The following is a 60,948-nucleotide window of genomic DNA, read 5'->3' as shown; positions in this document are numbered from 1 at the left end:
GTTCTTGCTCCCAATTCATCTTGACCCCAACCCTTTTACGGTTCGGAAGATGCGAGAGATCTTGGCGAGGCTCTTTACTTTTGAGGAGTGATCCGGAGGAAAAGGAATAAGAAAGAGGAGGAACAAACACCTACTACCGGAAAACAAGATCATTGGCAATGATGGTTGGTGTTATCATTATAAGCCTAAGCGTTGGGAGTCAATAACAGATAAGGGAATCTTATTTTGATTCTCACGAGTGCTTTACGAGCACCATGTAGCCTCCATGGCTACATAGCATTTTCTTACTAAGTTAGCGGTTTCTCTTTGGATTCAATTCTCCCATTCTCTTGTATGTCGATTTAGCTAACCAATGAATGCCTTAAGCCACTCAGAAACTCGTTTTTCGGATTATTCTAGTTGTTTGTTAAGATATCATCTACTCGGTTCACCATATCTTCTAATTATTTAACAAAAGATTATAACACTCAAGCAGTCACCCCTTACTCTATTCCTTCCTAAGGTCAGGAATAGCGGCCTTCAAGTCGTTAGAGGATCCTTAAAAAGCAATAGTTTGAACTGGGATTCCACACCATCTGATCATAGACCACCCTCAGCACTGCTTATTAACAATAAAACAAACAAGGACAGCCTGGGCGGCTTGAGCCTAGCCTAAGTGCACCAAGCATTGCCATTGAGGCAATTGTTGGGGAGTATCCCGGGGAACTACTCTAATAAAGAAAGTCATTTATCTCTTTGGCCGGGGATACCCAATTAGGGGAGAGCGAGCTTCCTGAACCCCCAACTTCCATTAATTCAACTTAAATGGATGATTCAACCGCTACTTCAACAACATCAATTGATGAAGTCGATCTGAATTTCAATCTCACACATTGAAGGAGGGAGGCACCGGCCCGATATCGCCCATTTATCGATGTTTATATCACGAGCTTGAAGCCCATTCAAGGGATTGAAGCGGGTACTAAATCGGTCTACGAGACTCGATCCTGAACTCTAGAAGCCGAGAGCGAGTAGATGCTTTGTTTTGGTGAGTATCGATTATCCCGCTTTTTATTCACGATTTTTTCTTTATTACTTATTACTTAATTCTTTTTTTGCTTATTGATTATTGCGTCGAGCAAAAGCCTTTAAACAAACCAGGCAAGGAGGGACTTCCGGGGAAGGTAAGGGCACATAGAAGAAGATTTTCTTACTGAATTGATTCCCACTTTTGAGCAATTTCCTTTGAGGGATATTACTTCGAAGGTAAGTCCAAACAAAGGATACAAAGCTAACCTGCTACAACTCTAGCTATACTTCCTGTAAGAAGTCTCTCGAGAATCAGCTTTCTTTTGCTCCTATGGGTTTTCTTCTTGTTTAAGAATGAAAAAACCTCACCCTAGTAAGGAAGAAGAAGATGGGCAAGCGATTCTCCTCCAATTGCATTGATCAATTGGATGAGAGTGAGATAAGCAAGGAAGCCGGGAGGCAGAATGGAGTCTAGCATGACCTCTCCCCACCCTTGTGCCCCTCAATCCCATATCTACTACTTAGTCAAGCCCTTTTTTTTCCCCTACCTCTATATCTTATAAGAAGATCTCTGATCTACGTCTTATCGTCTGCATCTCTTCTCTAGGTTTATAGCAATCTCTATTTGCTTATATCTATGCCTCTCTGAAGCTCAGTTACTATAGTCCACAAGCTGAAAGTCATGTATTCTAGTGTGTCACCATCTTCAAAAATTATAGTCTCTCTCTCTCTAAAAATCGAAACTCAAAATCAACAATAACTATCATTCATAACCCAAAATTTCAAAACCCACAAATTGATTCACGAATTGATTTCGAGTTTGATTCACAAATTTGCCTCTTCAAAAATCGAAACCCAAAATCATGGTGCATGCTAACGTTTACCGCAACTGTAAATATCTTTCACTCTTTTATTTTCATGAGATTTATTATTATTGTTTGTTTTGTTTTTATGATAATCATGCTTTGATCTGATCTAATCTTAGTAGTTTATGGGTTGTTTAGATTTGGGTTTAAGAGTTGCATATAAATTAGATTGTATGTTGTTTTATTGGTTTGAAGGAAAAATGGAATATAAAATACTGCATTACCATGGAGAACCCCTTTGGTACCCTTTCTCTCACTATTTAACCTCAAGTGGCACAATAGGTTTTCTGTAGGAGATAATGTCTAGTTTTGTTCATCAGTTTCATGCTCTTCTCCTCTCACTTTGTTTTATTCATTCAACATCCATAAAACATGGAACCTTAATAATCAAAATGTTTCATTTTGTTGATTCCTTTCATTGAAAATTAAATATCATGTAGTCTTGCTCATTCTTAACTTGTTCTTGGTTTACAGGTTTATATAGTCTACCTAGGGGCGGTAAGTCAATATTATGATCCTGTCCTCACTTCCAAATCCCAATTTCAACTTCTCTCAAGGATATTTCCTAGGCATGTGTCTATAATTGACTAAATATCTTGTGTTTATGCTACTTAAATTGATATTGACATGCTAATGTTTGATTACAGTAAAGAAGATGCAGAGGCACATCCCTGCTTTATAGCTATAGACAAAGCTTCTCTGGCTTTTTTGTAGTGCTGAACTCAACTCAAGCTGCCACCTTAGAAAGTGAGAAACTGAAAACTCAAAGCTTTAACTTCTCAAGCACACCAAGCACTATGTGAAACTGAAATATTGTATATCTAATGTCTAACAGTTAAAACTGAAATTTGGTAGGCATGGAGGGTGTGATATAAGTGTTTAGGAGCAGGACATTGCGATTGCATACACCTCGTATTTGGGGATTTTTTAGGTCTTAGATTGGAACAAGGCAAAGTGACTTCAGTAGCCATGAAGACAAACAAAGTGTCTCCAATGCAGCTAGCTGAATTGCTGCAGGCCTTATATATATACGATCAAACCTAGTCAAATACGTTGACTAACAACTTGAGACAGACTTGTTGACAGAGTGTGACTAAAATCAAAATTTTGAACTTGGTGTGACTAAACTCAAAATCGCGCTAATATAGTGTGACTTACTACAAAAAGACCCTTAAAAATATATTAATATCCTTGCAAACTTTTTATTACTTATATAGTTACATCATATCTCTTCCCTAACTAAGTAAAAACTGGTTATAAACTTGTTTGCCCTCTAGAGGGTTCAGAGTCACAGGTGCGGGGTCATTTTGTAGAGAAGACAAGCACATATTGACAATGACTGTAAATAAGATTAAACATATTTGACTATAAAACCATGTCGGGACAGATCAAGCTGATTTTTAGGGAGGGGATCAAATTCCAAGATAACTCTAATGAAAAAATAGAGTGACCATGAAAGATAGAATCAATATTAATGGGAAAATTTCACAAGTGCATTATTACGAAGTCGCATATCATCTCCGGTAACAATATTTCCGGTTCAGAAGGGGGGATGGATGGTGAGAAAGAAAGAATCACGATAGATGTTCAAATTTCAATCAACGATATGTAGAAGAAAGGAGATAATTTATCAGTTGATATATTTGTAATAGAACTTAACTGAAATCCAGAGCTCAACAAGTGTACCATCAGATAAATAAGATAGTGCCCAACATGCATCTGTCAAGAGCAGGGAGTGTCAGTAATAAGTTACACCACAGTAAAATATCTACTAACTGGATCTCAAAATATAAGCCCATATCCATATTTTCGATTGGGTCTCTTAGGCCCATATTAACTGGGCCTCAAAACCATAGATTTAGCCTAGATATATATAGTAAGGAATAAACCCTTCCTCTGAAAAAATAAAACAGAGGATGTTGCCTCAAGTGGTGAAGAAAGGGATTACAGACAAGCCAAAGAAACTAGCCAACTTAATTGACCTTGCTAATCTACCTTCAACACTTATAGATTTCGTGGGTCAGTCTCAGATTTCTCGTTTGGGCTGTTTCATGCATGTTTGGTCTTATATCAAAGCCAACAACCTCCTGGTTTGTTCTTCCTTTAAAGATTTTACTTACTAGCGTGCTCTCTTTGTTTTATGATATATATCCTTGTTTCTAGACAGCGTTTAATAGATATACCTCATTGCTTGTTAATATTCATTCTTTCGTAAGAGTACCTCGTTACTTGTTACCAAATGAGCCATTGCTCTTTGAAGAATCATGATTAAGCAGAGCAACATACATGTGTCACCCCACATTTCTACCACATATTTATCCTCTTTCTTTCCGTAATTTATTGCCTCATGTCATATAGCATTCACTTTTCTTTATATCTTATTCTTTATCTCAAAAACGGATTCCGTATTTGATCCCGATGCCCATATTGAGAATAAAGTCTCCACTAGGCAAGGCTATGAATGCAATTTTTACGATCGATTCAACAGGCTGAGTCTGACACAAAAAGTGCAGTGAAGATGGTCCTGCTCGGCTAATGCTATTTGTAGTTTGTCGCATGTCCATGTCTGCAGGTAATCACAGAACTGCAACTCTAGATATATATCAATAACAATTTATGTTTTTATTCACCCTTTTTCCGAAACGGGTCATGTACAATTTTTTTTTTTGGTTATTTCCATGAATATTTGAATGAATAAATTGGCGAAGAAATGAAGTAACAGAAAATTCAAGTAAAAGACCAGTTTTGAAACAGGGTAAATAAAAACATAAACTGCTATTGATATGTATGGAGAGTTATAACTGTGTATTCACCTTCATAGCCTTGTAGTTGTACTTACCTTCATAGCCTTGTATGGAGAGTTACAACCGTGTATTTACCTACAGTGGCCAACTTGTAGTTGAATTTGCATCCTGCTCCATTCTTTAAGCCATTCCCAGTGTAATGGTGTGGACATGTACAAGTTTAAGATCTTCCTTCGACGTGACAAGTAGCATTAGCTGTGCACAGACCATCTGCAGTTGCTGTGGCAGCCTATCGAGCGATTGTAAGGATTGCTTTCATAGCCTTTCCATCAAATGTAGGTATGCTCATTGGAGGTATTCTCAATACGGGTGTTGGGATCGCTTACGAGGGATCAAATTGTTGAGATAAAGAAGAGAAAATGAATATAGAGATGAAAGCATAAGACAGGGTGGTGATAGTGATTAAGTTTTTGACTTGCTTCCTTTGATCATATAGTAATTCAGATCAAACTTATTCTTATCCCCATGGTTTTAGGAGTTCTCGCTTAACAAACTAGTAGACCGCCTACACGCGTTGTGGATGTGCTTATGGTAACATCTTAGCATCTTTGGAGAAAGAAAATATAGAATTTTAAGAAATAATAAATTTTAAACATATACGTCTACCAGATTAATTTGGTGGTGTATAGTTTAGTATCTTTTAAAAACTTTTATTTGCACATTAGATAAAAACAACTAAAATATAGGAGAAAGTTACCAAAACAAATCGTAAAAATAGGCACTATATGTAGAAATGTATAAAGTTACACGTGTATAGTGTTTTTTTTTTGTAGAACCGTTTTCTTTGGTAGCAAGATAATTATAATGGGTCTTACTCACAAATTAGCATTTAATGCTATTTGACATGAGGCAGTAAATTCCGGAAAGAAAGAGGAGAAGTACATAGAAAAGTGGATGACACTAGTATGTCACTGTTGGTCGTTCATCATCGGTAAGTTGCTATGATTTGAAAAAAGAACTCATATTATCTTTATTCTTTCAACACTTCAGAGGATGTGTTGCGGGGGGGGGGGCGGGGTGTTAGTCGAGAGGGAGTTTTGTGTAATATTTCACAAGAAATGAAAGTGGGTGGGTTGGAATTATGAACTAAACATTACCTTTAGTAGTGTGAGTCAGAGACTTTGTGATACTTACCTAAGTCGTGGACGAGTTTAGTTTTGGAGCAACAAATGGCTAATTGTACTACTTTGAATAGTTTGGGGAGCGGAGGTAATGACTTGAACTTGAGAGTTGAGACTAGCTTCTCAGTCCAATTTTATTTTACTAGTATGCGTGTAGAGAGTAGCGTGCATTCTTCTGCCTCATACAACACAAGGCAGTACTTCATGCTTCTAGGCTTTGGCAGTACAATTTTAGAGGTTAAATAAATGAACAAAAGGAGGAATAAGAGGCTATAATAAAGATTTGAGAGGAGGAATAAGAGGCTATACTTGTATCAATTTAGCTTAATGCAGTCTCACTTTATAAAGATCACATCCATAACTTATTTATAGTATTGTTGATGTCTAACTAAGTCTATCAGGGTTTTCTCACTCTTCATGGATACACCATACTACTGTCTCTTACGCCTCCTTTGTTTCCACCACTGCTGGATTATGGTATTTGCATCTCTTTTCCTCAATTTCTTCACATAAAGAAGTGTTGGATCATTTCTTTGTTTCAGCTGTATGATGGCTATGATTTTTTAATAGCATGTATAGAATTTCACTATCTTGCGGAAGGATTAGATTTCGTAGATTGATCTATTGACATGTGGAGTGTAAGTGTGTAACCTGGTCTTAGGGTTGCGTGTAAGGTCTTTCTAGTTTTCCGGGCATAAAAAAACTCGTCCTTCTCTGGTCATGATTACTTACCATTGGTTTTATTCAGAGCTAGAATGTAAGGAGGAGCTAATATTTCATACAGAATTTGGGTGATGGTGAAGTGATCTGTATTTTCTACTTGAAAGTTTTTAGATATCTTTGGGAGTTGGTTGATATTCTTGATTATGTACTAGACGCCGTGCAGGATTTTGTGAACATGTTTGGATCCTCAATCTGTCTAAAAGGCTGGGCAAAGGTTTACCAAGTATATGTTCTTCAGCTCTTTAGACTTCTAGTGGATCCATACACCTATTTTTCTAGTTTTAATTATTATTATTTATTTATTTTTCCCTTTCATATTAGTAGATTATCTCATCAATTGGCTGAGGGTCTGTTAGAAAATTTGTTGGTTTGCATCCCCTGGCCAAAGCCTTTTCGATATTTTCTAACTCAGAACTTTCTTTCTGTTCTATCAGCAAAGGACACATCTTTTTGATGTTTCTAACTTGGAAATTTCTTTCTGTTCTATCAATGAAGTAACCATATTTTCTAATTTAAGTAGTAGTATGTAACCATTTGTCTTTTGGCATTCAAATTATGACATCTTTGAAATACTCTCTTGATCGTGAAACCTGTATCACGCTTTGTTAAAAAGAAAGATCATATAAGCTGAAAATACGCCATATTGGGAACTTATTAAAGAATTTTCAATTATATACTATTACGAGACAAGCCTTTCATAACAGTTATAGTATCTCCACGCTTGTGTCTTTATTCAGACCTTTCGTAAAGTGATTCTAGGCTTACAAAGTTCACACCTATATGTTGCCACATGACAAGAATTAGCAGTCATAAGTAGAGATATTGCTTTGAACTTTTCCTTTTGTTTCTTATATTTCTTTTGCAGGATCCGAACAACAAGAATGTCGTTAATTGTGACGAAAAGCTGCGGAGAATTTTGTTAGGCAAGCCTCAAGTTGAGTTGGTTGAACTCCCAACGCTGATCAAGCTTCATTTTCCTAAAGAGCCGAAGTAGTTAGTTTGATGTTTTGATGCTGATCTGCTTCATAAAAAAAATGTCTGGTAAGTGGGAACTGTAGCTGCTGCTTTATGTTTTAAACGGATTTGCTTCCTTATCTCTTGGAACTTGAAGGAACCAGTGAGAATGATGTCAAGGAATCATCTTAATTTACTTGGAGATTGATAATATACTTTCTCTTTTTATAGATGATGATGTAGAAACCAGCTAATCCACCTTTTAAAAAAATTGTTATGTAAACATGGCGGATTCCAGTTTTTAGCACATTTCGTTTTATGCTTTACTGTTCTCTATCTCTCCTGTGTAAATTTGAATTTGAATTTTATTTATCGGTGTGTGTACGAGACCCCTTTCGGTATGCTCACCATTTTTCATAGCCCATGGTCCCAGGGTGGAGGGATTTAAGGGCCAACAAGTATAGTACTCAAGACCCAACATATAAAAGAAGCGTAGATTATTAGGAGTGTCAATCTGCCCCTCATATCTGAATAGAGACATTGTTTTAATTAGGAGGCGCTGTATTGGCACCCCATAAATGGGATTAGCACTCATTTGACAAAAAGTAAAACAATAATGGTTATTTCTTATAAGTCTTTTTACACTCTACATGTCCATAATTCTACGGCAGATAGTTGCCGTGCGATCTCATATTTCATGGTAGGCAGTTGCTGCGATCCCATATCCTACGACAGGCAGTTGACGCGGCATATTTTTTTTTGTGTTATTTGTTTTTTTTCATTTCAAATTTTGCGTAATGAACACACATGACATATGGATACTTCATTTTCTTCTTTAAATTTCTTTATACACTCCAAGAACAACACCAAAATCATGACAAAAAAAAATGTATAATTAAATCATAATTTTGCTATCTCGCGGCAAATATTTTTATATGCTATAAGAAAATTTTGTGATCAAATTAATGAAGAAGAGTTTTGATAATTAACACAAGCAAATATTCCATTTTAGTAAACAAAATCATTTTGTGGCAACTAATTTTTTTTACGGTGGCTATTAAAAAAAAATAAAAAAATAACCCACGACAACCACCTTCTGTGGCAATTCAATGCCGTAGATTGTGCGATCCCGCATCAGCTGTTTGCCGTTAGTGTTTTTTGTATATTTAATGGAGGGGTACTAGTACCTTTGAATTGGTCAAAATGGTGCTAGTCCTATTTATGGGGTGTTAATACCACGGCCCTTAATTAGAACTAAAAATTACTTTGAAGGTTAACATCGAAGATTGCATTATTGAGAGTCCTTTTCACACGCTATTTACTTTGAATTGAGTTTTTTGTATGTAATCTAGTTTGCATTGGGCACGTAGCATCATAATGCCTGAAAAGTGGACTAAAACACTTCAATATGACCTGTCTACTTGGCATCAAGGCCCAAAATATCGCCAATATATCGGATATATTGTTGATATATATTGTTTTTTTGGTACACCAACATAGATATATTCGATATATCTCAACCAAATATTGAATCTTTTTTCCCGATATATATCGCAATTTCCGATATAACGATATATATCGACTAATATATACGATATAAATTATTGACTTTGACCGATATTATTGACTTTGACAAAATATTATTGATTTTGACCGATATATTGATGATATATTCGATGATATTTTTTTATATAATCAACGATATTTTTGATATATTGACATACAAACAAAATTTTGACCGGTGAACAAAAAAAAATGGGTCCTGTATTGGGCGCCACCAAAATTGGATTGGGCAGCCTCCAGCGCAAGCCCAAATTGCGAAGCCCAACAAAAAGCCCACTACACCCCCCACTTCCATTGCGAAACCAGAAAAACCTCTCCTAGCCGGTCATCTCTCTCGCGCACTCGGCCAAAAACCCTTCGAACCCTAACAAAAAAAACCCAAAAACAATCAAGCAATCCAATCCAATTCTCGCCCAACCCAAACTCGCCCAATCCAATTAGAATCGGCTTAACTACAATTGTAATTGAGAATCACCCAATCCAATTGAGAATCGCCAAAAAGCCCACTACACCCCCACTTCTATTGCGAAACCAGAAAAACCTCCCCTAGCCGGTCATCTCTCTCGCGCACTCGGCCAAAAACCCTTCGAACCCTAACAAAAAAAACCCAAAAACAATCAAGCAATCCAATCCAATTCTCACCCAATTCAATTAGAATCGGCTTAACTACAATTGTAATTGAGAATCGCCCAATCTAATTGTAAGTTTTCTTTCTTCTTTTACTGTCTTTAACAACCAACTTCATATATTATTTTCTTGATATCTAAATTTTCTTGTTTTTTGAATCCATGGCCAGTGAAGCTACTACAGCTACTACTGTTGTTGTTCCTGATCAAACTACTACTATTGAGGTGAATGATCCCACCCCCATCTTCTTTGTTTTTGATATAATTATGTTTGTTTTTGTGTTTTGTGTGTTTCTTTTTTAGATTAGTATGCTTGGAACTATCGAAAAATCTTGAGTTCTTAGTCTGTTAAGTTCTTGGTATATATCTTGAGTTGTTAATGTTCATGTTCTTAGTTGAAAATGCACTTGTGAGTATGTATTGCGAGTTGTGGGTGTGTATGCAAGTTCTTGAAGTTCGTAGTATGTATTGTGAGTCGCAATACATATCGTTTGAGTGTATTGCGAGTTGCGAGTATGCATGCAAGTTGTGGGTGTGTTTGAGATTCGGTGAGAGTTTTTAATGGTATTGTGAGGCCTGATTTGGTGTCTTGGAGCTCATTAATTGGTGGGTTTGGGGAGAATGGACTAGAGGAAGAAGGGCTGAGACTCTTTGTTGCTATAGATTCAGCTTTAAGAGCTAAATGATCATTGAAGTACCAATAGAAGAAACAAAACATTTATGCTATGAACTTCATAATATTTGGGATAAATAATTCATAATAAATTTAGCCCAGTTCATTTGGTGGGTGAAACTCCTCTCTCTGTTCCAAATTAAAAATGAGTGAAAACAATACGCTTAAGTTCAGTTTGTTGTCTCTTATGTTTCAAAGGCAAACATTTCTAGCCTCTGGACACCATGTGTCTGAGACATGTAAAATTTTGTTTCTATCAAGTTCATGCGGGCCGGAGTATGTATATTAATATGCTTTGTTAGACGCCATGTCACGAGTCCATATCTTTGTTACTTATGTTGCCATCCCTATGTAGAACTTTCATTGGAAATAAAATGGAGTACCCTTTGACCTGTGCAGAAGATCATACTGGATTAGTCTGTGAAGTTATGGACCCTAAATTCCGCCTTACAGCCTGTTAATTGGTGTATAAGTATAACCAACTTCCGACTAGGAAACCATGTTCATGGAGGAATATACTCAGACACAGACCTATGGATAGAGAACTAGTTACTCTTTTGGATGTCAAGAATTGTTATCATAGATGATTAGAATTTGTTTATCTAATTCGCTTGTTCCCCAATGCAGATTTTATTTTGACTTCAGTCCAACAAATTAGAAGTAGTAACCAGTAGAAATAGTAGTAAGCGTCGAGTAATAAAAAATACTTCTTCTCGTAATCTTTACTCCCCAATTATTCCTGAAAATACTTCTTCTCATAATCTTTATTGTCCAATTATTCCAGGGTATGTTTCTTTTTCGTCCGAAACATGATCTTGAAATTAATTCACTATGACAAACCCATAAAGTATTTTTGAATGCTGATGGGTTATTATTCAAATAATAAGATAATGTTTATGGATTGTTTCAATTGGATCGTCGAAGGGTTCAATTGGATTGTTTCAATTTCGCGATTGTTTATGGATTGGATTGCTTCAATTCGCGAAATTGATTTTGGGTTTTTTTGGTTAGGGTTTCGCGATAATTTTGGCCACGTCGAAGGGTTTTGCGCGAGAGAGATGACCGGTTAGAATAGGTTTTCCTGCGATTTGGTGTGTGTGTGGGGTACTGGGATTTTGTTTGGGCTTTGTTGTTTGGGTTTGGGCTGGAGGCTGCCCAATCTAATTGTAGTGTGCCCCTGAGCTGATGATGTTTGAGAAATAGTTATTTGTTTTGACGAGCTGAAACTTTTCAGCCACGTTTGTAGATCAAAGAAGAAGCAAGGGCTCATCTCTATGCGTGCAATGTGACTTCTTGATGTAGGATTACTAGCCCCTCTTTCTTGCGCCCAATTTCTACCACCGTAAGTGTGTTAGCAATCCTGGCGCAAGAAAGAGGGGATAGTAATCCTAATCCTAGATCATTCCTATTTCCTTGGGTTTCGGTACTAAGTAAAGATGTCAGTGTCACTTGAGTACCCCAGGTCTTGGGCGTTACCTACCTTACGTGGGACTAACCTTCCTTGCGGCCTGCACCCCTTTGAGCTAGGCACTTTTAGCACTCCCTCAGGGACACCATCTGGTAATAAAACTAGGTTTGCCGTTACTAGTTTGTATAGCATGGAGTTTAGAACTACCTGTTTTTTGTCGTACAAGTTATTGCCCTAGCAATCCTAGCATTCTACCGCAACGGCTTAAAAATCAAAAAGAGAAGGAAGTGTGGGGGCAAAGAATAACTACTCTTATGTCTAAATTCTTACCGATAGGCCTAAGGGGAATCAAAACAAGGGATTGGCTTTTGCATGCCAAATTGTGCTACTTTGATATTAGCACAGGTCGATTTTGCATTTGCTGGAATTTTCTTGGCGAATTTAATTGGAATGTCTCCACTGATCTTGTTATAAGAAAAATTCAAGTAGTTAAGACTCTCTCCACCGAAATTCTTCGGTAAAGATCCATTGATCAAATTCGAAGACAAATCTACAACTTCTAATGAACTAAAACCACTAGGAACTTCGTCAATGAAGTAATTATTTCTAAGAAAAAGAGTTGTAAGATATATTTTGTTGCCATGTAGAGCCAACAAAATATAGTCTACATCTTTAGGGCCCCGTTTGAAAATTAAAAAATGAGTTGCTTTACATTTTGTTGCTAAACTTTCATAGTGCTCATCTTTCATACCTAGTATTTTTCTTTAAGGCCCGATGTTATAAGAGAAGATACTTTTACCATTTTATGATTAGTGTTTCTGTACATTCTGTTACTCACCTTTCATACTATTTATGTTCTTGAGTCTTGATTAATGAGTAATGACCTTGATCACATGCAGCTTTTACGAGTACTTGCTTAAGGTCTGGATACAGGGGGACAAAACTGAAGCGGTAAAGCATTATAGGTGAGAAGCTCTATCTTTGGTCATCATATCTTTGTGTTTTCCTCTTTGTTGCTAATGATTTCTGCTTTACTAATCAAATGGAGCAAATGCATCTATTACTCTTTTCCTTATGAAACTAATATGCATGATATCAGCATATACCTTTGCCAGTGTAAAATGTTAGACCCAAAAGCACATATGACAATATTAGGCTCTGATTCTACCCAAATTGATGTTAGCGATGTCATATAACTAGACCCAAAAGCCGAGTGTGTTATCCCAGGTGCCATTGTGGTGTTTTTTTGACTGTTTGCCCTTCCTTCAAACTTATTGAATGTATGTTATCAAGGTTGTTTTTTTGGGTGGTTTCCCCTATGCTTGACGAGGGATAGAGTCAAGTTCATTTTTTTGTAGAGAGAGTCCAGTTATTTAGTTGTAATACTTGATGTATATAAATGACAGTTCATACAGAAACAGTTTTGTATATATATACATTTTCATTGTCGTGTAAAAGTTAGGTTATATGTACATGTGGTTGTTGGAAGGATGTCATTATTGATTTCCAGATTATGACAGGTTTAAGTATAAGAAACGTTGACCAAACAAAGGAAACTCTGCCCAAAATTCGATAGAATTTGGATAGCGTAACACCTCATTCTATTTCTTCATATATACTTGGAGTTATCATAGCAAGCTTATAAGTATATTAGTTTTACGACTGGGATGATCTCCCTTTTCTAGTATTTTTCTTTGTACATTGTTTCTTTAAATATGGTTTATTTAAATATGGTTTACTAATACTTGTTTTATTTTTCTTTGTAGCGATGGGTCCTCGATCAAAGAATGTGAAGAATATAGCGAAAACTATATTCAAGGGTGTGAAGAAATTGTTTGGTGGCGGTGCCTTTAGTGGTGATGCAGTTGGAAGAAAGAGACAAAGGGCAGAGGGCTTAACGGCATCAACACGTAGAGGGGACCATTTGGAAAAAGAGGTCCCTGAGGTTCCTGAGGTTGATTCATCGAGTGAAGATAGTGTAGATAGTGATAACAATGTAGGTTAAGATGTAAATATGGACAAATGGAAGAGTATAGTAGAAGAGGAGAGTGAGGAGAGTGAGGATGATGATGAGGAGGATAATGAGGAGGGTGAGGAGGGGGATGAGGAGGAGGATGAGCAGGATGATGATGTGGAAGAATATGTGGTAGAAGACGTACCACCAGTGGAAGAAGCACCTCCAGTATTAGATTTCGTAAGAAAATCCAATGATGATTTGGAGTTTCAAAGAGGTGTGTATAGGGGAGGCCCGTATGAGTCAGAGTTGTTGTATAACTATGCGGTGCATGTCGCTTGCGATGTTTGGGAGAAGGGTAATATTTTGTTTTTCTTGGGTATTTTGATTTTCTTTTACAAAATCTTTTGTTTATGTTCATATATATCTAATGCGCGCTCGGTTGTTTCAGGAGGATCACGGGCGTTGAAGTGTGTTTCGCACTTAGCGAAGTTATCTCAATGGGATTTCAAGAATGAATGTGAAAGGTCTCCGAGATTTGCCAAACAGTTGAGAAGGACTGGGTTGTTTGATCTTGTGGAAGGTTATCACGAGCATATGGATCCACCAGCTCCATTTGTGGAGAGATGACATCCGGAGACCAACACCTTCCATATGCCAGTTGGGGAGATGACTGTGACTTTGGATGATGTTGTCCACATCTGTGGAGTCACAGTTAGAGGAAGAGCGGTGCAAGGGGACAATGAGCTGAACTTACAACAATCGGTAAATCTCCTACATATTGCTCTGGGGCTCCCTATTGATTTGATTAGGGCGGAGATGGAATCTAGCAGGTTCACTTCAAAAGTAAGGCTAGAATTCATCCGGAAGCATTTTGATAGCCCCATATGTGACGTTGCTGGGAAGGTGGTGGAGAAGGCCTCAAGTTTTCAGGAAGTCCAACGGGCTGTCAAAGCTTTTATTCTGTTTTTCTTTAGATGTGCCGTTTTTACTGACAAGTCTGGGACTGGAGTGCCTATATGTTATCTGAGGTCGTTGTTGAAATTCAGTGAGATAGTAGAGGTGCCTATATGCCTATATGGTGCAGTAATTTTGACGTTTTTGTATAGAGGTCTTGGGGCTGCCACATGTGCGAAGGTGAAAAGGATTACAGGCTATATGACTCTTCTACAGGGAAAATTTGAGTATTTTAGAGTTTATTTTTTTTAATATTAATTTTATTACTCTATCAATAATATGTTAACTATTTGTGTATATCTAGGCGTAGATCTATGAGTATTTTTCGTTACTCAGAGCAGTCCCAAACTTCAACTATGCTTCGTCTCACCCGCGTCCTCATAGACACACCCCAGTCGCTCCACACTATTACGATACAACGCATGCATTGCAGTATTATCGAGCGATAATTGATGATTTGAATTATTTCAATGTAAGTATTTAAGTTTGTTTTTAGTAATTGATCATTGGAGTTGTTAATAACACATTTGATTTTGTTTCAGGTTGATTGACATCTCTACAAAAATGTCAGAGATACAAACCCGATCGATGACATTGCATTTTTTGAGGGATTGCTATGTTTTTTCAATATTATCGAGCTTTACACTGTCGCAAGGGTACTGCGTCAGTTGGGTCATGTGCAACATGTACCTGTAGATCCTCCAATACCAAATTGGAGAACAAGAACTGTGGCAGGACGCGGGTATGAGGTAAACTGGACCAATATTGGGCCACTTTACTGGGAGTCATGGCAGAATCACGTGATCCAACCCTGCAATCGAGGACCTATCTCGTCTTATCCATAGGAATGTCATCAAAACTACATGACTTGGTATGCGAGGAATTCTCATGTAGTTTTGGTGAACCCTGAGCGTCTTCCTATTCATCTCTCCCTAGAGACACTGCCTAACTGTTCACCGATTATAAGTATTGTGATTTTTAATTGAGTTTCTATAACTGTGATTTTTTATATTCGATTGGTAACTTATCTTGATTTTCTTTTTTTCGACAAAACGACGTCATCGATGAGGTCTGCAATTGGCTGGGAATGATATGCCAGAGGAAGCAAGGTCCTCCTTCGAACGGGCGTACAACTTGACTAGGTGCAAGTACATTGGTGGGCGTGATAGTTCATGATTTGTTTCAGTTTAGGGTTTGTAACTTTGTAATTTGTTTGATGGATGGATTATTTGAAACTTTGTTAATTTTGTTTCAGTTTTAGTTTGATGGATGTAATTTGTTTCAGTTTAGGGTTTGTAACTTTGTTAACTTCGAATGGATGGATTATTTGATTTGAAATGAATGGATGAATATAATGTTTGAATGAATGTTTGATGTTTGATGTTTGAATGGATGTTTGAATGGATGAATGAATGTTTGAATGGATGTTTGATGTTTGAATGGATGAATATGATGTTTGATGTTTGATGTTTGAATGATGATTAAGTGGAATTTGATGAATATGAAAGTGTTGTAAAAACGAAATGAACTTTCAAATTTTTTTTGTCCAAACGACCCAGCCACATCATTTGGTATAAAGGCCAAACGACCTCGTCAGATTGTTTGGCCTTTATACCAAACGACTTCGGCAGATCGTTTGACTTTAATCCCAAATGACCTAGCCACATCGTTTGGTATAAAGGCCAAACGACTTTGGCATATCGTTTGCCTTTAAGCCCAAACGATGTGGCTAGGTCGTTTGGGATTAAAGTCAAATGACTTGACCATGTCGTTTCGGTCATTATTGACAACATACGAACATTATTTCAAATCACTCGATTGTCGTCCGAATCAACTAGTCGATCACTCGATTGCCATCCGAATCAACTTAGTCGATCTCTCGATTTCCAAATCACTCGATTGCCGTCCGAATCAACTTAGTTGATCACTTGATTTCCAAATCAAATCAAATAAAAGTCATAACATTATTTCCAAATAACATAAAAATCAAATCAAATTACACTTGTTTCAAATTACATCAAAATATCAAATTACATCAAAATATCATATCGACAACATACAAACAACTTAGTCGATAACATGTACTGTTAGATCTTTAACGGGCTCATTTTCCCATATTAAATTGGGAATGTTCAATGCCATAAATTGTAATTGCCTTGCTGTCAAGGCCAAATTTCAACTTTCAGCAATATCATATCGAGCTCTAAGCCATTGGCGCATGACTGGAGGAACCGGACAATCTTCAACAAGTTCAACATTGACAAAATGATTTCTACCAACATGTGCGCTACCCAACACTTGGGCCACTCTTTCAGGATTTGCTTGGGTTCTCAGCGGCATGATAAGGAAGCACTGACGAGTTCCTAAATGCAGGAGGACAACATTAAATCTTGAAGCAAATAGGAATCCAACAAAGGGCATGCTCATCCACTTATTTAAGGGTGCGTAACCTTCTTCATGTAGGATTTCCTTCATCGCATAAACAACCTCACTTTGACTGTATAAAGTACAATAAAGGGGGAGGTTGTTAATAAGCTCTTGGTACAAGTCTTTTCTTATCTACGACCAATCTTCTTGACTTCTTTCTAATACAATGCAGAAAGCTTTATAACCGCAGTTGTCATCGCCAACAAGGTCATGGACTCTAACAATGTATTTATGTATTTCTTCAAGAATATCCAACTCGTAATCCTTAGGACCCCTCGTCTTTCCAAAGTCTAACCCATCTCTCACATTTTGTGGTGTGGCTGTTTTTGGAGAAGGCTTATTTCGTGGTGTGGTTGTTTTTGGTGTTTTTGGAGAAGACTTATTTCTTGGTGTGGTTGTTTTTGGTGTTTTTTGGAGAAGGCTTATTTGTTAGTGTGGTGTGGGTGTTTTGGGTTTGTATTTTTGGAGAAGGCTTCTTTCTTGGTGTGGTGTGGGTGTTTTGGGTTTGTATTTTTGGAGAAGGCTTCTTTCTTGGTGTGGTGTGGGTGTTTTGGGTTGGTGTAGTATTTGGTTGTGACAAGACCCACTCCTCATGATCACGTTGAGAATGTTCAAAATGAGATGGATCTCGCTTTGAAGAGTTCTCATCCTTAGTTGTAAGCTTTCTGCTGCAGCTACCTTTCGGTCGACCTTTGGTTTTTGCTTCCTCACGAGGCGGTACTAGCCATGTACTTTTTGGTCTGACAATCTCCATAAGATTCCTAATCATAACCCTTTGCTCTTCTTCAGAAACCATTGCAAACCTATTCGTGAACAAGTCCACCGAAGGTGTAACATCGGGACCAACACCCACTAACATATTGGGAGAAGCAGACAATGTTTTCCAAAAGGGGTCGATAGCAGTCAAAGGGATGGACCGCTCTTGCTCTTCAAACTCAATTAATTCATGAGCACATGCCAGTCCATGGCTCATGTGCAAATAACACCAACACCTGATCTCTCCATCTTTAACACGCTTTACGCGGGTATCTATTTCTTCAAATATCAAGTCCAAACACTTGCGTGAGATAAGGCCTCTGAGTTCACGAAACAAAGGAATCCGGTGGTGGTGCTGAGTTACAATCATACTTCTCTCGAAGGTAGCTATAATCTCGAACATCTAGATCTCTAGAATCGGGTGGATTAAGCTAAACATACTTAAAAAATCGTGACAGTTTGTATTTCCTAGTACACGCTTCACCTGAGCATGAGACCCTTCAACTCTATTGGTCGTTGTACTCCCAAAGTGAATGTGTTGGTCAGTCCAACAACATACGAATCAATCCCTGTGAGAAAACTAAGTCTCTCGTAAATAACTAACAAAATTGGAGTACTCAACCCTGTAATATTTTTTCAAAGCATCCCATCTACGCTGGAAAATAACCTCTGTCTTCGATTTGACTACAGTGTTCCATGAGAACTGGGCCTTCTCAACAAATTCTGTAGTTGGAAAAATATCATAACATTTTGAAAAGACGCACGTAGCGATATGCCATCTACATAGATGTTTGTGTGCGTTAGGGAAAACTTTGTCAGCGACACTCATCAGGGCCAAGTCCCTGTCAGACACGATCACGGATGGGCTCATGTCACCAAGCAAGCCACTAAAATGATGCAGGGCCCACTCATAGTCGACTGTTGTTTCAGACTGAAGCAGCACCTGACACACGGTGAAAGACTTCCACGTTGAACTCACCCCAACAAACTGTACGAAAGGCCATCGATACCTATTAGTTTTGTAGGCAGCGTCTAACATGAAACCTGTTGGAAAAGTTCGAGCCAACTTAACACCTTCTGGATGGGCCCATAACAATCCCGTTATCTCCTCGGTATTCTCATCCTATCACAACTCTTTAAAATAATGTTACTTTTGCTAATAACTCACGCAATCTCTGCAATTGTGTGAGACCGTTCATATCCAATTTTCTCACCTTCTGCCTTGCAGTGTAGACTTGAGATATACTAGATATGTTATCATGATACCTATTCTTGATGCAATCCAAAATTTGTTTAGACTTTATTCCACACTTACTCATCTCTGACAAGTACTCGAACTCTGGAATGGTCAGACGAGTAGCAAATGCATGTCCTTCAAGGGTCTTCGCCAATACATGGTTGTGAATACCATTTCTAACTTCTATTTTCCAACTATCGATAGTGCCGCATTGGAAAACACCTTTTAACTTAAATGTCCATCCCGATTTCTTAGTTCCCGACCTTCTCTTATTAGCCCTCCCTTTGCCTTCCTTCTTGTGTGACCGATACACACCCGAGCACTCGCAAGCCAAATTCAATCTTGCTACTCGGTTTCCCTTGGCACACTCCGACTTTTCAATGACCACAACAACATTAACTTGTCTTCCTCTAGCGGTTGCCCAACCGATTGCCTCGCTACGTGTATGAAAGACCTAAACACATAAAAAACAACAACTATTATTATTAATACACTAATAAAATTACATTTAGAAAATTAAAAAAAAAATGAAATCAATGCCTACTCAATTATACCTCTTCCGTAGTAAATTTTTTTGTTGTATCACTTAAAATCGGTTGACAATCCACATCATTCGAGTTTGCAGAGGATCGGTTCCCGGATAGCAGCAAAGAATTCTACATATAGAAGAATAAAATAAGAGTCTCAAACAATTTGCATTTAGTTTCAAAGTCACAAAAAAAAAATGAACTTTTAACTAAATTTAGTCCAAACGACCCAGCCATGTAGTTTCATAGAGGGTCCAAACGACCCGGCCATGTAGTTCTCTAGTGTCCCCAAACGACCCGGCCATGTAGTTCTGTAGTGTTCCCAAACGACATGGCCATGTAGTTCTGTAGTGTCCCCAAACGACCTAGCCATGTTGTTCTATAGTGTTCCCAAACGACCCAACCATGTCGTTTGGGCTCGGGTTTTGCATTCATTCAAGTATTTTGCATCAATTCATTCATTCAATCAATCAAATGTTTTGTATTTATTTTAATCAAGTGTTGTTACCTCATTATTTAGGTTTGCACTTTGTCGTCAACGATTTCTTGGCATCTCATTTGCTCGACTAGTCGTATCTTCAAATTCTTCACCTTGACCTTCAACATTTTGTTCCACTTCTTCACTTTCAACATATCTTCTATTTTCTCCTTCTCTAATTTGTTGTTGCACCTCAAATATTACCTCAAATGCTTTTTCTTCATCTTCATGTTCCATTTAGAGAAATTTGTGTATTCTAATATGTAGAGAAACTTGAGTATGTAGAGAAACTTGAGTATTCTATGTAAGGAGTAAGAATTTTGATGAAAAAATGAGCACGGAGGAGTAATGAGTATTCTATATATATTTGAAATTTTGGTATATTTTGAATAATTGAGTGAAATATATTTGTAAACCCTAAACTCTAAACCCTCCCAAACTAGTTTATTATTCACAATTGAATAAAAAAAAATGGAAAATAACAAGTTTAGATATAAAACAAATTATTATTTTAGATTTGGATAATTGAGTGAAATATGTTTGAAATTAAATTTCTTTTATGTCGGTACGAAATTTGTAAACCCTAAACCCCCAAACTAGTTTATGATTCAAAATTTGAAAAAGAAAATAAAAAATAATAAGTTTAGAAATAAAAGAAATTATTATTTTGAATAATTAAGTAAACTATGTTGGTACGAAATTTGTAAATCCTGAACCCTAAACCCTAAACCCTAAACCTAGTTTATGATTCACAATTTTAAAAATAAAATAAAAAATAACAAGTTTAGATATAAAACAAATTATTATTTCAAATAATTAAGTGAAATATGTTGGTACGAAATTTCTAAACCCTGAATCCTGAACCCTGAACCCTGAACTCTGAACTCTGAACTCCAAACCCCAAACTAGTTTATGATTCATAATTGAAAAAAAAATATAATAATAACAAGTTCAGATATAAAACAAATTATTATTTTAGATTTTAGCATTTTTGATTACATGTTTTAATTTGGTTATAAAGATAGGTAACTATGTCATAATAGATAAAGAGTGCAGAGTGCATGCTGTGTTGGTGTAATTGTGTTGTTTCTAACCCAATTTTTTAAATTGGATTTCAATTTTTCTAATTCAATTGGAATGTGTTGATAGTTGATAATTACTAATTCAATTTTGCACATAATTATTTAAATAAATTATTTTACACTTATGATCGATTAATTATTTGAATTATAAGAAAAGTGTTAGTGTTTATATATAAGAAAAGTGTAATTGGTGTTTATGTCTAAACGACTTCACCATATCACCCCATATAAGTCCTAAACGACCCACTTGCATGTGATACCAAATGATTAGCCAAATCTAAAATGCACACACAAACGATATGGCCACGTCGTTTGAGTGTACACTCAAACGATATGGCCAAGTCGTTTGAGTATACACTCAAACGATATGGTTACGTCGTTTGAGTGTTAGTTTGTGTAACACTCAAATGATATAACCACGTTGTTTTGGTATACACTCAAACAATATGGCCAAGTCGTTTGAGTGTACACTCAAACGACGTGACCATATCGTTTGTGTGTATACTCAAACGACGTATACTCAAAACGATATAGTCACGTCGTTTGAGTGTAAACAGAAACGGCCCGGAGGGTTCATTTTGGCGATACTGGTTGAATTGGTTGCTGGGTCTGGATTTTGATGACAAACTTGTAATATGGCAAATTTGTTTTTTTTTTTGAGGGATTGCGCAATCTAATTTGATGAGTGCCCGATGGAATCACCAAAAAAATATATCTACGTTATATTCACCGAATTTGATATTTTGGACATTGATTGGCATTGCAACTTTGTACGGGATGGCGCTTTTATGTATGGACGCAGCAACATGCTGGTAGTAACTTGGTGTAAAACTTTCATTATTTGATGGAAAATGATTGTTGGAAGGATTGATACGTTACACATGGCATAATCATATTTAGTTATTTACCCCTATCCTAATCCTCGAACCCAAAACAAAATTGTCTTTTAGCATTAACTTTTGGAAATCACAACTGATTCCAGAGGAATCAACAAGTTGACGTCCAAGTAGGACACAAAAAGTATGCCATGTGTAGAAAAGTACACATGCAATCCAAGCAAGATATCCCATGTTCAGATATCAGAGGCAAAGTGCTTTTTATTGTTTGTCAATCAAATTGCCATGAAAGCAGCGAACTGTGGCCACTTCCTCATTTCAACAGTTCACATTAATGAAAAGCAAAAGAAAGCAGCAGCAGCAGATGCATTCGGTCCAGAAAGGTTCTCTCATTTTCTTCTTCCTACTCTCTCTACTACTTCCACTGACAGTAATATACTTTTAATGAGTTTTGAGCTATGCATTCACGAGATATCCTTGAACCTTCCTTCTTCATTTTCACACTTACATCACTTTGAATTCAATTCAGTCACTTGCATGCTAACACTTAAACTACACACCACAAGTAAGTTTGATAAATAGAGAGAGAGAAAAAAAGACTGCAGATAAGAAACTCTGTGACTTGCTGCTGTTACATACGTTTTCATGGGTTTTTGTACTAATCTTGAAAGGCCATTTAAGTTTCTTGAAAAGAAACAAACCCCATGTTTTCATTTGAGAAACCAACCATTATTTTGCTCTCTTTATCAATATGTTTGACAGTATCTCTTCTGTGTGTTTTAATGAATGGTTATTTGATTTCTTCATTGTTTTGAAAATCCATGAAAACCCATTACCATTTTCTCTTATCTTTGCAAACCCATGTCTCCAAATCAGTTGCTTCTCTTCCTAGAATCTATTCTAAGTCTCAGAAGAAAAGCCCTCATTTGTACTTCCACACAGTTTTCTTAGCCGAGAATTGTTCTCAATGAGTCTCAGTGTCCATTTCTGTAGACCATTTTCACTTCAGGGGCTTCTCTAGTTGGAGCTCACTAGAAGTACACGATGGTTCCTTCTATCTTTCGAGCCTTTGGGCTCCGAAAGGAGAAGAACAAGGCTTCCTCTTTATTGGCAAAATCTCTGAATTCAGAAGTGGAAAATATGGAGAAGAAAAGATTTGATAGTTTGGAGTCGTGGTCCATGATACTGGATTCGGAGAATGTTGATGCATGGGAAGTGTCACCGGAGGATCATGAGGACTGGACTGCTGATCTTTCACAACTGTTTATTGGTAATAAATTTGCTTCGGGTGCTCACAGTCGGATTTACCGTGGAATTTACAAGCAGAGGGCAGTTGCGGTGAAGATGGTGAGAATTCCTGCTCATAATGAGGAGACTAAGGAACTGCTTGAGCAGCAGTTCAAATCAGAAGTTGCGCTGCTTTCACGTCTTTTTCATCCTAACATAGTTCAGGTAACTTTTAGATTTTTTCTTATAACTGAGCCATAGATATATGAATTGGCTACTTGTTATTGTGTATCAATTATAGAATTCATTCCTTTTTATGATTCACTACTTGCATGTTTTTGTATATTGGTTAAGTATGTGTTTTATGTGCTAGAATACCATGTTACGTGGTCACGAGAGGATTAGAGGAGAAGGGGAGATGGAGCAGAGGTAGAAGAAGAACAGAGGAAGAACACTAAAAGAGGAAGATGAAGTATAAGAAGGAGGGAAGGCTTAGGAAGAGGGAGGAGAATAGAGGAGGAACAGGAGGCTATACTTTCCGCAGAATAGGTATATAGCATGAGGGAGGAAGAAGAGGTAAATAAGACCGAAGGTGACAGACTGATGGAACAAGATCCGCTCCTGGATTTTGGTCAACAATGCGAAGTGTTGACTATTTGGGTTGGAAGAAATGAGTCCAAACGCACATAACTAGATTCTGGTGTCTGATTGTTAAGAAGTTGTAGGTAAGCTCACAACATACTAGTACAGTGAGAGAGAGAGAGAGAGAGAGAGAGTTTCTTAGTCTCCCTAGGGCAAACGCTCACTCCGCTTGAGGACTAGTGTACCACTTGTGGACTATATAGTGTGGCGGTGGAGAAATGGAGTAGTTGTAAAATGTAAACCATTGAAGTTTGAAAAAAAAAAAGAAAAGAAAAAAGGTTTGTGTTTAAAAGAGAAACAAATGAAGAGGAAGAAGAATTATTTCTTGGGTGGACTAACCAGGAAAATCTAGGTTAGTTGTACATCATTGCATCACTACATTTGAAGTGTGAGTTAATCCTTTTTCTGAAATTAGTTGTTTTATGCTTTTGAGATTAGAAATTTTTGGGAGAATGTGTTGTTCTCAATCCCTAGTTTTAGATGTTGATTTAATTAGTTTCCATTGGCGTTCTTCGTGGAAGTTTCTCCTGCCCTTAATTACATCAACTCTTTGTTCATGACATTCTCTCTTGATGAGTAAATCAAGAGAGAATTAATGCTTTTTCTTCCGTGAAAATTAATACTTTCGTTTATTGACTGCAATGCATATTAAGTTCTAACATTCTTAGTCCAAATGTATACCTGATAATTCAATTATTTTTTCGATCTTAGAGTTAATTATATTGGATTATATCATAGAGGTATGTTATAGAGGTTATGACACTGTTTAATTGCAGTTTATTGCAGCTTGTAAAAAGCCTCCTGTGTACTGTATCATTACTGAATACATGTCACAAGGAACTCTTAGGATGTACCTCAACAAGAAACTACCTTACTCACTCTCAACCGAAACAATTCTAAGGTTGGCCCTTGACATCTCCCGGGGAATGCAGTATCTCCATTCACAAGGCGTGATCCACAGAGATCTCAAATCCAATAATTTACTCTTGAATGATGAGATGAGGGTTAAGGTGGCAGATTTTGGTACCTCGTGTCTGGAGACTCAGTGCCGAGCATCTAAAGGTAACATGGGAACTTATCGTTGGATGGCACCAGAGATGATAAAAGAGAAACCATATACAAGGAAGGTAGATGTGTATAGTTTTGGCATTGTGCTGTGGGAGCTGACAACAGCTCTGCTTCCGTTCCAAGGAATGACCCCTGTACAAGCTGCCTTTGCTGTAGCAGAGAAGGTAGATACATATTTTTCTCCCACTTGATATTCCCATTTGTCTCTTTGGTACTCTATGGTCCTATAATTATACATCCCATTAATCCTATCTTTTTGTTCTTTGGTTGGTATTACTTTTCTTTGTGTTTATTGCTTTTGACTTTGTGGAAGTAAATTTGTTTATGGAATTGAGTGTTTTCATCAATATTACTAGTGTGGTATCCTTTTAATCTTAACTTACAAAGTAAAAAAAACTAATAGGAAATCTACTTTGTCACGTAGTGGTCCATCTTGCCAAATATTATCCTTTGTTTTCCAAGGACAACAAATATAGTGTAGTCCCCACAAACTAAACACACCCAAAGTATGGCTCAATGTGTGGAGATCAGTCAATAGTGTGTTTGCTTGAACTCAGAGAACTTTAGGTCTCATCGTAGTATGATCGATGGATGTTGGTTCCTTGGGGGAAGAGAAGATTGAGCAGACGACCCATTTCTGCCAAATGGCTTGGCTGACTATATTTTTGGAGGCCGGATACAAGGTTGGGCTCCCAAGTTGTGGGGGTTATTACTCCAAAATTGTAAGGGGTTTGATATTTGGAAATTTAAGGGGTTTAATTAGGACCAAAGATCATTATTGTGGTCTCACATGTGTATCATTTGGAAATGGTGCACTCTGTATTATTTGGTTGTAGAAGGCAGACTTGTGAAATTAGTTTCGGGATACCAAGGTGGGTTTTTGGGTGCTTTCATTCCTTGTTAAGGCTCCGAGTGGTGCAAGATAAGTAACGCTTCTAGGTCTCTCTATTCATAGGGTGATTTTTCACTACAAGCTTGTGGTTTGTGAAACTCCTTTCTTTTATTGGAGTGTATGTCTGCCAACATGAATTATATTGGGAAGTAACTCAGCTAAAACTGAGTGGAGAAAGAAAGCACATTTAATCTAGTTTAGACACTTTGATAGATTCTGGAAATGGTCAATGGTAACATGGATTCTGGATGTATCTTGGTATCCCCTGGATAGCTGGATCAATCCACTTGAAGTTGTTTTTTGCAGGTGAATGAGAATAAACATAGACTTGTTCTGTGTATACCCAGTTTCCTAGAAACAAGGAAAGAGCATTTCCTTTTTCTTCTCTCCTTTTCACCTTGTTAGGATCCCCTATATATCTCTTACTTCCAAACTCAAAAGTCTATGAATGAACACATGTTCTTTCTTTCATCAAATTTTAGGTTGTATCTCTTCAAAGGGAGAGACTCCCTTGTCGGTGCTTATAACTGCAGGATATTTTCTTTTGGGTCTTCACTTCTTTCATTTTTACACATTTCTACCTTCTTCTAACTCAATACGAGTTCCACAAAATTTATGAGAGAACAGTTTCTTTTAGTGTGGCTGGAAATTAAGTGTCAACTTGGGGCACTCTTTGGGTCATAGGTTGTTGTATCTTGCAATGTGGGCGGAAATCAAACTACAGAACCATAAAGGCAGAAAAACCCTCTTTCTGATCATTTTCAGAATGCATCATAACTAACATACGAAAAAGTTAATGTAGTCTATTAGTGATATTGATATCCTTAGGATTAAAGTGACAAAAACTTGATGTGGGTTCACCACTTAGAAGATAAAAAATGTGCACTAAGCTTATGAATAATGTTTTTTTATCATATGGCAGATATCTCGGCTGTTATTAACTTTTTACTAGTACAATGTCCTTTACAAATTGAATGCTTAGTTATTAGTCCATTTTGTTTCTTGTGGCAGAATGAACGACCCCCTTTGCCAGATAATTGTCAGCCTGCACTTGGAAGCCTAATAAAACATTGTTGGGCTGCAAATCCCTCAAAAAGACCCGATTTCACTGATATCGTGTCTATCTTGGAGAAATTTGACGAGTGTGTTAAGGATGGTCTGCCTCTCCCTTCCCACGCGGGGCTGGTCAGTCGGAGTTTGATCCTTGAACGCTTCAAAGGCTGCATCTCAATAAGCTCATCTATACCTGTATATGCTTGATTTCACTGAAAGGTACTATGATTCTATGGATCATAATGTTGATAACTTAGGCTATGTAACTGTAAATAGTATGCCATTTGTTTATTATCAAACTAGTTGTATAGGGAGACACCTGATTTGTAGAGCTTCAGAACAGTCTGTTGTGGGTATATCAATGTGGTTCAATGGGAGTTTGGACGGATTACTATTGTATGGTTGGTGGATTCCCACGTGAAATATCCTTTGCCAACATCAGCGTGTACATACATCGAACTAGATTGTGCTCTGAGGATTTAGTCAGAGTCAGGTTCTTTGTACTGAATGCCTACTCCATCGCCATCAGTGAATTAGACTCCAGTCTTTGTGTTGGACATCACATTGCTCTCCAACAGCCTTCTTAAGATATTCTAACTGTACCTTGAAATTCTTTATTGTAGATTCTATCATATACAGGGCAATTTTAATATTTGTTATGTTGGACAATTTCCATGTTATGAGATCACACTTGTTGAGTAGATAAGACATTGTCTGATGTGATGCATAATGTCTGATATTCATTTTGATTGTCATAGGGTTGATAATTTAATACCAACAATTAATATCTAGGTAGTCTGTTTTTGGTCGCATGTAGCACTCGCACTGTGTGAATGGAATGTAGTCTGTGTGTGTTTGTGATGTGATGGCTTGAGCCTTGCGTTACCTTTGGTAACCAATGGTGATCTAACTGATCGAATGTGGGAGTAGCCCATTTAGCCATTTGAATGGTTCATCAAACCACAGAAATTCTACACGAAGTGGGGCTTGATCTCACTGTCTCTCAGTTGGGAGAATAACACCAAGAAACTGGACCTGTCAGACGATCAAAGCAATTTGTTATTCCCTGTGTTATGAAAGGTATGATGCCTTTGTTGTAAAATGGCTTGCGTCCCAAGTCATTGTGAGGCTCTAATCTCTGTGTGTTAGGACTGCATCATTGTGTAACTTTTTAAGGTGCTGGGGCCTGGGAGTCATTTGGGTTAATTACCCCGCAATGTAGCCGGAGACATCTTGCAGCATCTGTCCATAACAACACCATGGAATCATTTGTTGGAAGTGGTACTAGCCTCCTCTATTACAGAGTCAACCGGCTCTAAATAGGATGAAAAGCCAGGTTTTCCACTCTATTGGTCATTGTTCTGTCAAAGAATAGTTCTTTTGTGGTGCGTTTGTTTGTCCTCCCGAGTCCCGACTCCTGCTGCATATCGATATGCAGTTTTTTCAGGTACTGTGTGCCTCATTAATCTTGATTTATTCAGATCAATTGCTTGAGTTATTTATGTGAGGATTGTGTCCTGGAATTGGTCATGTATCTAACGTTAGATAGAGACATCCCCTATTAGTAACTGATTAGGTGCTCTTTCTTCTTTCCCTTCTTCATTGTTTTATTTTTGTTATTAGGTAGTCATCACTTTGATCTTCAACGTACAACATAGGATGATAGGAGTTGGAGTCCAATATTCTGACTTCAATTTTTACAAAAATCTCACGCATACATCCAACATAATAATTGGTGATTTTAGCCCGTAGTGTCACATGGACCAATTATGTACATGATAATAGGTTGCTGTCATCATCATTGTTATTGTTGTTCTTGTTGTTTTTTCTTCGCCGAAATGTTTGTTTAAGTAAAGTTCGTGTGACGATCATTTTAGAGACCTGGAAAAAATTTCAACAGAAACGTTGAGTTAAATATTGAGTACGGAGAGACGGAGTGATGTAGAGACAATATTAGAGCATCTCTAGGTGGTAGCGTCAACTGTTGGATGCTATCACCAATTCAAAATTCCGAGAAAAACCATCTCTAGCTCGTCACAAACACGGTCGCATCTAACTGTCTATTCATATTCGCAAATTTGCGATTTCTTTTGCAACAGTGGGAGTGTCACATGGTTTATTATTTATTTATTTTCCCAACTTGGGGCAACAGTGGGAGTGTCCCCGTGGGGTTTTTTTGGGGAAAATTCTTGCCACTTTTTAGCAAAATCAATTTTAAAATATTTAAAAACTAGATTGGGCCCTACTTAAACTACTTTTGCGATTTTGTTTTGCATCCATCTAGAGTTGGTAGCAGTTTGTAAATGGTTGTTCACATACTTGTTAACAAAATCGACAGTTGATGCTACCACGATTGTTCACCTAGAGATGCTCTTAGCATTTGATTTATGAAGACTTTTTGAGAGTAATTTTGTACTTAATGATGGGGGACGTGGGTTTAGATTTAGAAGAAAGGATGTGGAGATCCTCAAAAGAGAGAACATAATCAAGAAGAAGAATTGTAGTTTGAAGAATTATTGCAGAAGTTTAAGGAGAAAAGTATAATAGGTTTTTTTGGATATTTGATAATTTGATAATTGGGTGAATCGAAACAAACTACATTGGCCTCCTTATATAGATTAGCCAAACTTGATAACCAAGAAAAAAAAAATACTAATTCTAATTAAACTCAAATAAGATACTAGTGTACTACTAATTAGATAGTCTTCTTAATTCTATAGAACCCAACCTTATTGTCCTACATCATTTACCCCTTCTTTTACATCAACTCGAGGAACTAACTAAGCACTAATAGGGTCACCTTCAACCTCATAAATCTGATAAGCAGTAGCTTGCTCCACTTGGTCATTTTGAGTCGTATCAACATCATCTTTGTTATTGTTCCCAATATAGCCAAGAAATTATTGCTTACGACATTCAACATAAGAATGGCCTGGCTCACCACACTTGTTAGTTGTTACAATGCTCTCCTCTATGTTTGGCATAAAGATTTTGAGATGGATTGTTGGTTTGGGTGTAGGTTTGGTTTGGGCAAGTGTTTGGTTTGGATTGGTTATAAGGTGGACGAGTATTAGCTTGAAAGTGAGATTTAGGTTAGTGTGCTGGGGTAGAAAAAGGAGGGATATATTTAGTAAGGGTAGTAGTGGTTCGGACATTTGAGGTGATGGATTATTGCATTGTGTGGATTTGTGGGAGCTGGAAGTAGGAGAAGGAAAATGGGTAGAGGTATTGGGATGAGAAGGAGTATAGTTGAATATATATGGATTTGGGCTATATGAATGGTTAGAGCGGGAATAATTGTTGTAATTGTTATAGTGACGGTAAAATTGGGGAGATGGTAACTAATTCAAAGAACTCTCAATCTTGATAGCCACCTGAATCGCATCAACCATAATGTATGTAGACGAAAGCATGCTATTACTTATAACACGATTAAGGCCACCAATAAAACAAGAAATCAATTGTTTTTCAGTTTCGCGCACATCATTACGAGCAATAAGTGAATAAAATTTAGTCACATACTCTTCAATAGTTTTAGCTCCTTGTCGACAACTTTGCAACTTAGAAAACAATATAATTGTTGGCGATAATCCTTAGGTAAGAACTTAGCACGTAACAATCTTTTTATACGATTCCATGTAAGAATTTCAGGTTTACCTACAAGTTGTCGTTGTTCAATAAACGAAAGCCACCATGCTGCGCCTGCTCCTTTTAATTTGTAAGCGACCATCTTGACTTGCTTGTCTTCAAGAACATCCATAAACTCGAAAAACCTATCAACTTCATAAATCCAATCAAGAAAATCTTCAATTTTGAAATTACTTGAAAACAAAAGTATATCTATCTTAAGTTTGTTGAATCTTGACCGAGTCTCTTATCTTCATCAAACTTGTTTCTCCACTCTCCTTCATTAATATCCTCATCGGTGCCCTTGGGATCATTGGTGTGAGATGACGAAAAAAACTTTTTGTGATGGAAGAATTTGATTTGTAAGATTGATTAAGGAGTTTGGTGGTGGGAATAAGTGTTTTGGGTAAAAATTTAAGCTACATCTTCAGGGATGGTGGAGTTTTTAGGGGTTGTGGAAACATCAAAAGTGGAGGTGTTCTTTTGGATGGAAGAGAGATCTTTGTTTAGGGATTCAATAATTGAAGATGGCGTTTTTCCCGCCATGCATGGCTTATTTTAACATATTCGATCATGAATCTCATCTCAAAAGCTTCAAACTTTGAATCTAACTTTGCATCAAAAGAATGAATTTTATGAGTTTGATTTTCTACTACTTGTTTTAGAGCATTAAACTCTTCCCTTGTGACGAAATCTTGATTGTTTGGAGCCATTGATGATGATCTTTGATTTTCAAAATCTGTCAAAACGATCACGCTGGATGAAAATAGGAATAACTTTCTCTACATAATTTGAAAAGTTTCACATTTTTTTTGTTAGAAACTAGACTTCGGTAGCTTTCCAATGTTATATGGCACGATGACTAACTCCAAGTATCATGTTCTAGGTGAATTTTTGAATATAACATGTTTTTTTTGTTTGTGTTTGCAGAAGCGTTTTATTTTTTAATGGTGGATGATATATCGATTTCTAAATAACAATCTAGAAATTGAGGCTCTAATATCAATTTATGGGGAACAAGAGTTTTGATTTAGAAGAAATGATACGGAGATCCTCAAAATAGAGAATATAATCAAGAAGAAGAATTGAAGTTTGAAGAATTGTAGAAGTTTAGGAGGAAAAATATACTAGGTTTTTTTTTTTAGAGATTTGATAATTTGATAATTGATAATTGATAATTGGGTGAATCTAAACAAACTACATTGGCCTATTTATATATAGATTTGCCAAATTTGATAACCAAGAAAAGAAAAATACTAATTCTAATTAAACTTAAATAAGATACTACTAATTAGATAGCCTTCCTAATTTTATAGAACCCAACCTTATTGTCCTACATCACTTAATAAGTAGTTAGTTAAATAGTAGTATGTAAGTAAAGGTTTCTCAATCACATAAATATGCCACACTACATGCCAATGCAATAGTTCCTAAAAGGGATAAAACATGCCTGCTTTGCCACAAGAAAAGCACAATAAAGTTTCAAATGACCAATAATAATTCATTGTCAAGCTATTCATATATGGAAATGTGGAATCCAAGTTCCAACAATTCTTTGAGAATAAAAGCACTTTATGAAAAAAAAAAAAAAAAAATAGAGAATAAAATAAATTTGTATCTCGGATTCTCGCCTTGATAAAAGGAATGGTTGCCTGAAGAGTGAAAAGGTGAATTAAAGTGGTTGTTGATGTGATTTGAATGGAACTTTTACAAATTTCAATTGTTTTAGAACTTTATAACATTATTAACATCTTTAAGAAAGTATATGCACTACATGCTAAACATAATTTGTATTTTCTAGGAAAAATCTTCAAAGACAACCTTTTAACATATACCAATGACATACTTCACTCTACAGTAGGGGTGTCAATTGTGGTGATCAAGAAAGATTGCTTGAAATAATTGTGATTTGAGATGAAAGAAAAGAAAATCGTTATTGATATTAATGGTGGATACAATTTCCTTTCATTTCTCTCTGATTTACAAGTGTGAAAGTAGAAAAAACAAAGTGAATCTCTCTCACCTACTTTGATCTTCTTATAGTCCTCTTTCTCAACTGAGTTCCAATCACTCATTGACATGTGTCCATTTTATTTTTCTCCCTTATTTTCCAGCTTCTTTCCTATAATATACAAATTAGAGAGATATCAACCCTTATGAAATTAAGTGTTGAAATATTGGTTGGTACGATATTTGGCCACTACATCAATGGTCCGTTTCTTAGTGTTGTAAGAACTAAGAACCATTTAATTTTGTGGTTCCGGTTCTTAAAATTGTGGAATCTTACCCATAACCACTAGTTCCTAGCCGGTACTCCTGGTTCCGGTACTTCATTTCGGTTCTTAAGAGATTCATTCTTACACACATTTTTTATTGGTCTTATTAAAAAATTGTACTAAAAACACAAAATATATTGCACGAACAAGTCATTTTTTAAATATTGATATAAATAATTATGTCATTCAATAATAAGTGAAGTAAAACCATATATTTAAGGTTGTTAGTTATGTTTTTATATTATTTATAACGTTAAATACCATGAAAACTATATATTACACTAATAAATAGAATTTAGTAATATATAAATTAATGTTTTTAGTTTTTATATACTTTATTTCGATACTTTTTATGCTAAAAGTACGATAACATTCGGTTCTGGTCTAATTCTTTTGTTTAAAATACCATTCGGTTTCGGTTCTATGTGGTCCGATTTTTTTAGTTGGAAAATTACCTGTGAACTGAACTTTTGAATTTCTATGAAAAAAAAACAATGTGGTCTAACTTTTAGGACCAATCAAATGGTATATAAAAGCTCAGACTAACCAATTAAGGGGTTCAGTTATATTAACGCAATGTAGTGTTTTATTACCCTTTTTTCTCAAAAATACATTTTTTTCAAAATTTAAAACGATGCATGATTTTCTCCCTTCTCTTCTCTGTCTTTGCCGCTATTAAGCCTCTTCATTTTTCAATAAGAAGTTAGAATACCCCATTCACTTCCTCTTCATTTTTACATCAATAATTGATATAAGTAAACAACGTGTTTAACAACTTCAAAAGCAAAAAAGAAAATTTGGAATTTTAAAGTAATATTTTAATTGGAGGAAATACCTTTAATTAGAGTGCTTATTGGTTTGATAAGATGAAGAGGAGAAAAATGAGAATGGTGAAGTGAAGAAGATGATTGACTAAGAGAGAAAGAAGAGAATGGACATAGAGGTGAGAATATTTGAGTGAATCACTTTCCGGATTCTTAGATTTGAAAAAGGATAAAAGTTGGTAATTGTTATTGAAAAAAAAAAATGAAAAAAAAGATTTGGAGACTGGTATTTCTAGAAAAAAGAATTAATTTACGCTATTTGAGTTAGTCTTACCCGGCTCCCTCCAGTTAGTCTAGTTTTTGGTAACAAAAATTATAGATTACCATTTAGCTGGTCCTAAAAGTTAAACCACCTAGTTTTTGGTCATAGAAATTAAAAAATTCCACCCACAGGTAATTTTCCGTTTTTTAGTACCCATTTTAAAATAGTTTCTAGTTCCTAAAAGTAGAAACTATATATATTTACAATTCCAGTTTGGTTAAACAACTTTTAATAATTTCTCAAAAAACATTCAAGTGAAAGCGATTCTTTACCTATTATGTACATTAGGCTAAGTCCAATGGTTTGGTGTGCTATCCCACCAAACCACAATAGTACAGTGCATAGTGATAGTGGGTTAGCGTTTCCAAAACCAATGGTTTTTTTGACAGCCGCCAGTACCAATGGCGTATAGGAAGATACATCAGTAGCAGCCTTCCATGGTAACTTTGCAAGGATAGCCATATTCATGTCTCTAGCCTTCCTTAACCCCAAACCTCCAACTTGTTTTGGTTGACAGATGTAGTCCCACCCTTTGGTATGGACACTTTTTGTTTGATCCTTTCCAGACCACCAGAAGTCTCTACATGCTCTGTCAATCTTATTGCAAGTAGCCACAGGGAGCAAATAAGTTGACATTGCATATAAAGGTATGGTCTGAGCCACTGCTTGGATAAGTGTTGTTCTCCCAGCTTGGGACAACACCTTTGCTTTCTAGCCTTTTATCTTAGTATGAATCTTGTCTACCAAGTAGTCAAAGTCCTCAGACTTTTTCCTTGAGAGCATAATAGGCACCCCCAGATATTTCTCTTTTGGAGAGAAATTCCTGATTTTCCAATACCTCTTGAGTTTCATCTTTTGTCTATAATTGACATTCCTACTGAAGAAAACACTAGACTTTTCATAGTTAATTTTTTGCCCTGAGGCAGCACAGTAATCGTCCAGTATTTTCTTTAGGTTTCCACTCTCTACCACATTTGCTTTAGTGAAAAGGATCAAGTCATCTGCGTATAGCAGATGAGTGAGGGCAGGAGAATGTCTTTTGATTTTAATCCCATGGACCCTTTCCTCTTGTTCAGCCTTGGCCACCATTATAGATAAAGCTTCTGAGACCAAGATGAACAAGTAAGGGGATAGGGGATCCCCTTGTCTAACTCCTCTTTTAGGGGTGAATTTCTCCAGAGGAGACCCATTGAGCATGACTTGAAATGAGATAGTAGATACACACTGGTATATCATTTGTCTCCATTTCTCATTGAAACCAAGTTTCTCAAAGATTTTGTCTACAAAGGCCTATTCCACCCTATCATAGGCCTTGGCCATGTCAAGCTTAAGTGCAATCCATCCCTCTCTTTTAGATTTCATGTTTTTCATGTTGTGAAAGACCTCACAAGCTAGGCCAACATTATCCCCAATGCTTCTGCCCTTAATAAAAGCCCCTTGGAATGGGGATATGATTTTATTAATCAGACCTTTCAGTCTGTTGGCCAGAATTTTGGAGATTATCTTGTACCCAAAGTTACAGAGGCTAATAGGCCTGGATTTTGAAGCATGGTCTGGGTTAGCAACCTTTGGGATCAATGCTATAAAGGTCTCATTAAACTCTGGGTTCAGGGAACCCAGGTTAAAGAAATCCTGAACAAAATCAATCACTGTTGACCCAATGGTTTCCCAGCACTTCTGATAGAAAATACCTTGGAACCCATCAGGTCTAGGGGACTTAAGGCTCCCCATCTTCTTGACCATAGCCCATATCTCCTCAGCAGTAGGTGTAGCAATGAGCCTTTCATTTTCTTTGGGGGTGACACAAGGTTGAAACAGATTAAGGATTTCCTCATTGGTCTCAGGTTGATCAGAGGTGAAGATCTCCTTAAAATATTGATTAAGAGAAGTGCCCACCTCTGTTCTACCTTCCTGCCATTCCCCCTCATTATTCCTAATCTTATCGATGTTATTTTTTCTTCTTCTGTATATGGTGGATAGGTGAAATTTTTTTGTGTTTCTCCCACCATCTTTTAGCCAAGTATTAGAAGACTTTTGTTTCCAAAAATCTTCCTCTTTGATGTACCAATCCTGGAGCTCCTCTTTAAGCTTCTTAGCCTTAGTATAGTTTTATGTACTGAAAGGCTTTGACAGAATAGAATTGAGCTTGGCTTGGGTAGCCTTTATATTGGTGAAGATGTTCCCAAACACATACTTATTCCACAAGCTGAGATCCTTCCTGGTCTTACTCATCTTATTTATAAAGGTTCTATCTGGAAGATCAACCTTTATCAAATTCCAAGCTCTCTCAATAACATCCAAGCAATCCTCATTTTTAAGCCACATATCAAAAAACTTGAAAGGTCTAGGCAACTTTTCTACTTTATTGGCCAGATTTATAAACAGGGAAATATGGTCAGAGGTAGCATTTGCCCAGGTCCTGATCTGGGCATTTGGGAAAGCAGCTAGCCAGTTAGGCGTAGCCAAGGCTCTATCAAGCCTTTCCAAGATGTGGTCTTGAGTCCTCCTATTATTGTTCCAAGTGTATTTAGGGCCCTTGAAACCTAAATCCACCAGCCCCAGATCAGTAATGAGGCCATTGAACTCCTCCATACTTTTTGTAATTTTACTTCTTCCCCCTATTTTCTCATCTAGACTAGCAATGGCATTAAAATCCCCAAATAAAATCCAAGGTCCAGGGATCAAAGGGGCTATTCCCCTTAGCTCATTCCATACTTTATTCCTATTATGTGCAATAGGTTCTCCATAAACAAAAAAAAAAAAACCAAGGCTCTTTATGGAAATAATTGACAATTTTACCTGTAACCTAGTGTCGTGATGCTCCAAGAATTTCCAGTTCTACTCCTTCCCTCCACAAGACTGCCAGACCTCCACTCCTTCCTATCGCAGGAACTGCAAAAGACCCACTCAACTTCAGTTGTTTACTAAGCTTCTTTATTCCTTCTTGACTTGCTTTAGTTTCAGACAAACACATAATATCAACTTCGAACTTTCCCAACAGGTCCTTTAGTTGTTGAACCGCCGTGGTGATACCTATTCCCGGCAATTCCAAGCTTGGATCATCATGGAGACAGAGGCGGCTGTGAGGGGACAGCCACCGCGAGCCCTGAGGGAGAAACTAACAGACCCTCACTGTTTATGTTGTTCTCACTTTCTTTCTTGCTGTAGTCTTGCTTATTACTGCTCCCTCCATAACTACTTGTGTCTTCCCATCTAGTTCTGATTCTGTACTTTCTTTGTCCTGAATCTTCCTGATCACTGTAGAGTCGTCCATGGCAAGAGGTATAGGTTGTACTTCAAACCCATCACTATCTTCCTCTAGGCCAGCCATATCTTGGGCTTCATAGTTGATAACTTCTTGATCTGGATGTTCAGCCTCAAACTGTATCTCATCCTCCATGTCTTCAGAGTCTTTTGTATCCACCTCCTCATCCGATTCTGACTCCAGGTCTTCTGAGTTTGTTGTAGAGGGTTCTGAGGAGGTATTCATGCCATCCTCATCAGTCCCCCCTTGCTCACCTTGAGACTCACTCGACCCACTGGATACCGGAACGATTTGCGTTCCTATTGGGATTAGTCTATGTCCTTCTCCTCTGTTTCGCATTTCATCTGCTTGTATTTTTGCCCTTTTTGATCTCTTCACAGCCTCTCGAATGCTCCTTCTCAGCCATTTATACTCGCCCTCACCAGCCATGGGTTGGTAAATTTCTACTTCCAGACTTCCCTTTCTTTTGTTGCCTGTGTTCCTTACTCCATTATGCTCCTCTTCCTTTTCTTCCAGCTCTGTTATCGCATTTAAACTGGTTTGCATTCTCTTCTTTTGCTTTTTGCCTCGAGATACCTTTGTCTTGAACCCTCTTCCACGTGTCGCTTTGCTTTGGAATTGGAACTCTGTTTTATGATCTCGCACGCTGGATATCCCTCTTTCTCATGCTTTGGATCTCCTTGGTTTCTTTGAGCTTTTCCTTGGAACTTCATTTGAATGTAGGTATTGTGGGTTTTGAGGGCGGCGTATCCTGCTACCTTTATCATGCTTGATTTGACTATATTGTGCTCCAGGTTGTAAGCAATGATTCTTGGTCTCGATATTTTCTTGTATTGCGTCCGATATCCCCCCTCCTCCCCTATTTAATACATCTGTTGGTGTGCCCTGGCCCATTAAATTTTCTTTAATTTGGCCCATTTTATTCTGCTGCCTTTCAAACCCAACCATATGGCCTCTTTCTTTATCTTGTCCAAGCCCCAACATCCCTATCCCGTCTTTTCTGGCCCATATCCTTTGGGCCCAGCTATCCTTTCAATCATAGGGGGTCCATTATGTTGATTTCTATCCGTTGTGGGTGCATCCAGCTGTACACTAGCCGTTGTGATTTCCATTCCCTGGTTCCTCTGACTGCTGTTCTGTGTATTAGCCGTTTTTTTGTCTCGATTAGCCTCTGATTTCCCTGACGTGGCAGTGTTCCATCTTTCTTGTCTAGCTCTCAGTCCGTACCCTTTGCCCCCATTAGTCGGAGACGCCGACATTTCTTCCACTCTTAGCTTCTGTGGCTCTCCTACTATGGTGACCCTCTGTTTCCCTGTAAATGCTATGCCATTGAAGAACTGTAATGCTTTCAGTTGATGTGAGAAGAAAGGTTTGATGACTGCTGGTGTTCCTCCATTTTTTGATATATCATATCTATGTTGCGCCCTGATGCGACAGTTGTATTGGTCGTGCCCTATGATGCCGCAGAAGTAACAGAAGATTTCAAGCTTCTCATATTTGAATCTAACTATCAGGCTTTCCCCTGTTTCCAGTTTGATGTTCTGCTCCTTTGTTAGTCGTTCTTTAATGTCCATTTCTATCTTCACTCTAGCAACAGGTTGGTTAAACTCTGGAGGGCATGAGAGATTGACTTCACACACTGACCCAAGTTCTTCTCCAATCTTCCATACATTAGCTTGATTTATACGTGCCTTCGGAAGATCCCATATTTGTACCCAAAACTTAACAAAATCAAAGTTATATTCCTCCATCCGGTGACTTCCCCTCCACTCCTTAATCGATAGGATGTACCCATATATATTCCATGGCCCATTTGCCAGAACATGTGCTCGTTCACTCTCCTCTTCAAACGTAATTCGGATATGATCTCTATCCACCATTTCCAAGCAGACTTCTTTCTTTGTTTGCCATAGTCTATGCACTTCTTCACTTAGATCTTCTAGCTGTATTTTGTGCCCTCCATATATCTTACCCATAAGTGTGAGCGGTCCATTTACTTGGTCTGGACCATTAATGCAATCCAGTTCAATCACCCTTTGTGTTTTTTTCCTGAAGAATAGATTAAACATGTTCTGCTGAAGCTCCTCTATTCTCTTGTTTCCTTCCAGTATCATGTCTGTATCTTGGTGCTGTTCCATGCTAGTTTCCATCGATGCTCTTCCAAGCTGATTAAGAGAGAGAGAGAAAAGGAAGCAGGGAATATCCTACTTCCTAGTGGAGAATTGAAAGCAATAAGTCTAAGCAGTTACAAGATGTAAGATAAATCAAAGAGAAGAATATAAGAGAGAAACTCTGTTTTCGCCCACAGGAGAGGCCTATTCCTTGATCAGTTTTAGAGTTACATTCCCCTACTGTGGCACTTGTGGCGCGCAATACCTATGAATTAGAGTTACATTCTTATGGTTTCTTTTTATTCTCTTTTGCTTCTTTATTTGAATGCTTCGAATTGGTCTTTGTCATTAGGTTCCCCTGTTGCCTGTTATCAAGATTGAAATTGTGTCATTTTGGAGGAATAATACAAGCGTTAATTTAAGTAACACTTGTATTAGCTGCTATTTTGTGAAAATTCCAACAGCAGTCTCTATGATCCAAAGTATGTTGAAGAAGTTGATCTGGTTGGCAACATTGACTTTTCGAACCCAATGACACTCCAAAATCCAAATGGGCAAATGGCAAATCGGACAAAGTTTAAGTAAATCAACAAATGGAGAAATGTTTGTCTCTTATGTTGCATGACTAATTTTGTCAAGAAGTTGGTCATCAAATTAGACCCAGCAAGTTCAGACGCTCCAGCAGTCCAGCTAGAACTAGGGTAGTCACTCTCGTCTTTTCTAGTTCAAAATTTGAACCAACTCAAGAAAGAGACATCACACAAGTCACAATTTCAAAGAGAAGTCCATGGTCCAATCTTTGTACGTCTTTATTAGGCTGTTTATCAACATTTTAACTTCACTTGTGTTGAACTGTTGACACATTCCTACCAACGAAAGTTTTGCACTGTTCAAGAACATATAAATCATGCATGGAGTAAATCGCTCATCACTTGGTTCAACTTACATCTTAGCCAGCATATTACGAGTAGATTGTGCCAGTATATATTAATATAAAAGGCTAATGGTCATTCTTTTGCAATAGTTTTCAAAAAATTTAATTCAATACCATCGTAAAGCATGTGGTCGCTTGCTATTCTCAAAATTTTGTAGCGTCATGCTGGTTGAAAGTCTGAATCACTCTGAAGGGTACAGAAACAAGAGGACAATTGTAGAGGCGTCCAATTGATATAGGGTGATATAAAGCACACCATGTCATCTCTACCGTACCTTTGAACTTTTCTGACTTGTCCCAAATTTTTTTTGGGTAATATGTTGTCTAGACGCGGCATGCTGTCCAATGAAGTGCTATACGCCTATACATGATTCATGGTCGCCTTGATAGGACACGACGTACGTACTGCCCGTCTGCGCCCATGCAAATACATAAGAGTTAAAAATGCCATGAATAGCCATCCAAATTGGCTAGTAAATGGTTGCGTTGTAACGCACTGTGGTTATTAATTAGCTTGCCATTTCATTGAGAATTTGAGATGAAGCCACGCAGGACCAGTAAGCAATGATCCTGAATATCTCAAGTGAAGTTGTGGTAGATTAATAGATATTTGCCGCGGAAGGGAGGAACTGAATAAAACACACCGAAAGCAAGGATAAAGTCTACCTATTATAATGCCTTTACAGATTTGGAATTATTATAGGTCATCAAATTAGAGGACAGAAAGATAAAGGCTAGGGAACAAGGTTATATAAAAAGAGTAAGATTCTGAAAAGCTTTTTGATTTTATGACCAACAACCGTCTCAAACACAATGAATATTGTTCTTGCCCATGCATCTTTTCCTCAATGACTATGAAACCCTTCTAAGATAACTTCACCTCGTGCACATATTTACCTTGTTCAAAAGTTCTTGGTATTTAGAGCAATTCTAGGTGGGAGGCATCAAGTATCAATTTGCCTCCACCATTCAGCATTTTGGCAAAAATCATCTATATAGAGGCAAATATGGAGGCATCAAGTGTCTAGTCGCATCCGTGGAGGCAAATTTGCTATTTTAATTTGGATGCCGATGCGGCGCGGAACTCCGATCCTACTGTCGCACGATAGTGGGAGTGGTGTATGTTTTTTTTTAAGACTTTTTCAACTCGGTTGTGTTGCATGCTTACAAAATGGTTTATATAGAGTTTACAAGATCCTAAATCTAAGGGATTGATGCAAATCCTTACTATACACGTGAACATAAAATAGAAACCAATAAGAAAGGATTTGTACAAGCAGTGAATATGGTGACTCGAGTAAGAAGGGGTGTGCGCCCCTTATTTGTACTGGATGACAGGGCGTGCGCTCTCTTACGTCTAATACTCCCCCTCAAGTTGGAGAGTGAATGTCAAGAACTCCCAACTTGCGAATTAATCTCAGAAAGTTGTCCTTGTCGAGAGGTTTAGTGAATGTGTCAGCAATCTGATCTGACGATGGAACGAACGTAGGAGATAATAACTGGGCTTGTATCTTTCTGTGTAAGAAATGACAGTCCAATTCGATGTGCTTCGTTAGTTCATGAAAAACTGGATTCTGAGAGATATGGAGGGTGGCTTGATTGTCACAGAACATGGTCATTGGAGAGGAGTGAGAGAACCCTGAGTCATGCATAAGATACTTCAACCATTAAAAACCGGTGGCAGGGCAAAGGGTGGCCATGGAGTGATTTTTCTGTTAAAGCGGAAGCACACTTTCGTGATTTTACTGGTTTTTTGGAAGAACGTGACACTGTGCTTTGTTTCTTTGTTTTCCAGGAGATAGGACTAGAACCAAAGAAAGTATAATAACCACTAGTAGAACGACGAGTGATAGGACAACCAACCCAATCAGAGTCATAGAAGCCAAAGATGTGCAAAGAACTAGTAGCAGATAATAGAATCCCTTTGTTGATCGAACCTTTAAGGTAGCGGAGTATATATACGATGAGTAACATCTAGATGTGGAGTTCGAGGGGACTGCAGAAAAATGGCTGAGATAATGAACATAGTAGGTTATATCTGGTCGTGTAACATGAGATATAGAATAAGCCCTAATCAGGCGACGGTAGACTGTAGGATCCTGGAGTACTGTGTCATCGTTGGCATTGAGATTGATGTTCTGTTCCATAGGGAACTCAAAAATGCGACCACCAGTGGTACCACAATCAGACAAAATGTCTAAGATACACTTACGATGTGTAAGGAATAATCCTTCTTTGGAGCGAGCCACTTCAATACCCAAGAAATATTTAAGATGTCCCAAGTCTTTGATATAGAACTTTGCTTCTAAAAATTGCTTTAAGTTCTGAATGATAGATAGATTGTTGCTTGTGATGAGAATGTCTTCCACATAAACAAGAACAAATGTAGAATAAAAGCCACGAATATGAGTGAACAGAGAATAATTAGACTTAGACTGAATGAATCCGGTGTTGACGAGAGTGGTAGATAGTTTGGTAAACCATTGCCGAGAAGCTTGCTTGAGTCCATGCCATATAAGGACTTATTGAGGCGACATACCCAGTGCTCCCCCTGTTTGGCAAAGCCAGGAGGTAAAGTCACGTAGATAGTTTCATCCAAATCACCTTGGAGAAACACATTGTAGACATCCAATTGATGAAGGGACCAGTTCCGGATAGCAGCAATGGAAAGAAGTAATCGGGTAGTGACTAATTTTGCAACAGGAGCAAAAGTGTCATGATAATCTCGGCTTGCAATATGATGGTAACCCTTAGCAACTGATAAGCACCCAAAAGTATAGTTTAAACCCCTTAATAGTATTACATTTATGCCAATTATGCATGTTTATAATAAATAAGAGTTAGTATTGTTTACGTATTTTTGTGTATTTCCGGTCTTGAAGCTGTTTATATGTGCTTAAAGACGTCATTTTGCATGAAAAATGAGTCAAAATGATTGCTAGAAGAGTTCTATGTTTAAAGCCCAAGAATCAAGAAGAAAAAACCTTTTCAAGCCCAATCAAAGCTGGAAAGTCAAAGTCAATTCATATAGAAAAAAGACAAAAAGGCATTAGAACTTCAAAAGGGTGTATTTTTAGATTTGGGCCTACTGTATGTAAAAACGACCGACTCGAAACAAGCTTTCTAATGGACCCAGCCTTGCCCCAATCAAAGCTGTAAAAGTAGATGAAAAGGGCAATGAAATAATTTCCAGCAGCATTGGCTCCTTTAGGCTTAACCTAATGGATTTTGGGCTCGCATTAGAGGTCCAAAGTCCCCCTTTTTGGCCTATGCACGAAAATGTGACCTAATCCTCTCTTATATAAAGAGGATTAAGGCTAGCCTCTAAAAATATAGATGTTAGATAGAAATCCTACTTTAGAATAAATTAGTTAGGTATAGTTAATTAGTTTTGTAGTGTAGCCTCCATTAAACCCTTCTTCAATAAAAGCTTTTAGTTAATTTCAATTCTTGTCTTTACTTTAATGTCTTTCTTTTTCTCTCATTAGTATAGAACATCTAATGACACAAGGCTAAAATCTCCAATAGAGAGGGTTAATGAAGCCACATGAGGATGATTGATTAATTAGAATGGTTGTTGTTTAGAATATCGTTTCAAGTTCATCGTTGGGAGAGTTTAGAGATAAATCTCACAACGGTGAACTAGAGATTAGAAGCCCCATCAAAGAGATTTGTGGGGGTGCTAATCTTTCATGCTAGTGGAGCCTTGATTAGAGATAACTTGGTATTCACTAGGGATCAAACAAGCAATTCGACAACTAAATTATTAGTTCGATCAATCGAATTGCGTGGTGGATTACCCCTCTCTATATCCTTCTCATATCATTTAAATCACTGTTTTAGCATATTAAATTTACTGTTTTTATCATACAATATTACTCTCATCATTAGTGAATTAGTTTATTTAGTCTAGATTCACATTTAAGTACGTAAGGAACAAGAGTGGATCGAACACGACTACTCCCTATATCACAAGGTATTGAGAGTATTATTTTTGATTGATAAAACGATTTTGGTATTGTAGAAATACTGTTTTCACACCATAATTCTACTATTATCAAATGGCGCCGCTAGCCATCTTGTTCGTTTACGTATCAAATATTTAGATTGAAAAAACTGTTTTCACTATTCTAAAAAAACTAACCTATTTTACTGTTCTTATTTTTTCGAAATATTTATGTTATTTCGAAAAATTCAACTCCTTTACTTGCACCCCGTGACGTTACCCTAAAAAATTCAACCTCTGTCTTTACTTGATAGCGCGCTCGCGCTATGATTTTGCATGTCTACAACGCGCCCCGCGCTCCTTTACCTAGGCGCAACCCGTGCCATCATTAGCCTATTCCTTAGCGCGCCCGCACCCTAGTTTAAGTAGAATAAATTAATTTTTTTTTACAGTAAGTGCAATATTACCTCACGAGTTCAGTACAGTACTCGTATGCCCACCAACTCTAGTATTTCATAATAAATTTTTCATACTAGACGGTGTCTAGAAAACTTAAAGCATTGGGGTTATCTAATTAAGGAACGTGCACGCACAGAAAACTTTAAGGGGCCTGGCCGTTGGTTTGAAAAGTTTTTAGTAGTAAACTTAGTAAACCCACCCACTACCAAAGCCCATTTCACCATCCGACCACATGCCTGACATCCAGGCCCAACACGAAGCCCATAGTAAAAAGACTTGCCCTCATACCAATAGTACAGAGCACGGCCCACGCCATAATTAGCCTATTTCAGAGTGCGCCCGCCCTCTAGGTTATACTGATCAGGTTGAACTTTTTACAGGACTTCACAATCCATCTCATGGACCTAGACCAGTTCAAGTAACAATAGACATGCTTCAAGGCTGTTGAAGGCGCTATACATACACGTAGCAAGGACGCTCCAAGTAACACCTCTTTACATCCTCGTATCTCACTACACCAAAACAGGATATTAGTAACGCTCCAGTTTTTTGCTTAGTAACAGTTTTTAAGTGTAACTAGGTTCCTAACGTTTTATAAGCGTTACAATTATATATAAAGTGTTACTTTAATTTTGCCAAATATGAGAATTAATTTGTTACGTTTTAAAATTGTTTGTTTGGACCAAAAAGCGTAAATAAATCGTAAATATTAAATATAACATTAAAAATAATAGCTAAAAATTAGAATTTAAAATTTCTAAATTAAAATTTTCGGTGAGAGGAAAGAAATTTCGGTGAGAGGGAAAGGCCAAAATTCTCGCGCTCTTTTCCCCTATTTAAGATTACTAATGAATTCATCCTTCTCTCGTTCAACAAGTTCATCCTTCAACAAGTTTTGGGAGTCAGACCGGTTATTTTGTTTGCCATTTATTAGGTAATGTTACTTTACGCGCCTTCTTCTCTGATTTTGTATGTTTCATCATCTCATCTCTTTTTCAATTTTTCACTCTACTACTAGGTGATATCACAACTGAAATTAACTTGGGTGTTGGTTGGCTACAGTTATAACCAAAGGTGCGATTTTTATTACTTGTTTTATTCATTAAAAAATTCAATTTTTGTGGTTTGATTTTGCTCTTCTATATGTAATTAGTAATTACTTATTTTAGTTATGTTATGATTTATATTTTTCCTGGTTTGTGGATTGTTAGATTAATATTCATGCTAGCAAAACACACACGATGCAGTATAATGAATACACCAGTCCTGTTGATGACAAACCCAAACCCAAACTCAACTTCATACGGTTTAAATATCAGACCCAAGAAAGATACGGGTGTGGACAAAAAGGCGGTTAACGGTTGCGTAGCTTACTTGGTAAAGGACTCCTTTAGTTTAGCGGTCATGGATCGATTCTAGGTGGTGAACTTTTATACCCCTATTATCGAGTTCACGTTCGATCTAGCAAATCGACTTTTCGATGAGTTCCATAGTTTTGGACCGGGGCGGTGGGAACCGGGGAGGTAAAGCCTCTGTTAAAGCAATCGGGCAAATGCTAGTATACTAGCTTACTAGCTTTAGTAGCTTGTGTACTAGCCCTGTTAAAGGAAGCGAGAATGCGCTGATTTGGGATGCTAACTAAGTAGATCGTGGCGAGGTGCGAAAAGCAAGCGGGCAACAAGTGGATTGGGCTAACGGTTTATTTGCTCGTTAGGCTTTCTGTTCGGCGGCAGCATAGGAACAGTTAAGCGGACGCATAGAGCAAAGCTCAACCAATGGGCTATTTGCTATAGTTCAAAGCCCCTGTTCATAGAAGGTCCGGAGACATGAGAAGGTGGTTTACTTACTTGCTGCTTTTAAGAGCAAAGGCGGTCTAGCTTCTGTTCCAAAGCTTTCATGCCACCTAAAGGGAACGAGATCGAAGAACGGGCAAAGGAGCAGATCAGGTTGTTTACTTACTTTTTAGCGTGAAGCGTACTTGTGTGTTAAAAGGAGTACTTTATTTGGGCTGCTAAGTAGAAGTAGAAGCTATGGCGAAGGCTTAAGCGCTTGGCTTTTGTTAAGTAAAGGTGGAAGCTAGCTACTTGCTTGTTAAAGGTGCTTGCCCCCGCTATTTGTGGATCACGGAGTTTGCCCTATAGCCGATTGTTCTACTTTCAATCCTTAGTATTAGTAGCGGGTATTAGGTGAGAGGCCTATCTCATAGGCTATTCTTGTGCTTTACGGATACCTTTCCATGCTTTAACAAGCCCCGACTCGCACCTTGCTCTTATAAGCAAGTAGCTTTGATTTGGGAATAAAAGCTGGAAGTAAAGTAGTATGAGTTGAAGTGAAGGCTAGTAAGTAATAATAAGTAGAAGCGGAACAACGTTGGGTGAACAAAAGGCGTATGACTTGAGAAAGTAAGATCTCCGATCTGTTGTAGGAAAAGAGCTCTAATGGTACTTTAGAATAAGAATAATAGGGACTAATAGCCAAATCCAGGGCTTTTGAGTTTGTAGCTAGGCAGACTACTCTCTAGCTTCCAGCTATTCTTCCTTCTCTTATGGGACTTGAAGCCAAGTAAAGGCTGACTTCTTTGTTGAGTTATAGTCTTTAAGATATGGGACTTAGGCGGGGAACCTCGAGTTAAACAAACTAGTAATCTAATTAGTCATATAATCTTAGGCTTCGCTACGAGTTATCGGCCGACAAGTAAACTACCTTAACCCCACGAAATCTAAGTAAGGAGTTGGCAGCGTTTGAGCTAGGAGTTGAACCAAGGCGCTATTCGGACTTAGAGATAGTAGTTCCCAAGTATGATATGAAATAGGAAGGATAAAGGCCTTGTCCTACTCTAATACAAGTAAGTAGCTACTTATTTACCTTAATCCCCCGAAGTAAGGATTTTGAAGCTCGGGAGCAAGAGTAAGCTGTAGTTGCTCTGGCGAGGGGAGCTAGTCCCGAAGCTGCTTGGGCGGTTCGAGTTCTTTACAAGACAGATGGGAACTGTAGCTAACAAGTGTGCCACAGTGGAATCCTACTTATACTCTTTCTACTATATTGGCGGGGGCCGGGTGCCAAGTTATTAGTAGCTAGGCACTAAGGCGGTAGTAGTTCAGTCAGTCGAGGGGCATGAAGCTACGGGTTCTATTTGCGGTCGGGAGACGAGGTCGAGGCAACTTGTTATATAGGTAGCGTGCGTGTTAATAGATCTTCTTCTATACTAGTAGTAGTGGGTGAATCGGTTTCTTAGGTAAGGTTTAGTTTCTTTATTAGAAGGATAAAGCACGGTTATTCTTTGTTTGTCCCAACATCCGGCCGAGGTAGGCTACTAACTTGCTTTCGTTAGAAGTAGTTAACGAAGCGGAAATAAGGCCATTTGATGTCTATAAGTGAAGATTGGATGGATGCCCGCTCCTTGGGTATGCTTTCAAAAGGGCTGTTTTCATGCGTCTTTGGTGTTCGTGGTTTGTTGGTTTTTCTATTCTCGTGGGGTGTCTTGAGAAAGCATCTACAAGTTGAGAGTGTGCTTTCGGGCAAGTGGGCTAACGGAACTACTAGTAGCGGATTTGCCTGCAATCTGAGTAAGGGGAATGGAACTCTTGTTTGAGAACTTTAGCTACGGACTTAGGTTAGCTAGCTCGGCTTCTCCTATGGCTATTTGGATTAAGGAAGTAGGGTAATCTTGCTTGCAGACAAAGAAGGCCTAACTTTTACTTATTTACTTTGTTTGGAGTACTACTTTCCATATATTCAGCCGAAAAAGCGATTGATTTGAAAAACAAACCCGGTTTCACCCCTCCATAACTTCCCTCACTTATAGATAAGATAATTTTCATTTTCAGCAAAAAATTTAATGGCGATATATTGTGTTTGAGGGAGTAATTTGGTAGTGAATTAAAATGAACCCAAATGCTTCTCTAATCTAATCTAATTCCATTTCTTTAATTCAAACTCCTAAACTCAATCAAACCTTACATTGAAATCCGAGAAAACCCGGTAGGCATGTTTTAGAAATATTTTTTTTCAATCAATCTCTCTCTTTCTATGGAGTGACAACTGAATAAAAGAAAGAAAAAAGATTGGACTGTGGAAATATTAATGAGAGTGGAGAATCAACAAACAAAGTGGTGGGTTATATAAGTATTTTAGTTTTATTTTGGTGGAACTCTCATTAACATCTCTGTATTTATTATTTCCATCTTATTCATCTCTCTCAAATTTTTGAAATAATGGCGATAACTTGATTAAAAAGAGGTTGCCTTCGAAATTGAGAAATGTGACCTTTGGATCTTTGGAAATTGAGAAATTTAACTAATGGTTGGATCTTTCAGTGGTCATAGACACACCTTTAATTTCGGGGTTAATTGAGTTTATCATAAGAAGAGATCGAAATGCAAAATTAGAAAGAACTTTCAAAACAAAATAATTTCTTTGAAAAACAGAAAACAAAGATAATGATGGAGAGATAGTAGAACGACGAGCTCTCTAATTTTTTGGCATTTTTTCATATTATTTTTGTATTCTTGTTCGTCTAATAGATGTGGTCTCTACGTAGATCGAACTAGCTAATCATGATGCACACCATCCGACTCTAAACTGAGATAACTAGTAGCTGTGTGTCTATGAATTGTGTTTCTACTTTCCTACAAGTTATATGCTCTCTGAAGTTGTAGCATTCATTGGCTCACCCCGGAACAAAATCTGGCTCTCCGTCAGCGATTGTTAGTAGTATCTAACTCCTTTTTTTTTTTTTGATAAGCGTGGATAGGGTTTTCTAGAGTTCATCTTTGGAATGGGTTGAATATTTAAACAAAAAGAATAACCCATGTCTTGTTTTAATTAGCTGTGGGTTTTAAAAGATAAAATCTGAACTAGTACACAAAGTATCTCTTTTTGAAATTCAGATTCATATTTGAAGCAAGTTCAAAATTTTCAAACTTGTATCGAAGTGATTTGATCCATCCTATTGGCTGAGCCTTTGGAATAAAATCTACAATGAACTACATGAGTTTGTATATATGTGCAAACCGATAGCATATATTTATATTTTTTAAGACTGAATTTCGGGCAATTATCTTGAGTAGAGTGTATGCATGTGGGGGAATGAGAAGTCTTTTATTTTGTCTTGCATTTTGTGCTTATATGTTATAATGCCTTCAATGTTAAAATGTAGGCACCGTTTAGCTTGTTTACGAGATAGTTCAATATTTATAGAGCGTTATGCATCAAATTTTCATAAGCGGATAGTGCTAAAAGCCGGGCTAGTAGGAAATGACATTGACCCTATCACTTGTTCCTTGTGTTTACTTGATGTGCTACTTGCGAGAATGTCTCAACCGATTCCAAAAGATTGGATGAATGAAAAAAGACAGACTTGGGAGTGTGTATAGGCGGGGGTTTCGATTTTATTCTATTAAGCTAGTGGCAAAGGCTAAGCGTCGACCACGTGTCCTTGCCCATGTAACAAATGTCGAAATAGGAAAAGGTTTGCATATGATATAGTTAGAAAACATTTGATTTATAACGGTATAGAATCAACATATCGTGTATGGGTTTTACATGGTGAGAACCCATATAAGGATCGAATGGTAAACCGAGTTCAAGAAGAAAATAGTGAGAAAGGACTAGGGATAGGGAATTTTGTTGATGTTGCTTATGGCATGCATGAAGAATTAGTGGGTGATTTGAGTGGAGGCGATGGAAGTCAAGCTGAAGATGTTGAACCACCTATTGTTCTAGAACCTGATTTGGGTAAGAGGTACAATGAATATAAGAAAAAGCGAGAAGAAAAATTATACCCCTCATGTGGGGCTGTCATCCACAACCCTTTCAAGAATTGTGGACCTCCATAACTTGAAGAAGCGATATAATTGGTGGGAAATAGTGTGACGGCGCTTTTGTCTTTGTTGAAAGCGTGGTTGCGGATGGAAACACTTTGCCTTCTAAGTATCCTGCAATGAAGGCAATGTTGAAAGATCACGGGAATGAAATTTGAGTGCATAGATGCATGTGAAAATAATTGTATGCTATATTATAAGGCCGGAAAGCTGATTTGATAGTGTGTCCTCAATGTGAAGCGCCTAGGTACAAAGTAAAGGAGGAAATCTGGAAAGAAAGAAACAAAAAGAGGAGAAAAGTATTGAGACATTTCCCTTTGATTCCTAGACTTAAAAGGTTGTACACTATATCATGGATAGCACGTGAAATGGCGTGTAGCGCGATGAAGCGACACCTTCTTGGAATTATATGAGGCATCAATCGACTCGCCATTGATGGAAGACATGTAAAGATGATTGGCCAGATTTTTGCTAAGGAAAGCGTAATGTTTGGCTTGGAATTGCAAGCGATGGATTCAATCCACGTGGTGTTCAATCCATTTGGTTATAGTTGTTGGCTTTGTTTTTTCGTGGTGCCTTATAATCTGCCACCGTCTTTGTGCATGAAATCTGAGTTCCATATGATGTCGTTGTTAATACGGGCGAAGGCACCGAAATTGTCAAAACATCGATGTATTCCTTAGACCACTAGTTGATGAGTTACAACAGTTATGGAAAGAAGGGGTGGCGACTTATGACATGCACAAGCGGGAGCATTTTACTTTGAGGGGCTATGTTGATGTGGGGCATTCATGATTTACCGGTATGGCAATTTATCGGTATGTAACACATGGTTACAAAGCCTGTCCTATTTGTGGTGATGAAACTCCGTCTATGCATCTTGAAACGCAAAGGAAGATCGTTTATACAAATTACGGATGTTTCTTAAATCGATCACCCATTTAGGCAAGGCAAGTACTTAGGAGTTAAGACAAAGAGTTAAACCCTCCTCCCGCCAAGGTTAAAGGGAGAAGTAATTGAGAAAATGTTAAAGTCGTGTCCATTATGTACACGGGAAAGTATTAAAAGGTACCAAGCGGATTATAGATGATGTGGATGTGGTTGCTATTGGAGATGATGAAGATGATGAAGATTATGAAGTTCTTGAAGCATGGTATAAGAGTCTATTCTCTTTGAACTGGAATATTGGCGAAGCATAAAATTCGACATGTTATTGGCGTGATGCATGCGATGAGAAGAGCGTGGCGAGAACACATAATAAATGCGATTCTTGACAAGAAAGACAAAACAAAGGATCTGATTCGAGGCCACGAGAGGATTTGAAGAAAATGGGGATTCATAGTGGTCAATGGATGCAAAGCGGACCGGATCCACGGGGAGATCTGTTAAACCAAAGGCCCCATTTGTTTTGAATAAAGATGAGAAGCTTGAGTTACGCACAATCTTGAAGAATTTGAAGCTTCCCTACAGGTTTTCATCGAACTTAAAAACATTGTCACTTTGAGTCCTCTGGTTTTGCTTATAATGAAATCACATGACTATCGCGTGATTATGTGTTACTTGCTTCGGTTTTGCTTGACATGCTTTTCCAAAACAGTGATTTGCGTAGAGCTATTCATCGAATTAGCTTATTTTTTAATCTTCTATGTTGAAAGTCTTAATCCGAAAGGAAATCAAGATGCCAAATACATGGTTGCAGAGGCATTGTGTGTATTGGAAAAGTATTTTTCCAACTTTCTTTGATATCGGCATCCACCTCTTGGTGCATTTGGGCGATGAAGGGCTGATTTGTGGACTGTGTATCCTAGGTGGATGTATCCATTTGAGCGGTATGTAAAATGCCTTTACTTTTATTTTTATTTAGTGGCAATTATTATTAAATGAAACTACAAAGTACAATTTTGGTTTTGTTTATTTTAATAGGGCAATGAAGGAGTGTAAAAATATTCGAGCAATAAGCGTTATGTTGAAGGCTCCATTCGCGAGGAGTCTATATTGTTTCCGATGTCATTAGGTATGCTATGGAGTACATGCCAAATTCTCGGGATGGAAATCACAAAGCTACTCGTGAGGCATTTCTAGATGAAGATGGAAGTATAGTGATGAGGGGCCTATACTTGAGGGTAAAAGCTGTGATCCTAGGCAAGGAACAATGGATACAAATCCGTAGGTGGGTTCTTTTCGATTTCGACATCGAAAAGCTTGATGAACATTACAGGTTTGATTGTTTTGATAGATTTGACTCAAACATTTACTAGTCTAAAATTCGTAATAAATAGTGGGTGTCAAACTGTATAAACAAATTGTAGTGAATATCGTGCCTTGCAAGCAAACCGCTGCGTGCCGGAAGAAAAGGGGTAGCAAAGGCGAAGTGGAATCTGGTGAGTTTATTGTGTGGTTATATGACAAGGTATTGTTTTATATATAATTTAGTTTAGTAGGATATTACAATTAGTATTTTAATTTTATCTTTCTAATTGTCATTTTTTTACTTCCACGGTTGTTGGTTGCAAAAGACACAGATTGTGACTTATGGCGATTTGTCCAAGGACCATTGTTCAAAGCTAAAACATATAAAAAGTACCGTGTTAATGGTTTTGTGTTCTCTACTAGGTCGCATGACGAAACAGTTTCCACACAAGATAGTGGTGTTTGTATGAAAGCAATCACTACGTTTACGTCGAGTAGGAAAGACAAAAATCCTATTGATTCATCGACTAAGTGGTATGGGGTTATCGAACAGATAATAGAGTTGGACTATACAACTTTCCAGCATGTTGTCTTTTACTGTAATTGGGTGAGGGTGGAGGACAAGACCAATGGTTGTAAACTTTGTCAGATTCTAATTTAGTGATGGTTAATCTCAATAGGCTAAAAGAGTGTTGATCAATACTTTGATGAGCCGGTGATTCTTGCTTCCGAGGCTAGTCGGTGTTTTTCGGAGGATTTGAGAAATCCTAACGGTGGGTAGTCATAAATTAGCCTAGGCGATTGACAAGTCGAGTTGATGAACTAGATGCACCAAGCCTGACTTCAATCTATTCTTGAGGACCAACCTAATTTGCAGGCCCGTTGATGGAAAGTCTAACTGATTGTAATAGTTGCACTCTCATATTGTGAGATTTTTAGTTGCATGCAAACTTCTCATTTTCTAGTTTTAAATATATAAACTCTTTCTATTTTTAAGTTTATAAATGCAGTTGGGTGAAAGGTGTGTTTGAGTTTTTTTTTTTTTTTTTAATCAAGAATAGTCTCTATAAATGTATACTTTTGAACTTTGTCATTTTTTGTGGTATCCTAATTTTACCTATTTGTTCTAACATTTTTTTTGTCATATAGTAGGCTATTTAATAATGGCACTAGGTCAATCTCAATCTATTGCTTCCGACCATCGAGTTCAGTCCACTTCCATTTCATAATTCAAACTTGGACTCTCACACATCTCGGCCTTGAAACTCACCAATGATTACCAAGTTACCTATAGAGTTCGATGAGGATGGCGTCATTTGTGGGTCCCTAACCATGCCAAATGGAATACCCAGGGGTTAGTATTTATGTTCGATCTCGTATTCCAATTCATTACAAGGATTGGAGGAAAATAGATGGAAGCTTCAAGGATAATATGCGGAATAAATTAATGGTAAGATTTACATGTACTTTAATTTCGATGATAGCATCCATTATTCTTGAATATTAGTATGTTTTTCAAGTCCTATATCTACATGTTGTCCAGCCCATGTATGGAAATTTACTTAATATAAAATAAACAAAAGTCACTTTGTTCATGTAGGAAGAATTTGAGCCTAATGTTCCCCAATAATATACTTGAGAAGTTGAAAAGGACTTTCCCCAAAAGTTGGATCGACAAAGTATGCCCCCTGGAAAGAAATTTTTGCGTAAGTCTTGGGGCGTGGAAGAAGCTATTGCAGCATGCCCGGATGGTAAGGACCCAAATCATTGGGCTGTGTTTGTTAGAAATGAGAGTACAGCTGAAGTGAGAGCTAGAAAGCATAAAAGAATGCAGAGAATGCCAAAAGAATATATATCGACATACTAATGGTAGGGACACATATGCCCATAAACTGGATAAAATGGTAGGTGTCTATTCTTGCACTAGCGATTTCTTATCACGTTATGCTAACAACTATTAAGGATTTTTTGTAGGATAAAGAAGATCCTAGCAGAAAACATGGGCCGGGTAGATAGTTGGAAAAAAGGACATGGCGTCGTGATGGAACTATATTTAGCGAGTGCTCGGACCCATTATGTAAGTTTTAATAACATTGAAGCTTGAACTTACGTGTGTTGGTATTGTATATAGACTATGTTGCATATTGTATTACTCATGCTCGGTGGTTAATATTGTAGGAACAAGTGGAGGCTTCTCATAAAAGAAGAAAAAAGCAAAGCTTGGGTGGTGAGGCGGTGTAATGGAAGTAGACCGATAATGATGAGTTGTCAGAAGTCTTTGGGCCCGACAAAGGGAGTAGAACTTCGTGGAATCAGCTCCAACAAGTCTAAGAAGCAATTGCGTCTGAGGTATTGCCAAGGCATTATTGCGACAAGCAAACTCTTCATCAATTCTGAGTTGAAGGGGAAATGAATGAGATGAAGTCTTCCTTAGTTAATGTCATGGGCGTGTTAAAGGTGAGTTTGCAGTTTGCACTTGTGCTTTATTGCATACAATATCATTATGTATAACTAATTGTTACTATAAATTTGTGGAGGGATGTACTTAAAATTTTGTCAAAGCAATGGAACACCATTTGCTCAACCACCGTGCAACCAAACAACACGAAACTGAAGTCGGTTCGAGTTCTATTAGTCACTTTCGACTCAACAAAACTTGATGAATATGTTTGCAAATTTGAATCCTCATACAGGGCGCTTGGTTCTTCACCAAATGTATCTTTATTAGATAGGGATGGTGTAGTGGTTGCTAAGGGTATGTCATGACGAGAGGCAATTTGGAGATTGCAATGGCGAAAAAGTTCTCATGAAAAAAAAAGGTCTACATAGAGGAAGTCTTGGTTGGTGATGCTCTTGTTTTTCTGATGGGCCCCAAGATGGAGTTAGATTTTTGGATGGCTTTAGTGCGGGGAGGTCCTTTAATTTGGCTCGAGTCAAGGATGCAAACTTTCGAACTTGGAATTTTTAGGTATGGTTTGGTTACTTTATGTTTTGAATGTCGTTTGTTTTTATTTAATATGGATGTCATAGTGACTTGACAAACTTATGGTCTTTTTTGGTATGGATGAGTATTGACTTTAATATGTTCGTACTATATCTATTTATTAAATTTGATTGCAGTATATGTATGCTTGTTTGCTTAGCGAGGTTGAAGAAAGTACTAACCCATTTTTAACTCCTTTGTGCAAATCAATATAATTGGTTTGCTTTGCCCGGATCTAAGCCCGGATAAAGGAGGAGGGAGGATGGTGGAGCCTTGGGACATTTCCTGCAAACTTATAAAAAGAAGAAGGAAGAAGTGGAGCCGAGGGAGGGAGGCTGATCGAGCGAGATCAAAGGGCTGTATTTAGCGTGTCAGTACCGGGTTTATTTTCCAATTCATGTTTATGCTTATTTTTATCATTTTTTCTACTCAATTCTCCGAGTTTAAGCTTTGTTTGACAGATTTCTTTGAAGGCGGATGAAAAAGGCGTGTATGTTTATCCACTAGAATTCTTAGCAAAACAGATTATTTGGTTACATTCAGAAGAGTTTGGAAATCGAGAAGTGTTATGGAGATGTAAGGAACCTCAGTTTTTTCCTATTTTATTACATTAACATACATGTGTAATGTTTACGAACCAATCTAACCATGCTATTATATTGTAGAGACACTGTCGAGGAAAATCAACTCTATGGTCAAATTCCTCGGGGAACTTCGATTGACTCTGAATTTGTTTTTTTGTGAGTTATACCGATGTTTAATATTAGAGAATGAATCGAATTCAGCCTCTCGGGGGAAGAACCTCGAGGTTTTAGACTTTTAGGACATTGGCTCTGTGACAAATGTGTGTTGATGCACCTTTTAAGCCGGGATCCCTAGCTGATCTGTCGCGACTTTGTCATCCTTCTCATGATCTTAGTGGCGGCATGCGGACCGCTACAATCCACCTCCATTTTCGGAAGAGACTCTACGGACAAAGGAGCTCCCACTCCGGACAAAGTTGTTTGTGGAGGTGTTGTCCCCCCTCCATATCTACTCGAATAGTTGTTGTGGCGGGGAATTGTTGTTGTGGCGGGGTGCAATATTTCAAATTTTGAAAGCGTGAAATTCTATCTTAAAGTCTTTTGATGAAAGATTCTTTACGGGGTAGTAATTATTTGTTTCCTTTTGTCTAACATTTTATTTTTTGGTGGTTTGTTTGTGGAAGCTTTTTGGTTGTTAGACCCACAATACTTCAAGTGGATTCTCTAGTTTTCACGGAATAGCGGCCATACAATTAAATTCACAAAAGACATTTTATTTTATTACTTTTCATTAGGGACTAGGTTATGTAAATTGGAACTTGAAATCTCTAGTATGCTTGTGCATGTTTGATGGGCATTTTAGCCAATTTTGGTAGAACCAACTTCATAGTTTCGTAACACTTAAGGATTAAGAACAATTGCAGAATTTTTTGTAAATTTGTTAAAACTAAGCATTAGTTCCATTGAAATTGATCAAAAGTGGTAGGAATTGTTATATTAGTTCCATAGTGCTATACAACCTTTGAAAGGTTGCACTATAAAAACTTGTAATTTTTATACTTGCGGTATCTTGTTGGTAATCATTCTATTTTTTTCTTATTTTCTAGTTTCCCATTCTTTTATTTCGTGGGATATCTCATCCTACATTTTTTGATATTATAGTTATATATAGATATACACCTATCTGGATAAAAAAAAAAGATACTTGATCTGTTATTTTTTGCTATTGGTTTGTTGATTGGTGTGTGCGTGGGTCATCGTGTGGGTACCGCCTTTTACTTGATTAGTTTACCATATATAGAAGAAGATATGTTTGCATTACTTGGAAAATAATTGCATTGGGCAGTTCTGATTTTTAGTTCTCTTATAGGGTGTGGGAAAAGACGGGTTGTAAGATATGTTGCTTTCGCCGCTTGGTGCGCACGTAGTTGAGTATAGCTGTTATGATATAATGGGATCCTCACGAGAAAAAGGTTTACGTAGGGCTAGCACATGCTTTCAAAGCAAAGCGTGAGAGGTATTTGAAGCAAGTGAGCTTTGTTTATGGCCCGACATGGCTTGTTTTACGGTTCGATGTTGTAACTAATACATGACATTTTTTCAGCTACTCTCCAACAATACTTCTTCTCCGCCATTTTGAGGTTTTCAGGGAAAGTTTCTTCTCATGGGGATCATCGATCAAGTTGGTCTTACCCGAAGTTGCATCTGTTATCGGGGAGTTGACTCGGCGCTTTTGATGATCAAGTATCTTGCTCTGGAGGACAGGTGGTGGCTCTACTTCTCTACTTCCTATAGGCATCTGTTAAAAACTTGTATAACTTTGTTATTGTCCCGTCCACAAAAATGTCCTATAGTGGTTAAGCATTTACACTTAAGTTACATTGACAAGGATTGTGTCCCTATCCAACACAGATACAAAGTGTCTGACATGGCGAAATACCAAAAATTGAGGTATATGAGTATATCACATAGAATATGTTTGCATGTCGTGTCTGACACATATACGTGCACACGTAGCTGACACGGATTATTTTTAGAATATGGATGTCATAGTAACATAGGTTTATAATATCAAGAGAATTGGCGTCTGGCAAGAAATGGCCTTCTTGTATCTTTCATAAATACACAGTACTATCTCTTACACTTCTCTTGATGAATATTGTACTTTAACAGATCTATTATGGTTCTTGACAAACTTCATAAAAATAAGATTACTGGCTGATCATGATTATTATTGTCAAGAATCGATGTTTTAATCTTATCTTGCCAAATCAGCATATGAAGGATGCTTTGAGGATACTTGGACATAGAATGCTTGTTAGTTTGCGATTCTTGGCGATTCGGAAGGTCTTCGGCTCCTATTAGGATTTGCCCGATCATGAGATAAGCATCGTTAGTTAAGTGAAGACGAGAGAGCTGATATGCTTTCACGCGATTCTGACCGCACGGAGTCTCAAGTGATGTGAGTGAATTTTGTTGAGTTTTTTATAGTGGTATGGTATGAAAAGCCATGTTAATGCAGTCCTTCTTTGGATATTGATAATAATCTAGCTAGCTAAGCTTGGCTTATTTTTAAGCCATTTTGTAGAGTGCAGTGGTAGGTGATATTGATCTGATTTAGTTAGGTTTGATGGGAATTATAAGATTTAGGGCGTCTTTGTGCTTTATTAAGTTCACATACATTTTATTTTCCTTGTACATTGTGCTCGAGGAGATTGAATGGTTTTATTCATTTCCATGTTAATAAATGGATTTTATAAAATTGAAATGAAAATAAATTCTGTGTTACTTGGATCCGATCTATAAACTTTTTAAAGCGGCGACATCATAGGCTGCCTATGGACCCATTATCTGCAATTACATTAATCACTTTCCTTCTAACCTCAAACAAAAATCTAATTCAATTGTTGGCTTACAGATCATGAGAAAGAAAGAGGAGAGTAATTTGCTTTCATCATAGAAATGATATAAATATATTCATCATTTGCTTTTGTGCTCTTTCTGTTTGACCGATTTCATCATTATATATATTACGTAAAACCCGAATTGTACATGAACTTTTGACATCCATAGTGTTCGTGTTTTGTCCTTTGCGGCTCGATTGATACGGGTGGAACTCAATATTCTGAAGAGACTTTGCAATGCTGCTCTTAGTTTAATATCTGAAATGGCCATTCCTTGTGAAGAATGGGCATTGAAGAGTCAAACCGCGACTCTTATTCTTTGAGGAGGTAATTTTGCTTATAGTTTATATATTTTAATCATTACGGGACTCATTTCTATAGTCCGCGGATAGTCGAAAGGAAGGGGTAAATCTCTGGCAAGAACTCCTACCATCTCTAGTTTCCTTATCTAATCTGGTCCTATTCATTTTCTCTTCAATACTGTTTTATTGTCTTTATTACTCAATATTCTGGTATTGATGATTCGATTTCTTTTAAATTTGAAATTTGGTTTCCATGTTCTTGAGATGGCTTCCCGAAGACATTACAGTTCATAACGAAGCACCTTGAAAGGTTTATTATAGTAAATGAGTATAGTTTAACCTTTAAATTATCACCTTTTTTAATTGTTCACCTTCTTTTTTATATTATATTATTTATTTATTCTTTGTTCTTTGAGAATATCCATATGGACCCAAAGGGAAGCTAGATAAGAATAAAAAGACCTAGTAAAATATAGATGAATAAAGAGAAGAATGACAAAAGGGTACTCATGTTTCTTTTAGGTAAGAATTTTACATGATTAATCAACTATTACATAACAATGTTTCCATATATTGTTTTGTCTTCCCATCCCACACTATTATATTTAAAACATGGAGTCCTGAACTTTTTCAGTAAACATATAGGAAAATGACAATAAAGCATGGAAGCACATACTCTTAATGACATTAAGACCACCAAATCTAAAAATTTTGTGAAATCTGTTCTAGACAAATCAACTATTACTAGGAGAATAGTTGCATGAGCTAGATAAGAGACTTAGTTTAACCTTTGAGCAATCGAGAAACAATAATCATTTTTAGGGCCTAAAAACAATCATTTCTAAAGAAAGAGAAAGGGCTCATAATATTATCAAAATGTGTACCTGTTTCAGTGACACAAAATTTATCTTTGTGGGTGGAAGGGCTGTAAATAAATAAACACAACATTTAAGTAGAATGTAGAAGAATTATAGACATGAAGACATGTGCTAAGCAATATGATACTCTTACAAACACATACCACCAATCAAAAAATATAGTCAGAGAAGTATAAGGGCATTTATACTGCAGAAGGAAATTCCCTTTATGCGTGTATGACTAAGCAGCTATTTGGCATCCTTGGAACTTAAAGCCACCAATAAGCTAATTATCAGTTCACGTGTTACTATTAGTATATGGATTCAGTGATCTTCCACTAATTTCCAACCCAAGAACCCCCCATGTAAGAGCTTGAAATCAAGATCACTTGGAAGAACCGCTAGAAGCATCCAATGATTTCAGCTTATATTCACTCATCAATCTGGACCAAAACACGAAATTCCAATTGAAATGTCAGGAAAGCCATGATAACAAATTAAATCTTTTGGCGTGGACGCATTTTATTAAGAAAGGGATTTTTTTTTATCCAAAGTAACTAAGAAGTCAATTTTCATTAACATATGGCGCCACAGTAGTAGATAATGTGAAACATTCTCAGCCAAATGCAAATAAAAAAAAACTACATTTCCCTTGTCGTCTTTGTTGTTTAAGTTGTCAAAAAGAATAAAAAGAAGAACTCTAATTCTGTAGTTGATGTGGGAACTGAAATGTGCTTTCTTACCATTGCTCGGTTCCAGGAATTATCTGCACTAGATTGGG

The 60,948-nt window shown here is 37.4% G+C and overlaps 2 protein-coding genes and 2 long non-coding RNA genes across 5 annotated transcripts; all 4 read left to right on the top strand.

The window, feature by feature from the left end:
• The first annotated feature begins 3,758 nt into the window (after window positions 1–3,758).
• Window positions 3,759–7,812, top strand: LOC147503608 (SWIB/MDM2 domain superfamily protein). 2 transcript variants are annotated; one of them, XM_086556883.1, is made up of 3 exons: window positions 3,759–3,964; window positions 6,686–6,745; window positions 7,388–7,812. In XM_086556883.1, exons 1-3 carry the CDS (start codon window positions 3,791–3,793, stop codon window positions 7,514–7,516), a joined length of 363 nt encoding a protein of 120 aa, XP_086413009.1. In that variant the 5' UTR covers window positions 3,759–3,790; the 3' UTR covers window positions 7,517–7,812. The 2 variants fall into 2 exon arrangements, with proteins under 2 accessions (XP_086413009.1, XP_086413010.1); XM_086556884.1 differs by lacking the exon at window positions 6,686–6,745 and having other exon boundaries at window positions 3,764–3,964.
• A 1,553-nt stretch (window positions 7,813–9,365) lies between these two features.
• Window positions 9,366–14,053, top strand: LOC147503607 (uncharacterized). The gene is made up of 4 exons (XR_015192785.1): window positions 9,366–9,739; window positions 9,836–9,890; window positions 12,646–12,711; window positions 13,513–14,053. It is a non-coding gene; the product is annotated as an uncharacterized LOC147503607 (long non-coding RNA).
• Window positions 14,054–14,168: 115 nt separating this feature from the next.
• LOC147503606 (uncharacterized) lies at window positions 14,169–16,036 on the top strand. The gene is made up of 2 exons (XR_015192784.1): window positions 14,169–15,129; window positions 15,354–16,036. It is a non-coding gene; the product is annotated as an uncharacterized LOC147503606 (long non-coding RNA).
• A 6,243-nt stretch (window positions 16,037–22,279) lies between these two features.
• Window positions 22,280–27,637, top strand: HT1 (Protein kinase superfamily protein). Its single transcript, XM_086556881.1, has 3 exons — window positions 22,280–23,452; window positions 24,646–25,101; window positions 26,841–27,637. Exons 1-3 carry the CDS (start codon window positions 23,045–23,047, stop codon window positions 27,087–27,089), a joined length of 1,113 nt encoding a protein of 370 aa, XP_086413007.1. The 5' UTR covers window positions 22,280–23,044; the 3' UTR covers window positions 27,090–27,637.
• The last annotated feature ends 33,311 nt before the right edge of the window (window positions 27,638–60,948 follow it).

Source organism: Coptis chinensis, chromosome 4 (genome assembly GCF_015680905.1).
Source record: "Coptis chinensis isolate HL-2020 chromosome 4, ASM1568090v1, whole genome shotgun sequence".
In the NCBI taxonomy this organism is placed as follows: domain Eukaryota; kingdom Viridiplantae; phylum Streptophyta; class Magnoliopsida; order Ranunculales; family Ranunculaceae; genus Coptis; species Coptis chinensis.
Note: the sequence above shows the minus strand (reverse complement) of the source record. Positions and strands in the feature narration are given on the sequence as shown.

Bases quoted from the DNA above. Each gene is read 5' to 3' on its own strand.
- LOC147503608 (XM_086556883.1), top strand. From the start codon at position 3,791: ATGTTGCCTCAAGTGGTGAAGAAAGGGATTACAGACAAGCCAAAGAAA. The intron at 3,965-6,685 runs GTTTGTTCTTCC...GACGCCGTGCAG, and splicing joins TCAAAGCCAACAACCTCCTG to GATTTTGTGAACATGTTTGG. The intron at 6,746-7,387 runs GTATATGTTCTT...TTTCTTTTGCAG, and splicing joins GCTGGGCAAAGGTTTACCAA to GATCCGAACAACAAGAATGT.
- HT1 (XM_086556881.1), top strand. From the start codon at position 23,045: ATGGTTCCTTCTATCTTTCGAGCCTTTGGGCTCCGAAAGGAGAAGAAC. The intron at 23,453-24,645 runs GTAACTTTTAGA...GTTTAATTGCAG, and splicing joins TTCATCCTAACATAGTTCAG to TTTATTGCAGCTTGTAAAAA. The intron at 25,102-26,840 runs GTAGATACATAT...TTCTTGTGGCAG, and splicing joins CCTTTGCTGTAGCAGAGAAG to AATGAACGACCCCCTTTGCC.